At 41.3% G+C, this 60,948-nt stretch overlaps 1 protein-coding gene across 1 annotated transcript; it reads right to left on the bottom strand.

The window, feature by feature from the left end:
• Positions 1 to 529: 529 nt before the first annotated feature.
• KL (klotho) lies at positions 530 to 45,686 on the bottom strand. Its single transcript, XM_058547680.1, has 5 exons — positions 44,868 to 45,686; positions 8,587 to 9,097; positions 7,574 to 7,842; positions 1,368 to 2,469; positions 530 to 901 (listed from the first exon to the last, which is right to left on the bottom strand). Exons 1-5 carry the CDS (start codon positions 45,684 to 45,686, stop codon positions 564 to 566), a joined length of 3,039 nt encoding a protein of 1,012 aa, XP_058403663.1. The 3' UTR covers positions 530 to 563.
• Positions 45,687 to 60,948: the final 15,262 nt, after the last annotated feature.

The following is a 60,948-nucleotide window of genomic DNA, read 5'->3' as shown; positions in this document are numbered from 1 at the left end:
CTTAGCGGTTACGTGCACGTGCTCTGCTGCTGGCGGCCCGGGTTCGGATCCCGGGCAAGCACCGATGCACTGCTTGTCCGGCCATGCTGAGGCCGCGTCCCACATACAGCAACTAGAAGGCTGTGCAACTATGACATACAACTATCTACTGGGGCTTTGGGGGAAAAATAAATAAATAAAATTAAAAAAAAAAAAAGATAAATGTTACATTTAGGAATGGGCACAGATAAAAATATTCCTAATCTCGTCATTCAGTTTCTGTGAAAATGTTACAGAATGGTTCCCATTTCTCATGCTTTTGTTACAGACTGTGTTGGAGAAATGCTGGCCCCTGTCAGTTTTTTGATCACTCCCCAAAAAAGAACAAATCCAGGCACTATTCACATTATTCAGTATTCTGCAATCACCTATGCACATTTCAAAACCTCTGTCATGTGCCACGAAAAGGTTTTCTAGAAGTCAGATATATGAAATCTACAATTTCACAACACTGAGAAGTGCAAATGGTTAACAGCTAATGTGTGTGCATAATTATTTCAAAATGAAGAGGAAAATGTTCAGGACTATTTGTAACTTCTTCTGCCTTTCTTAGAGTAGTAAAAAATAAGAGAAAGAGAAATAATAAAAACAAACAATAGAAAAGCTATGAAAGCCAATAAAGACTTTCGCTTATGAAAAAAGCTGCACTCGGTGCACAGGGTGAATTCTTCTGGACAAAATCTTCCCAGAGTTTTGGGACCCGGGAAGCCATTGTTGTCAATAATTTTCCTGTAATGTTTCACGGAAGGTTTGGGCTCAAACTGATCTGCAGCATAACGATAGAGGCCAAACTTCGGAGCTGTGCGATCGTTAAATGAATAAGCAAAGTATCCACAAAGATTGACACCATCCAATATGTAGGCTAGAAAAACAGAAGGACAAAAAAATAGTTATTACAATATTTTGCACACAACACTTTACTTTTACAAAGCCTTGGTGCATCTGGGAAAATTTCAATACCATTTAATAAAACTTCAGACTTAATCAGAAAAGGCTTCTTTTACACGAAAACGAATAATGTACTTGGGTTAAATCTTTATGTACATGGAGCAGATAAGACTGCTGTGAAGCCGTCTGAGATGGAAGACAAGATGGTCCACGCTTTTATAGGCCCAGAGAAGGTGCTAGGGATTTTCCAGCTCCCACTTTTAGCTAAACTCTTTTATCCCCATGGAAAATACTAGCTCTCTTGGACTTTCTCGGTGGGGCAAGGAATGGATAGCACTTCGCTCTGAGGGTGACAGTGGGTGTATCTGTTTGAGAGTTTCTCTCAGGTATCAGGCCCTCAGGTGACATAACCTTCAAGAGTGCTTTTTAGGGCTCCTTACCTTTCAGAGCTTCATTTACATAATTCTGCATGTAATACATCCTCAGCTGGTCTTGGGCCTCACTCGGATCATCATCGATGCCGTTGGATATGATGTACATGGGGAGGTCTCCATACTTTAACTTTAGCCAGTTCAGCACTCTGCGTAACCCCCAGGGCACCACTGCCACCTGGCTGGGAGAGTTGAGCCAGGTGATGTCCGTCATTTCCTGCACTTCCAGGTAATCATTATATTTCATTGGATCTTCTTTCTCCCAGTCCACAAGGATGGTGGTGTAATGGCTTAAAGCCAAAAAGTCAAAGGAACCCCGGATTAGCTTTTTTTCATCTTCAGTGAAATAAGGTAGAAGGAAATTGTTTCTTTGGTTCAGCCAGTCCCTCATCACAGGCGGATAATCTCCAGAGCCGAAAATGGGCTCGGCCAGCCAGCCAATGTCAAATTCCAAAACTCTCTCTGCCGCCTCTTTGTCCTCTTGGGAGAAAGGGCAGGCCGGTTCTATCCAATCAGCCTGCAAGGCTATAGATATTTTGCCTTTCTGAGAGCGCCTAAACTTTTCATCATACACGCGCCAAGCTAAGGCGTGGGCCTTCAGAAGATTGTGCCCCGCACTGTACGTCATGTTCCGTGTGTACGGCTCGCTCATCGTGATCCAGAAGTTGACGTGGTGGCCGAGATCGCTGAAGCACAGTGTGGCATACTCTGCAAAAGCCAGGGCGGTGTGGGGGTTCTCCCAGGCGCCGTGCTTGGCCAGGGCGCGCGGCAGCCCTTGGTGCGGGGCGGAAGGTCGCCACAGGGCCACCACGGGGGTGACTTTGGCGCGCACGAGTTCGCTGACCAGGCAGCGGTAGTAGTGCAGGGCGGTGCGGTTGACCTGGGACTGGTTCCCCAGCGGGAGGATCAGCGCCCAGTCCAGCGCGAAGTGAAAATGCGAAACGTGCATCTCCCGCAGCAGGGAGATTTGGGGCCGGATGGCAGCAAAGTCAACACAATAGGATTTCCTCTTCTTGGTCACAAGCCCGTCCACCTTAATGAGCCTCTTGCTGTGGTGGACATCCCAGAGGTAAACGTTCGGGTCGGTAAACTGAGACAGAGTGGTGTCGACCTACAGGAGGAGGGTAAGCGTTACCCTATTACGCATTTCTTTCTTTCTTTCTTTCGTGAGGAAGATTAGCCCTGAGCTAACATCTGTTGCCAATCCTCCCCTTTTTGCTGAGGAAGATTGGCCCTGGGCTAAGATTCAGGCCCATCTTCCTCTACTCTATATGGGGAGGCCGCCACAGCATGGCTTGGTGCGTTGGTCTGGGCCTGGGATCTGAACGGGCGAAGCCTGGGCGGCCAGAGCACAGTGCGCCAACTTAACCACTATGCCACCACCAGCCAGCCCGCATCAATGCATTTCTTTCAACAAAACTACCAAGCAAAATGAGCAAAAATAGAAAGCTTTCTAGATGAAAAGTTAAACTGTTTTTCATAAATACTAAGTTCCTGAGGGGAAAAATACTCCACTTTGTTTTATGCACATTTGTTTTAACCACAGTACTCTCTAACTCTTGAACTGTTACTTTAATATTAAAAAAAATCTGAATTTTTTTGGTCACTTAGGTTGACAAACAATGAGTCTCACACACCTCTGGTCTGTGTTAAGCAAGCAGAGTACCTTTGGATGTTTTTCTTTTGATATAAGAAATCACTAATGATCTAAGACTTTCAAATTAAAAAAAAAACTAGACAAAAAAAGATAAAGCTTAAAACCTGAGTGAGTTAGAGTCAGAAAATGAAATATTTAAAATTAAATTGTGCTTCTTAAAATCACATTCTAAATTGAAGTCTGCTCTAGCTAGAGGACATGTTAAATAAGCGTAATGTCACCTTTCATTGGCTTTAGTGTCAATGACAGAATTTAACAAATTCAACCTGACCGATGGTAGAAAGTGAAAGAGAAAGAACGATATTGTCATTCATTCATAAAGGGATATTTTAACATAGTTTTTAAAATTTTTCTGTTATTTTTTCTGTGACAATCATGACAATAATGGTTCTCAATCATCTGATATACAAGCCTCCAAAATGAAAATAGGTATTTAGGAAAAATAGACAAATTGTAAAATCAAAATCACAAAATCCTCCACGGAGGGAATGCAAACAGAGAGTCCAGCCCAAAGACCTGCTTGCCTAAGCCAGTTTTCTCCTCAGAAATAATCCTGTTAGAACAGGCTCCTTGGTTTGACCCTCTGTATAAAAGCAGGGGTCAGATAAACTCCAGTTTTGAATCTCTAGCAGAGGTTTTGTTGCATTTCACAGGCCTTTTGCAAATGAACTGGTGTTTCTCTGGAGGGGTCAGTGCTGTGTTTATAAAGGAAAGTAATAAAAAACAGCGTGGCGGGGGAATTGTCCCTTGTAGATCACCCACGCATGCATTTCCCCTAATACTGTGGGAATGCTGGCAGAAGTATTTTTCCACTGTGATGCACCCACAAATCATGTTTCCTCAGCTTTGCAAGAGAAAATATTTGCATGCTCTTTTGAAGTGAAAGTGTTCATAGCTCGAAGGACTTTTTTGGATTATTTTTATAGAGCCCTCAGGTGACTAAATTCATAACTTTTCTACCATAATTGTTCCAGAACAACAGCTTTTATTAAACAAATTTGAAAGACTAAGGTATAATTTCTGGGAAAAAAATCTTTTTTAAAAATACAGGACATTGAGGAATGAGTATTTAGGCAAAATTCTATCTAATTTTCATTAATTTGTTGCCATTTCTTAATAAAAAATGAAAGGGGCCAGCCCAGTGGCATAGTGGTTAAGTTCATGCTCCGCTTCACCAGTGCAGGGTTTGCGGGTTTGGGTCCTGGCATGGACATACACACCGCTCATCAAGCCATGCTGTGGCAGAGTCCCACATACAAAATAGAGGAAGATGGGCACAGAGTAAGCTCAGCAACAATCTTCCTCAAGCAAAAAGAGGAAGATTGGTAACAGATGTTAGCTCAGGGCCAATCTTCCTCATCGAAAAAAAAAAAAGAAATAATAAAGTTGAACTTTTCAGGAGGAATGGGTATAAAGTATGTATTTAGTATGTAATAGAAGAAACTTCTCTTAACAGTGACCAATGTTAAAGAAGCTCTCTGTCCTCAGTATGTAGCAGCTTCTGAACCTATCTTTACTATGGGCATTAGTGGTCATGGGAAAACAAACCTGTCAGCTGGGAAATTAGGTCCAAGCACAGTGACAATCCATGTGAATAAGCGTGAGATCAGTCTTCAGGCAGGTGGTGTGCTTAATGGAATATTATTTTTAAAGTTTTCCAGGCAAAATGCATGCCTCATTAATATTAAGAGTTTGAAATACTAGCCAGGAGGGAAAAGATAAATTTCAATGGTTTAAAAATCACTTCTTGGGACTTTAATATAATATATTAAAAGTATAGAGTACTACTTATAAACTAAAACACACACACACACACTCTTCAGAACTGACCTAGCAAAAAACTAGCTTTTACTGTGTCAGTAGGAAGTTAGCTTGGGAAGGGCAGTGCCAAAATAATATAAAGCTCAAGGCGAAAAGCAGAAAGAAGAAAACAGCAATTGCAGCCTTTTTCCACTAGAGAGCTTCTAGAGAAGTTCAGGTCCACCGTGAGTTTGAGAGTGACTGAATTTTGTGTTTGGCTGGTTCTGCCTAGGAGAGGACTGGGGGGCTCTGCTGGTGGAGAAGTAGGGACCCTGAGCTGAAGAGCTAAAAGGGCAGTGCAACCTGAGAGAAAAGGTCCAGTGGCTGACAGATCAAAGTCTAAAACAACTGCTTCTGAGGAGCAGAGAAAGGAATTCTCTCCCCAGCTTCCTTCCTCTTCACTGCCATGCTCGCTGCATCAGACCTGAGTTTCTCTTTTCTCTCAAGGAAATAGGATGTACTCTTAAAACCTTCTCACTACTCACCAGTTCCCAAGGCAAACATGGTCCTTGGATGGGAACAGAGCAGGAGGGAAAGGGCTCCCTCCAACATCCCCATGCTTCCCTGAGTTCACACCTCTGCACAGAAGGGCTGGCAGAGACCTCTTCACAAGGGACTGAAGTGGGAATTACCTGCCCAGGCTCTGGCTGCTATCAGAGATCAGCGCGGAGCATGAGCCCTCAATGATGAGGGGCACAGGGCCCAGCAGGGAGCTGGGCACGGCAGAAGGGCAAGAGAAGAACAAGGACCAGGGACCATCCGCCCCAACCCCACTAAAGGGGAGGAAGAGGGAGGGACTCTGGAGGCCGTCTTGTCCCTTCATCCCTCTCTCCCTCACTCCTTCTCCCTCACCAGCACCACTTCTGCCCCTTCAGATCCTTCTTGAACCGCACTGTGGATCCCACTTACAGGAGAGAAATTAGGATAGGGAGGTTCCAAATAGCAGTGGGCTGAGGAGAAGGAGAGATGGAGGAGGGAGGAAAACCCCAAACTGGGCAGGGTGGAGCCGAGACTTGCTGCACTCAGATAATCCTTGCAAACACGATGTTCCTCAGTCACCTTTGAAATGTAAGGATGGGATTTAAGTTCAAGACTCCTCCTAAAACTAACTAGATGGTCTGAAAAAGACATAAGCGTAATACAAACCAGCAAAAAATGTATTAAGGATAGTGTCAATTTATTTCCTTGTAAATAAAAGATTTCAATTTGATATTTACAAGAAAACAGCAACTCATTTCAACTAGAAGGTCTTTCCTCAGATCCAAGCATTCTTCCAAATACTTCTTTTGAACTGAACGGTAACAGAAAACGCCACCACCAAATATGACTGTAGGAGTTCAGGGCATGCCACCCAAAACATGCTCCTTGGGTATATTGATTATTTTGAGCTGCAGGCACTTGAAAAATAGCAAATGCAGAGAAAGGCTTTCTCTGAACTCCCCTTATCTGCCTAAAAGACAGGTCCTCCAAGAGGAACTCAGTTGTCATAAATCCCCTCCCTGGAGTTTCAAGGAGTTTCGTCAACCAGGGAAGACTGACTCTTGCCACAGGAGAGGAGACTAGAAGTCAACTTTGTCACAGACTATCCACCTCCCATCTGTCCTTCCAAGAGTCCATTCATCTTTCCTAAAAATCATTTACTTTCCCTTAAGAGGCCTATATCTTCCCCTCCCCTTTCCCTATTAAGACGGCAATCAGGCCCGGATTCTAAGCCACCTTGGGGAGTTACTCATTTTTTTCTGAGTATCTCCCATGTATACATGAGGTATACATGTTACTAAATTTCTGTTTGTTTTTCTCTTCTTAATCTTTTATTACAGGGGTCTCAGCTAAGAACTCAGAATGGTCTACTATGATACTGAACTCTGACTCGGTCTTGATCTCTATTTTCACACTCAGACCCTGTTCAGCAACACCCACCACCACTCTGCTCACTTACCACCACGCTCTGTTCACTCTCATATTATCTGTGTCCACCATTTTCCCTCAGTAGACTCCTTTGACAGCAGGGGTCGTATCTTACTCATCTCAGTGTGCACTCCCCTCGACCGAGCACCCCCAGCAACTAACACAGGGCTTTGGACACACTAAGCATCTAATAAGTGCTTACTAAAGTATTCGGTCAAACTCTAGAAAACAAATTCCTTTACAATTGGGGAAATTAAAAATGATATTGAGGATTAACTACATAGTGAGTGCTCAGTAAATTTTGGTTGATCATCTTGAAGACCTTTTTTACCATGTCAATGACTGTTGCTAGAAATGACATTCTGATCAGTGAACAATTGGAGCAAAGGCTTTTATTCTCGAGGTATTTCCGCAGCTTGGGAGGAGGAGTCCACGGTTATGCATCAGGAGGGCTCTTCCTGATGTTCCTGCCTCAATCTCAGCAGCTCCACTGAGATCTCAGATAATTTGGGGTTCTGTGTTACTTCTTGTCTATGGAAGAACTCAATTGCTTTAAAAAGGATTAAAAACCACCGTATTAAAAGCACTTTATCTTTTTACTATCTTATCTTAAATATTCATATATTTTTAATTCGTCCCCCTTTAGGGCTGATTTAAAGTGCAAGGTGAAAGTAGGAAGATTTTTGGAGAGAATGGTGAAGGATTCCAAACTGTGCCCTGGATGTGCTCATTAAGGAACCGTATTTGGCGTGAAGAACGGACAATGTGCCATGATAACCTAATAAGGAAGCACTACTTACTAGTGACAGGGCTTGGTGAGACTGCTGATTGGTTTTGTCAGCTGACTTACTTGAATGTAGTTGTCAACAACTCCCCAAGCAAAGTCACAGGGAAATGTCCCTTCTAGGGGCTGATTTTCAGGTAAAGGAGGGAAGCCATTTTGCTCTATCAGCTTTTGGTAGAACAAGGCTGAAGACTTCGGCAACAACTTTTTATCCTGGCTTAGAAAGTCGACATAGAAGAGTCCACGTCTGATGCTGTAGCCTCTGTGCCACTCGAAGCCGTCCATGAGGGACCACGCCGTGTACCCGATGACGTCTACCCCATCCAGCCTGATGGCTGCAGAGGGAAGAGAGGACATGAGCAACGTGAGCCTTCACTGGGCACTTGCTTCATGATTCAAGAGCATTTGAGGGTTTTACTACTCAAGGAAATAAATCACATATAAGGCTTATTATTTGGTAAACCAATGACTTTTCTTACTGATAAAAGGCTCTAATCAAACCTAGATAACCCTACAAATAAATGTCTTCATGACTGGCTTATCTCCAATATGTTTTTATTCAGATTTCCCTCATTTCTAGTGGGTGCTCTTTGGGCCTGGGAAGATGTCTTGTTCCACTTTCTATCCTAAGCACTAGCATTGTGCCTGATGCAATAAGTGAGTAGTCTTTAAAAGCATGAACTGCTTACTATTTTCTCCAGAAAAGGTGGATATTCCTTTTTCTTTGAAAAGTGTTTTATTCAGTACAAGCAATAAGAACTCCAAGACACATACAGAGATCGAGATATCTAGGGATTTACTTAATTCTTAATATAATCTAAAAATCTAGAGTAGTAACTCTGAAAGTCAAGTAATTTCACACATTATAACCCAGTTTACAAAATGAGTTGAAAAAATTAATTTAAGTTCCTCAAGGCCCCAAATGAGAAAGGTGTTACATAAATGCATTCCTGCTATTGCCAGAATGAATTTCTACGTTATGATTAAAAACTATAAATTCACATAGTTTATTGCAGATCTCAAAGATTGTTTTTCCAGTGGATTTTGGCAGGAAATTAGAATTTTATCCCCAATCCTACCTTTTAAAGTTTCCATTATGAATTTTTTGAGGTAATACATATATTTGGCATCATCTCTCTTGGTGGTCCCTGAGACAAACCAGCCATTTTCCACAATAAATATTTGAGGATGGTTATATTCAAGGTCAATCCAGGAAAGGAGTTGCCTCAGACTGGGAGATTCTAATTGGCGGAACTTCATGTGAGGGTCCAAGAGTTGAAAACTCAAGGTTGGCCCAAAGGAAAGAGCAAAAAAGTCAGCTGTTCCCTTGATGAACTTTTTCTCAGATTCAGTAAAACCAGGGAGAAGAGATGAAAGATTACTCTTCATGCTCTCAGGATAGTCACCATCAATAAATATGGGTTTGGCAAACCAGCCTAGTACAAAGTCAAGAGATTTTTGACATTCTTTGATGCTATGGTTGGTCATTCTTCGAGGATTGATCCAGTGGGAGCTTAGGGCGATGGACACCCGGCCTCCCTGAGTCGGACGGAAAGAAGTATTGTAGAGGTGCCAGATTTTGGCATGAGCCTATAAAGAGAAAAACCATGGTGAATTTATCTCTGATTGTCAGGAGAAATATAATACATATTTGAATTCCCAACCCTAATTGTATCTGTTTCTCATCAGGCCTAACCTAGTGACTAACACCACAATGTAAAAATCACCTGTAACCAATAAATTATTTCTGAGGTAGATCAGCCCACAGTGAGCTGCTACCAGGACTAAAATTATTTCCATTGTTTTTCAGCAGCCAGTGGAAAAATGTGAATTTCTTGTGTTGAATGTGTAGTTATTATTCATACTTTGAAAAGTTAATAAGAATTCGTTATAATATCTTACTACTTAATTGACTTTGGATTACGTACTTTTTAATTAATAGGCTTCATGAAAAGAAAGAATCTCACATCTGTGATCACACCAGGAATTTCTAAATAGGATTATATTTCTTTTATCCTAAGAGACTGGAAGTTTTCAAATTGACTCAAGTGTTGGAGTCAATTTAACATTTTGTATTCATCTCTCATAGCTAAAATTCTACCACATGTCCTCACAATCTTTGTCCTTCCCCAAGAAGAATCAGTGCAATAAATTAAAGGACCAACTCCAATATCTAACCTTGGTCCACCCTCTAGCACTCTGGGACAGTGCTGGCTTCCCGCAGGATCCAGGGTGCAAGGCACAAGTCAAGAGCCAAGAACAGCTAAATACAGCTTGGAGGAGATGAGCTCGCCATAGGTAGTCAGCACTCAGCTGGGGGTTTCCTACAGCAATGAAATGGGCTTTGCTTCCACAAAACCAACTTTATACTCCCATAAAATCTTACAGACTTCTAATAGCTTATTTTCATTTGTTTCCTCTTTATTTACAAAGAATAGTAAGAATTATAGGCTTTTTCCTCCCTTACTTGAATTGTTTCTCTTTACTTTTGATTACCTTGATTTACTCTCCTTATTTTTCTACAAATGCAAGTGCTATTTATCAGCCTTTTACTCCCCTAATATATCCCCTTTGAAAACTGCATTCTAATTCTCTGTTTGACTCATGTTCTCCAAAATGATCAAGCCAATTTTCATTCCACTCCCTGGGCCTGAAGAAGCTCTGTCACTCGGTATGCCAAATGTCCTCTTCATTTTTCCTAAATATTCTTCTTGTGGTTCATTTCAGTGCAGGCATCCCAGAACGGCCTCATCCCCATTCTTATGAGTTCGGCCAAACATTTCAATGGAATAAAATAATTTATATCTAACTTTCAGTTTTAGTTTCTTAGTAAATATCTATTGTTTCATTTCAGTGAATGCATTTTTTTCATGACCTGAAGCAGCTATCTACATGCTAAGAAGGAAATGGAGAATAAAACATTGATCAGAAGAACAGTGGCATTTGCCCATGTGATTCAAGAAACTTGGGCTTAATCATGCTGCTGGCTTTGTGATGTCACCCACCCTTTTCTGTCTTCCTCGCTTCCACCCCTCCCTCTCTCCCATCCCCATTGACAAGAAATCTCATCACGTCCTATAACAGTCAAACAAAAAAGAAAGGGAGCAGTCCAGGCTAGTACTCAGGACATTGGACAAGAGGACTCTCCTAATTTGGTCCAATTGCATCCTACAGATAGTCATGTCCTCAACCTAAAAGACATACCTCTACAGAACACGTGCTGTGATGGGGAGAGTGGGGGGTCATCAAGTAGGAGTGAGAGCAACCCAAGAACTTCCTGATCTGGGTCAGTTTTGCAGGTAGCTGAAGTAAGAGTCATAGAATAGAATTGTCTACAATCATGGACCATTCTTCTAACCTTGAGTACCTCAACATGGCTCAGAGGGGATCTGGTGAGGAAACAAATGACTTAGACCATACGGAAGTACACACGTGGTCTTTGATATCAGATAAAATTCCTACTCTATCGCTTTTAGTTATGTCCTACTCTATCACTTTTAGACCACATTACTTAACCTGGGAAGGTAAGACTAACTTTCCTGTGTCTCTCACAGGGCTGTTATGAGGATTAAATGAGATAATTTATGTAAAACATCTAACACAGAGTTTGCATACAGTAGGGTCTCCATGAATGCTTATTCCTTCTCTCCCTATAGGATGAGCAGAACGAAAAAGAAGAGCATTGAAGATAAGGGAAACACCACCTGCTGAGGAATTCAGCCCATAACCAAGATGTGATGTGGTGACAAAAGCTGGGGTTTGGATTAGAAGAGTCTTAGGTTTGGATCCCAAGTCCTCTATCTATTACCAGTGAGCCTCAGTTACTTCTCTGCACAAATGTGAATAGCATCTATTCTCCTGTAGGGACATTGTAAGGATTAAATGATATGATGCAAGTGAAAGTGTCTATTAAGTAGTTGATTATTTTAGAGAATATAAATTTGCAGCATTGGCAAGTATGAAGGTTAATTTTACGTGTCAACTTGACTGAGCTAAGGGACCCCCAGATAGCTGGTAAAACAGTTGTCAAGAGTTTAGCTAAGATACCCCATGGTATTGCTGCCTCAGCATCCATTTTATTTGGCAAAACAGCCAGCAGGGACCTTAAACTGACACTAGCCCCTCATGCAAGCACATGCTCTGGACAGCAGCCAGCAGAGCCACAAGTAAAGGTCAGTTCCTGACATGACTTCCCCAACAGCCTGTGATCAACAGTCTCCCTGCCTCCTAGGGCCCTTTACATGAGACCCCCATGAGGCTTACCAAAACCCCTCTTTTGGTTTGAATTGGCCAATCTGGCCTTAGCCTGGGAACCTCAAAGCACTGCACCCACAGACCCTAAAAAGGCATGTGTCCCAGGCCCTGTCTTTCTCTCTGTCTGCACTCTGCCTTAACCTCCCCATGTGGCCGCTCAAGGCACGCCATTTATGTACTTCCTCCAGGACCTATAGAGCAACAAACTTCTCTTTCTCAATTTCTCTTGTGGTCTGTTGTTGAACCAAGGATCACCATGTGGCATCCTGTGCTCCACTTAACAAATGTTAATTTAACAAAATCATAACAACATCATTTCTGGGTGTATCTGTGAGGGTGTTTCTGGAAGAGATCAGCATTTGAATTGGTAGACTGAGTAAAGATCACCCTCACCAATGTAGGTGGGCATCATCCAATCCATTGAGGGCCCGGATAGAACAAAAAGAGGAAGGAAAGGTGAATTTGCTCTTTGATTGAGCTGGGACATCCATCTTCTCCTGCCTTTGGACAGTGGCACTCTGGTTCTCAGGCCTTTGGACTCAGACTCGGACTTACACCTTTGGCTCCTCTGGTCCTCAGGCCCTCAGGTTTGTACTGGAAATACATCACTGGCTTTCCTTGACCTCCAGTTTGCAGACAGCAGACCGTGGGACTTCTCAGTCTCCATAACCACATGAGCCAATCCCTCATAATAAATCCCTTTCTATATATCTATATATATCCCATGGTTCTGTTTCTCTGGAGAACTCTGACTAATACAGAAAGCATCTTAGATGTCACTTGGCTTAACCACTCACCTCACTCCAAAACTCCCACTTGATCTGTTATTTGACTGCTCTCCACAGCAGCCCAATTTGGTGGTCATCCCATGCATGGCATCTTCTCTAGGAAGGCGCCCCACCCCACCACCCACCTGCCACACTGAGCTGCACGTCCCTCCTCTGGGCACCCTCCAAGTCTTAGGCACACTTCTCTTACATCACTTACTGCAGGTAATGATGTCCTTCCCCAGACTGAGCTCCCTAAGGAGTTCCCTCATCCCCTCCCTGGCACATGGAGGCCCAATTGTCTGTTAAACTGAACTCAACTCTGCTTCATCACCTCCTCACGAGGCAGTTCACTCCATTTTCAGATGGTACATTTGAGTAATCAACTACTATGAGGCAAGGTGTAGGAAGGTCACCATCTAGGATGTTACAACAACTGAGGATGATTAATAAGGAGATGGTTATGTATGATTTTGCACTGCTTTCTAATTATTCCAGGTATGTTAATCTTATAAGCTTGTTATCTTAAGATTGAGATTTAATAAAGCTATTGACAAGGACTCAGGGAAACAATTAAGAGTATGAGCAAGAATGTTCATCTAAATACTATTTCTAAAAGCAAAATATTGAAAATAATTGAAATGTTCAATATTCAAATAAATTTACACCCATAAATGCATGTTTTAATACATTATGGTATGACTAAAAATATTCTACTATTCAGACATTATAAATAATACAGAAGAATGTCTATTAATGTGTAAAAAATGTTTCTAAAATACTAACTGAACAGAAAAGGTTACAAATCAGTAAGTAGAGTTTAATAACAATATGTACATAAAGATCTGGAGGGATTTATAACTTGTTAAAAGAGGTTTTGCAGCAGCAGTGTGGGTGGTATAATTCTCTTCGTTCTGCTTTTCTATATTTTTTTCATTTCCTACCATACATACATCTTGCTTTAGAGGTAAGAAAAAAACTTAAATTCAAAAAAGGAAAATAACTCATAGGAGCTGGATGGTAGGTCCTGCTTGAACTGTCCTTGAAAGCAATGATCTAATTAACCCCTGCCTAATGGTTCTCTAAACTACCCTACTGTCTCTGCCTCAAATTCCAAGTCCCAGGCACATTGAACCCTACGTGAAGTTCTGAAATCCCCTAGGCTTCCATGCTTTACTAGGTGCAGCTCTCTCATGTTACTCCCAGTCCTTCCAGCCTCACCCTCCTTCAAACCTCTGCACAGACATCACCACCCCCAGGAAGTCTTCCCTGACATCTTCCCTCTCCCCACCCTTAAATGTCCATTCCATACGTCTCCACAGTTGGCCTCTACCAAAGACCTTAACCATATTATGTTACATTATTTAAGTGCCTAGATTGTGTTTCAAAGGAATTGACTAGGTCTTTTATCTCTCTATTCTCAGATTCTAGCAAAGTGTTGGGTCAGAGTAAATATTCAATAAACAAATATGGAGGAATGAAGGCTGGCAGTAAGAACCAAATCAAAGAGTCTGGGACAGAAGCAAACATTTTTCTGAGCCAGAGCAGGAAAATTCTCTCATAAGATACCTGGTTGTATTTTATTTCTAAGACCTTGAAAGACAGAGAACTTTCCGGCACATACCATTAAAAAAATAAATTAGAAGGAATTTGGCTTGGTAGCCCTCTGAGAATAATACCATGTTGTGTCAAAATGTACTAATGATTCAATTTGGGGAATAAGACACTATGATATGTGACATCCTCCTAACTTCTTTCCCAGCCTTGATGTAGATTTTGAACATTCATGACTCAATTTATGAGGTTAGTATAACCTTGATACAAAAATCTCCCAAAACATATTACAAGAAAAGAAAATTAGAGACCAAATATCCCTGAAATATATAAGCAAAAATCCTTAAAATAATTAGAAATCCAACATGATAATATTAAAAAAATGCACCGAAAGAGAGATGGGATGGCTATACTAATATCAGATAAAATGTACTTTAAGCCAAAAATCGTTAAAAAAAGACAAAGAAGGACATTGCAAATTGATAAAAGGGTCAATCCTTCAAGAATATATAATAATTATAAACATATCTGCACTCAACAAGAGAATCCCAAAAGTAATGAAGCAAAAATTGATAAAATTGAGGAGAGAAATACATAACTCAATAATTATTGTTAGACACTTCAGTACTCCACTTTCAATAATTGATAGAAAATCTAGGCAGAAGATCAACAATGAAACAGAGGCCTTGAACATCACTATAAAGCAATTAGAGCTAACAGACTTAGAACATTGCATCCAATAAGAGCAGAATACACATTTTACTCAAGTGTACATGAGACATTCCTCAGGATTGACCACATGATAGGACACAAAACAAGTCTTAATAAATTTTAAAAGATTGACATCATACAAAGTATTTTCTCTGACCACAGTGAAGGGGAAACTAGAAATCAATATATTCAAATATGTGGAAATTAAACAACACATTCTTAAACAACCAGTGGGTCAAAGAAGAAATAACAAGGAATATTAGAAAATACTTAGAGATGAATAAAAACAAAAACACAACATACCAAAACTTATGGGATGCAGCAAAAGCAATACTCAGAGAAAATTTTATAGCTCTAAATGACTATGTTAAAAAAAGAAAGATTCAAATCAATAACCTAACCTTCCACCTTAAGGAAATAGAAAAAGAAGAGCAACTAAACACACAGCCAGCAGAATAAAGGAAATAATAAAGATTAGAGTAGATATAAACAAAATAGAGAATAGAAAAATAATAGAATCAACAAAATATAAAGTTGGTTCTTTGAAAAGATCAACAAAATTGACAAACCTAGACTGTCTGAGGAAAAAAAGAGAAGATTCAAATTACTAAAATCAGAAATGAAAGTGGGGAATTACTACTGATCTTTTCTGTATATCTATTTCTATGATAAAAGGATTTTAAGCCAACACTATGAACAATTGTATGCCAAAAAATTAGATAAACCTAGATGAAATGGACAAATTCCTAGAAATACACAAATTACCAAAAGTGGTTCAAAAAGAAATAGAAAGTCTGACCAGATGTATAAACAAGTAAAGAGACTGAATCAGTAATCAAAAACCTCTCAACTAAGAAAAGCCCAAGCCCAGTGGCATTAATGGTAAATTGTACCAAACATTTAAAGAAGAATTAACACAACTCCTTCTCACATTCTTCAAAAAATAGAAGAGGAAGGAATACTTCCTAACTCACTCTATGAGGTCAGCATTGAATTACCCTGATACCAAAGCCAGATAAGAACATTAAAAGAAAAAAAAAAGCTACAGACCAATATTCCTTATGAATATAGATACAAAAAACCACAACAAAATACTAACAAAACAAATCCAGCTGCTTATTAAAAGGATTATATCTCATGATTAAGCAGGATGTATCCCAGGTATGCAAGGATGGTTCAACATGTGAAAATCAATCAATGTAATACATCACATTAATGGAATGAAGGGAAGGAAATCCCACACGATCATCTCAATTAATGCAGAAAAAGCATTTGACAAAATCCAAACATCTTTCAGACAAAAACACTAAAATCTAGGAATAGAAGAAAACTTTCTTAATGTGTTAAAGCGCATTTTTTGAAAAACCCACAGTTAGCATCCTACTCAATGAAAGCTGAAAGCTTTCCCCTTAAGATCAGGATCAAGACAGGGACATTTCACTGTTGCTCTTAAACAATGTATTGCAAGTTCTAACCAGAACAGTTAGGCAAGGAAAAAAAAAAGGACATCCAAGTTGGAAAACAAACAAAACTATCATGCAAGTTGGAAAACAAACAAAACTATCTCTATTCACAGATGACATGATTCTACATAAGGAAAATGGTAAAGAATCCACACATGCAAAAATATTAGAGCTAATAAATGAATTCAGCAAAATTTCAGGGTACAATATAAACACTCAAAAATCAGTTGTATTTGTCTACATTAGCAATAAATAATCCAAAAAGGAAATTAAGAAAACAATTCCATTTATAATAGACTCAAAAAGAATAAAATACTTAGGAATAAATTTAACCACTCTCACAACTTTTATTTACATTGTACTGGAGGTTCTAGCCAGTGTAGTAAGGCAAATCAAAGAAATGAAAGGCATGTTGATTGGAAAGAAAAATAAATAACTCTATTATTCACAGAAAACATGATTGTCTATACAGAAATCCTAAGGGATCTTAAAAGAAAAAGAAACACACAAACTATTAGAACTAATATGTGAATTTAGCAAGTTAACAGGATACATTGTCAGTAGACAAAAATCAATTTTATTTTTATATATGAGCAACAAACATTTGGAAAATAAATTTTAAATATAATACCACTTACAATAGCATCCAAACCATAAAATACTTAGGAATAATTTAACAAAAGATGTGCACAACTGCTAAAATGATATCTAAAAAACATTACTAAGAGAAATTAAAGAAATAAATGGAAAGAGATGCCATTTTTATGGATTGGAAGACTCAATACTGTTATGTTATTCATTCTCCCCAAATTGAGCTCTAGATTCAAGACCATCTCATCCAAAATTCCAACATGTTTTTTGTAGAAATTGACAAGTTGATTCTAAAATGCATATGATAATTCAAAGGACATAGAACAGTTAAAATAACTCGCAAAAGGAAGAACAAAGTTGTTCTTTGTTCAACAAAGTTGAAACATTCACGCTACCTGACTTAAGACTTACCATAAAGCCATAACAATCAATATAGTATGATATTGGCAAAAGGATAGACAAATAGAGCAAAGGAAAAGAATAGAGAATTCAAAATTAAACCCATGGCCAACTGATTACCAACTGTCAACCTACAAAAACAGAAACCACTTTAAGAGGCAAGGCCTTTATTTGAGATCAAAGAATTGCAACTCAGGGAGTACAGATTCAGGTAGAAATCCAAATAATGTCCCAATTACAAGCTGAAAGAGGAGGGTTTTATGGGGAAAGGAAATGGGTAATTAGATGAAAAGAAGAGGAAAAGAAAAAAATCTTCTATAGGTGTTAATAAGCTAGATTATTCTTTAGCTATACATGGCTGGTTACGATTATATCTTCAGAAAGAGAGTCCATAATCATCAGTCTCTGTGCTCAGGGTGTCTGCTTTCCTGCTAGCTTTACAAACAGTTGTCTGGAAGACAATGTTGGTTTGGTCCAGTCCAAAAGTCTGGCCCAGTTCAAACAGTCCAAAGGTTCAAGGAGTAAGCCATGGAGGCAGTTCCTCTGAAATGGCTGCTCCAGCTCTATTTTAAAATGGCTGCACTTATGTCCACTTTTCACACAACAAATGCACCAAGGCACTTATATGGCAAAAGGAAAGCCTTTTCAACAAATTCTCCTGCAAAGTTGAGAAACTATATGGAAAAAAATGAACCCAACCTTACACTTTGCATAAAAATTCATTTGAGACAGACTGTAGACCCAAATGGAAAAGCTAGAACTATAAAGCTTGTAGAACAAAACATAGTCTCTTGATCTTGGGGTAGGAAGAGATTTCTCAGAACACAGAAAGCACTAATCATTAAAAAAAAATGATAAATTGGACTTCATCAAAACTAAAATCTGCTCATCAAAAGTTTACAGAACGGAAAGACAAAACACTGAAAGGAAATACAGTCATGTCCTGCATAATGACGTTTCGGTCAATAACGGACCGCATATATGATGGTGGTCCCATAAGATTAGTACCATATAGCCTAGGTGTGTAGTAGGCTGTACCATCTAGGTCTCTGTAAGCACACTCTATGATGTTCACATAACAACGAAATCACTAATGATGCATTTCTCAGAACATTGTTGTTCTCGTTGTTAAGTCATTCATGACTGTATTAAAAATACGTATATCTGACAAAAGAATATCTAAAAATAAATACAATAACCCTACTACTAATAATAATAATAAAAAAGAAACAATCCCCCTCCCCACCATGAACAAAAGATCTGAACAGACATTTCCCAAGAGCATCTACACCAATGCTCAATAAGCACATGGAGAGGTACTCAATATCAATGTTACCAGAGAAATGCAAATTAAAACCACGATGAGCAATCACACCCACTGGAATGTCTACAATTAAAAAGACTGACAGCGGGGCGGGCCCGGTGGTGTAGCAGCAGTTAACTTCGTGTGCTCTGCTTCGGCGGCCCGGGGTTCGCAGGTTCCGATCCTGGCTGTGGACTGACACACCAGTTGTCAAGCCATGCTGTGACAGCGTCCCATATAAAGTAGAGGAAGATGGGCACAGATGTTAGCCCAGGGCCAATCTTCCTCAGCAAAAAGAGGAGGATTGGCAATGGACGTTAGCTCAGGGCTAATCTTCCTCAGCAAAATAGGAGGATTGGCAATGGATGTCAGCTCAGGGCTAATCTTCCTCACAAAAAAAAAAAAAAAGACTGACAGCAAATTCTAACAAGGATGAAAAGCAACTAGAACTTTCATACGTTGCTGTTGGGAGTGCAAAGAGCACCAGCACTTTGGAAAACTATTTGGCAGTTTCCTATGAAGTTAAACATAGGCCTTCTCTATAACCCAGAAATTCCACACCTAGGTATTTACCCAAGAGAAATGACAAAATAAGTCCACAAAAAGACTTGTACAATAAGATAAAAATTTACAAAAACGATTTGCTCAAGGATGCTTACAGTAGCTTTATTCACAATAGCAAAAAACTGAAAATAACACAAATGTCCGTCAACAGGAGTATGTATAAACACTGTGGTCTGTCTACACAATGCAATACTAGTGAGCAATAAAAAGAATGAACTACTGTTGCACAAACAATATGGATTAACCTCAAAAATATATGTAGAGAAAAAGAACCAAGACACAAAGAGTTAATGCATATGGTTGCATGATTCCATTTACATAAAGTTCAAAAATTAATCTATGGTGATAGAAATCAGAACAGCAGTTGCCTATGGTGGGGGAGAATTGATTGGAAGCAGTCACAAGGAAACTCTGGGGTGATAGGAATGTTCTATACCTTCATTGGAATTGGTTACACAGGTGTATGCTGTTGTCAAAACTGGTCAAATTGCAAATTAAAATATGTGCATGAACCTTAAAGATCTATACATAAAAACACAAACAAATAAACAAATAAATAGTAGGTGAATACCTTAGTCACAGGCAAAGCTCTTTCAAGGACAGAAATATAATTACCTAGCATTTATATGGCAAGAGAAAACTGATATTCTCTGAAACACAAATTCATTTCTGAAACTACAGTAGTGATTTGTTACTTTAAAAAAATTCAGTTATTTAGCTTTTAACTAAAGGGATCAATACTCATTTATTCATTCAACAAATATTGTCCTAAGTTCCTAGAAATCAATGGGATTCAAAATAAGATTCTGATCTCACGGAGCTTCCATTCTAGGGAGGAAGAGAGATAACAAATGAAACAACACCGAGTAAGAGGGTCAAAGGCGACAGGGATTGGGATGGGGGAGTACAGTTTAGATAGGAAAGGCTTCTTTGAGGAGGCATGTTTGAGGAAAGATCTAGCAATAAGAGGATAAACGAAGGATGCTAAATAAGACCTGGAGGGGGAAAAGCATTCAGGGCAGAGGATTGAGCAAATGTAAAGAAAGCTCTGTGGGCCAGGAAGGAATGCGGCAGGTTGGATGAAAAGCTATATAGAAAGCAAAGGAGGCACCTCCTTCAAGAGAAGATCAGACACAGGTACTTAGCCCCCATCCCCACCTCCACAGCAAGCCGGTAGTTGCCAATGACTGACAGGTGTGGGAGTTAAAACGTCCAACTGTGAGGCAGAAAACTGTGGGATGTAATTTACAAGCCAGAGCTCCCTGGAGGATCAGGCGGCCTCCTTTCCATGGCAGCCTCCCTTGCCTTGTCCCCTTCTTTGGTTCTGCTCTCATGCCTTTACTGATTGCTCCTGCCAGCACTTCTTGGCTCAGACCAGGGAGCCAGACCTATGACAGGCTGGGACTAGATTGGCCCAGCCTTGTAGAGCCCAGTGAAGAGTTTGGATTTAATTCTAAATGAGATAAAAGCCACTAATGGTTAAGTATAGTGGTTAAGAGCATGGACTCAGTCAGACTGTTCCAATTCTGTGCCCTTATTAGCTGTGTGACCTCTCTATGCCTAACTCTCTATGCCTCTGTTTCCTCAACTGTAGAACAGGGACAACAACAGCTCCTTATGTTCACATCCTTATCAGGATTAAATGTCAATATATGGAAAGCATTTAGAATTGTGACTGACCAGGTAAGTTTATTATTCAAGTGTGGCAGTCTGTAATTTGATTTGTGATTTTTATAGATCACTGGCTACTATGTGGCAAATAGACCCTAGGAGGGCAAGATGGGAGCAAGGAGACCAGTTAGGCAGCTACTGCAATGGTCCAGGCAAAAGACGATGTTGGTTTGGACCAAAGAAGATAATGAGAAGTGGCCAGATTTAGGCTATCATGAAGGTGGAATCAATAGAACTTGATGATGAATTGGAGGTTACATATGACTTGTGAGGGGGGATAAAAGAATCAAGGACAACAGAGGAAGCAAAATGTAAGGGATTGGGGAAATGAAGTGATCAAGTTCTGTTTAGGTCATGGGTTTGATATCTCAGTGAAGATGGCTAGTTGGCAGCTGGGTATATGAGCCCAGAGTTGGAGAAGATATGCTTCCCAAGTACATTTAGTCATTCTTTTCCCACCACACCCTGAATTGGAGTAGATATCATGCTTCTTCACAGTTCTTCATAAATTGGTGACTCTTCACCAAGACTGTACACTCTTCATCAACAAGAGTTGAATTGAAACAACCTGAACATCTAACAACATGAGATTATTCATTTATTTATTCTTTTAATCAAATATTTATTGAGAAGCTACTATGTGCCAATCATAGTTCTTAGATTAGTTCAAACAATCTAAAGGGGCAACAATAAGGATTAGTTGAAATAACCCAGGAATAAGGGATTAGATGGAACAAATTATTTTTTAGCTACAAATGATCATCAGTCACCTTAATAAATTATAATTAGCTACAGATAAAGCATGTGTGGTATTACCTAATTTATGGACTCATATGTACATATATAAAATAAATATATATAGGACAGGATTCCGTTTCAAACTTCAAGTTGAATGATCCAAGCCAGGCCAATGAGATATCTTACCTGCGATTTTTCTACTGTAGTAGAGGAAGGGTCTCTCCCACATTTGGAGTGGAAGGAAGTTAATCTGGAATTGCTGACCCAAGCACAAGTGTGTGTGTGTGTGTGTGTCTGTGTGTGTCTGTGTGCGTGTGCGTGTCTCTGTGGGAAAGAAAGATTGCCCTCCTTGATGGTAATGGTCACTTGCAAGTCCAATTCCTAAAGTCCCTGGAGCTCTTCCCCAATTCTGTGAATTATCCCCATTTCCTTCTAATAAAGTCCCTTTTCTTCCTTAACCCAGTTTTAGTTGGGGTTAGTCATTGCAAATATAGAATTCCTTAATACACATATAATGAAATTTAAGATTATGTAAGAACTCACTCAGTTAAAGACATGCTTTTACAACTAGGCAAGACAAAGGCCAACATAAATTTTTAAAATCATGATGTAATCTTGGAGTTTTGTTACTTAGGATCATTTTGTCTGGATTTTTCCAAAGCAACCTACTTAAAAGGTCTTATTCATTTGTTTTAAATTAAAAAATTCCTTCGAATGAAGTGAAAATGATTTTATAACGCACATTGGATAAATACGTCAATAAATCAGAGATTAAGTTTCTTGCCTCGTTAATTTACCTGTACAGAACTAATCAACATCAATTAAATCATTCTATCTAATACTATATCACACTGCTATGAAAATCCTTCCAAATCATTGATGCTAGGTTGTTAACAAAATATCCAGCTTATGACCAGAATCCATCTAGCCTATTAATCACAACGTTATCAGAGACACAGAGGAGTTCTAATTCTTGGTTTTTATATCTGTTTTTCTAATAGCAACAAAATGAGAACCGTGAAGGAACACGTAGGGAGACAGCAGGCAAGATGAGAAAAAGACACAAGAAGCTAAAGGACTCAGATAAGGGATGTATTCACAGGTCAGCAGAGCATCCCACGGTCCATCAGTCAACTAGGAGCTTTCCAGTAAACATCTATTACTACAATCGCCAAAGTAATTCTGTCATACCCTCATGAAGCAGCTCCTCTCCAATTTCAACAAAATGGAGCAAAGTGTTTTCCTTCCATAATAGTCACCTCTACTTTCTAAATGTTTTATTTTACCTCTGCCTCCTCACCTAATTCTCCTGCTTTGAATTATCAACAGCAGATATCAACTGACCGACTCTCTCTGAGACTTGAAGACCATTTGTCAGTTCACAGGCTCAGGTATAGCTCTTTGCTTTCGAAATAACTCAATTCTCCTTGCAGTAGACAACACTTTTCACCTAAAGAAAAAAGTGACATGTGAGTGTGTGAGAGTTTCCACCTTGTCAGACAGGAAAGATTACAGGAATATGAAATATGTTTTATGGAGGAGCGGATAGTAGAAAGTAATCGGCCTGCCCTTTTTTCCCTCTTTACCAACATTTGCCTTCTTGTGGTGGCAAGTTTCTACATGGTCTTAAGTCAAAGCTTTTCATACTACAGATTCCAGTCATGAAATCAAGTTGTGAGTAGCCACAGCAATTCTGAACATTCAAATAGAATAGAACTAATCAGAAAATAGAGTGAACTACACATAATAAGGGGTAAGTGAGTATTGCTTCATGAAACTTCTGTTTCAGTTGTGTATGTGTCAACATGTAAAATACCTTTCTTACTGAGGGTCAAGGTCAAAAAGTTTGAATGTCACTGATATAAGTTAAGGGATATTTTCATCCTGCAAGTATTTATTGAGCACCTACTGCATGCCTGGCACAATTCTAGCGCATTGGGATATAACCACGAACAAATCAGACAAAACCCTCTACCCTCATGGAGCTTCCATTTTAGCAGGGGGAGAGACAATAAACAGCAAACACAATAAATGTTAACTATAAAGAATGTTAGAAGGTGATGAGTGGTATGGAAAATATAGAACCAAATAAGGGAGGGAAGCCTGGGTGCCAAGGAGAGGAGATGCCATTTCTCTTTGGTGGCATTCACAAGAATCTTTATTTTCCCTTCATTAAATATGTTGTGGTTTTAGTCTTTTCATTTTACATCTCTATAGGACAAAATCCATATGTGTTCCTATTAGGCAGAAATCATTTCCATTAACTTCTGCCCTTAGAGAACTTTTAAAACTCTCATCTATAGGAAACAGCCAATCAAGCAAAGGCACAACTCCTTCTGCACCTCCTGAAAATCAGAACCAGAGAATGGGATTAACCCAAGCAGGCCAGCTCCAGGCCTCAGCTCAGGTCACCAGTAATCCTTCTGCCTCATTTCCAAGTCTAGGAAAATTTTTCCTTACAGTCTCCCTTTGTGATCATAAATAATCCCCAAAGATTATTCTTTATCACACACAAAAAAGCTGGTCTCCTTGGGCTTTGGTCAGATTCATTTACAAATGGTCATCAGGAGTTGTTAATTAACACATATAAACCTCTAGGCCTTACAATGTTGAGCAATTACTAAATCCAAAGAATGAGTTTCTGTCCGGGGATTGCGTAAAGAATCTCAGATTGCATTTTCAATAGCCACTATTATGCCAGAGGGTTTCTGTTTGTTTATTTTGGTTTTGTTTTTTAAGTGCTCTTATTGGTTCTTCTATTCTAAAGTTAAAAACCAAACCCTAGAAATTCATCTTTGCATATTTCATCTGCAGTGTCTATAAATTTGGTGAACGCCTCTCTCCTTGAGTCCCCCAGGAACTACTTCTTGCCCCAGGAAGTAGTCCTCGCTACTCCCTCTAAGGCTGGGCACTGGGAGAAGCAGTTTTAAATGGAGTGGTCAAGGTATGGCTCATTTGAGAAAGTGGTTTCGAGCATAGACTTAAAGGAGGTGAGAGAGCTGGTTCTGTGGATATTGGGGTAAGGTGGGGTGGAGTGGAGAGAACATTCCAGGCAGAGAGAAGAGTCAGGAAAAGAGGCCCCAAGGCAAAAGAGCAAGGCCCTCAGTGTGGCTGGAAAGCAGTTAGTGAGGGGGCAGGAGTCAGATTTGAGGCCAAATGTGTTAAACACCTGTGAGGGTGTTTCCAGAACAGGGAGCTGCAGTAATCATAGCTGCTTGATCTGTCTTCCTCTATGACGGACGGAAAAATTTAAAACTACAGGGCTTAAACATGAAAGGAAAAGAAAAAATCTTTTTAATCAAACTGAAAATGACATGGTTTTCAGTCTCCCACCTCCCTTATTTCTCAGAGTAGCAATAAACACAAGAAAAAAAGCCACACAGTTTCTACTGTAACTCCTCATAAGAGATTGTTTGGTTTCTTTCATTTTTCAGAAATGAGAATTGCAAAGAAAAAAAAAATAAGAGCTCTGAATTGCAACGCACTTTCTCTTAACTATTATTTGAGTTATCATGTAATCCTTATTTCACCAAGCAAATATTTACTCAATGGGCAAGTTATTCTGCAGGGCATAGGGAGAGATCAAAGCACAGATACAAAGATGATTATAACACAAGATTGAAAGTGAAAGTACCATAAGAAGGATTTTTGTAAAACTACAATGAGGATTCAGAGAAAAGAAAGATTCCTTCTTGCTGAGGGATATCTTCACGTAGGAGGCAGTTTCTAAACCGTGTATTGAGAGGTGTGTAGGTCCTGGGGAGATGGAAAAAGGTATTTCAGGCAGGTCACTATGAGTTGGAAAGCCTAAGATACTGTGGCAAAATGTATTTTCCAAAGATAGCACAGCCTCCACGGTCCTCTACAAGGTGGCTTTGCCACTTCTCCCATTGAGGGGTCTGTGTCCCCTCAGCCATGAGTCTGCGGATTGTGACTGCTCTGGCAGAAGTGAAGCTACATGACATGGAGACTAAGTCAAAAGCCTGCACCACTTCCTCCAAGTTCTCTTGGGATGCTTGCTGGGGAGAAGCTTCCAGGTAAGAAGTCTGACTAACTTGAGACCACCGTGTTGATGAGGCTCATTGACAGTCTGGTCAACAGCCAGCACCGACTGCCAATCATACATAAGCCATCTTGGACGCCCAGTCCACCCAAAGCTTAAATGACTGCAGCCCACGGGTAGACGGCCCCGGTGAGCCCTTCCCTCATCTCCACCCACAATGTGTAAGCAAAATAAAATGGTTATTTAAAGCCACTAAGTTTGGGGATATTACATAGCAATAGTAAGTGGAACAGATGTGTATGGGTTAGCGTTTTTTTTTAAATTAGTAATGGTGAGTCTCCAGATGTTAATGAAGGTTAAAGATGTTGGTGACAAGTTAGGACTCACATTCTCCTCCATTTCAGAGCACTAATATGTGGCCAAGGAGGGAACTGACTCTTGGTCTAGACATTCACTAGCATCCCCCCGAAGTGAAACCCGTGCTGTGTTGGAGGCAGCACGGAGTTGTGGAATGAGCTCTGGGAACAGGGACTCAGAAAACCTGGGTTCTGACCCCAGTTCTACTCTTTGGCAGCCAGAGGAAAAGTCAGCCAAATTCTCTGAACCTCTCAACTAATTTACCTGCCCCCACCACACCCCAAATACACAAAAGCACTTCAGAAACTATAAAGCATTATTCAGTGGTATGGGATTTCTAAAATTATTATTAATTAAATAAATTCATTCACGTAGTTTAAAATAAAATAGCACCAAAAGCTTATCCTGAAAAACAGTAAGCATCTTTCCCACTCCCTCTCAAACCCCACTTCTGCTCCCTACGGACAACCACATTTAACTTTTAGCTGTTTCTTCTAATAATTACCATCATATTCCTAAATAATATGCTTATTCTAAAATTTAATAATTCATCCTGATAATGAAGAGTTAGCTCTTTTACATCCCCCAATTTTCTCCTTTCTTCTCCCAAATGCCTGTTCTTATTGAAACCATTACTCAGTATTTACATCAAGGTTCTTGTGTAAATATTGTTCATTGCAAAGCCAAATAAGGCACTATAACATTTCCCTTTTTTTTGAACAGCTTTTTATTTTCCCTTGAATAAATAATCATCTCATTATTAAACTTGCATAATAGTCCATATGTTTTTTTTAATGCTTTCGTGATTCTCCATAATATCTACTACCATACCATCTATTCAACTGAGTCTACTTCTTCACTTAGAGCTCTCCCTTCTCTGCCAGAACCTTCCATCCTCCTGGTCCCATCTGGACTAGATGCTGTCTAGAGCTGCTCTCATCCTGGGATTTTTCTTTATTTCTTATGAATTGGAATCATACTTTTCCAGATCTCATTTCTTCCTATTTATTTACTCTGTAATTTTGCTGGTGCATACCTTCCATTAGCTTCTTAGGAAAGATCACATTGAAGGCAAGCTTTCTAAATCCCTATATAACTGTGTATTCATTATGCTAGGAAAATGAAAACTGAAGGCCTATGTCTTCAGTTCTGGGGCATTTTATTATATTACTTATATATATATACATATTATAATATATTTTAATATATTATTATATTATTTCTTTAATAACTATAATAATAATTCTACTCTCCATTTCCTATTCTCTTTATGAAACTCCTGTTAGTCTAATGTTGGACCTTTGTACTTGATCCTTTAAGTCTTTTCCCCCTTTCTTTAATATTTTCCACATCTTTGTCATTTTGTACAACTTTCAGCGCATTGCTTTTACTTTCCTTTTCAACCTTTTTACTAAACATTTTATTTCAACAATCATATTATTGATGTTCAAGAATTTTTTAATATTCTCTGACTGTTCCTTTTTCAGTTTGTGGGTGTGCATTTAATCTCCTGTATAATCTGTTTCTCCTGTGTAATCTGCTTTTCTGTTTATTTATTTTATTCTCTCTGTTTTATATTGAGTGCTTTCCTCAAGTATCTTTTGATGCTTGGCTGTCCAGTCATACTTAAGAGAAAAGTACCTAAAATCTGGTCAAAAATCATAGGCATGAGAAAACCTTATAGAGAGCAAGCTATACCCTATGTTGAGTTGCCAGGAAGCCAGTCATTTCATTGGGGACCCATCCCCAAATGTCAGTGGGTGAGATCCTTACTTTGGGGCCATTCAGGGTCTTCAGAGAGGAAAAAAAAAATCTTCCCCTTTCCTGTCAAGGAACAGACGCTATCTGCTTACAGAGTAATGAGGCTGCGAGGAGGGAACAGGAAGTCTGTAGGTACAATTCCAGTTGGGCCCCTGTGCTCATCCCTGTGCCTCACACCCTGCCCTTTGCTCTGCCCAGCACCCCAAAGTTCCACTTGCTTCTCTCCTCCTGAGAAGTTTACTGAGTAAACCTCCAGTCTCAGGCCTGGGAGTGGAGGCAGGGCGTGAGCATTCTCTGTGATTAAGTAGATTGCCCAATGATTTGACAAAGACCTATTTATCTCACCAAATAAAGTAAATTCAAATGAATATTCATTATGTATTTAATACTGCAGGATCTAGACCTACCCAATCCATACGTGAAGGAGCTATATGCCCCAAAATCCACATTCTCTGACATATGTAACTATTCAATTTAGGGAAATTCTGTCATCTGTGAGCAGCACTCCAGTGGGAGGTGAAACCTGGAGAAGGCCACAGCCCTGGTCTAGAACCTCCGGCACATAACGATGGGCGAGGCACACTGGAGTCGTGCCTTGTCAGCACTTTCAGATGTGCCAAATGCTGTAGGAGGGGTTATAAACTCAAAATCCATAAGGATTTGTTTGGCCTTTGTCACGCTTAAAATTTTTTTGAGATAACCTTTAAAACTCAGGAAATGCCACACAAAATTCTGAATTCCTAGCTTCTTTTGAAATCACAGAGAATCTGGTAGGACCACATCACATCCCTCCTGACAGGGATTTAGTTGGGGCAAATGCTCACCAAAGGCCACAACTTTTATTACCCCTGGCCCACTTCACTCAATTAAACAACCTGTCTGCCCCTGTTAGGTGTTATGCTTTGCAGCTGGTCACCCAGCAGATCATGAATTTATCAAGATAGCAATCCACGAGTTACTCTGAGCTTCCTCAGCAGAACTGTATCTATACGAAATAAAATCCCAGATAACAAACTATATACTATTGTTAATGGTATGAAAGGTACAGGCACTCAATAATATTTGATTATTGAACTTATACAGTTTGTAATCAGTTCAATCAGTGTAATCAGTTTATTACCCCAACATAATAAAGTTGATTTGAAAGTCAACATTGCATTCCGAGGTCATAGCCTCTGATCGTTTCAATTCTCTGACTTCCTTAATCCACTACATGTGTTGCGTCTCCTGAAGGACATCAGTCCCGCTCATTTCTTCCTGGTCTTTCTTAGATTGTCTTTATCTATCTTGAGGACTCATTTTAACTACTGGCACCAGCATTTTTGATTCTGTTACCTCCTGCCCTTTGTATCTATCTTCAGACTACCTTGAACTTGGATTGCTAATTATTGCAGGAGACAGCACATCAGGAGTCTGCATGCCATTCAAATTCATCATTTCCAAGAGGGGCCTAGCAAAAGAATTTGCAGTTATGATCATGGAACAGCCATCGGTTACTTTGAGGGATCATGGAAAATAATGTGCTTGAAGAATGAAAATTTTCTTAATTTTAAAAGGGAAGAAAATGTGGATTTCAGAAATGATAGACCTATGAGCAAAATTACGTAACAGCTTCATAAAGTACTAAGTACTTTATGTACAGTACTAAGGAAGAGAAAATAACTAGGAGGCAACATGGATTCACAAAATAAGTCTGCCAAACTAGCCTCAAATAATTTTTTATAGTATTGTATAGTTTATCTGGGAACACACTAAATATATCTCTGTATGAAATAATTTTGACAATCACCAAACCTTCTGGTGACATACTTGGGGTCAAGAAGAAGAAAAGTAGGGTACATATAAGATAGTACTGTTGCTGCTTGATTTGATTTGATTGATGGTTGAAGGAATATGTTAAGAGTATTCATTGATTAAACAAAAATTTACTGGTTGGTTACATGTCAAACACTGATAGATGTTTGAAACATGGATTAATGGAAGACGTCCACCTTAGAGAAGGTGACTAACAATATCCCACAGGGTTTACTTGTAGCCCTATTTCTTTGTTAACATTTTCATCATCAAAAGGATAAAAACTCACAAGACGTTCATCTGAAAATTTGGAAATGCTCCAAAGTTTGATTCAAAAAGAGCTCTACAGGCTGAAATGCTACAAATAGGTACTATAACTAGCAAAATTAATTTTTAAAGTGATGGTGAAATATTTTTATTTTTATGCAACTTATAACAAAAATCACAGTTCCCTGCCCTACCTCCCCCAGTTCCGCTCCCCAGAGGTAACCATCTTTGACCCTTATGACTTTTTCTTTTACACATTTTCACACTTCCATTCTTTAGACAGTATCCATTGACTTCCCGTTACAGTAGAGGAGGATTTAGCTCTCTTAAACAGCCAATTTAGTTATACAGCAGGTTTTGGTTTAACTAATATTCAGTACTGACATTATTCTGCCAACATGACTGTTACTCACAGATGGGCATTATAGTGTAATAATTAAGACTATGTTTTCTTATTTTTGTTTTCCTTGAAGTTAATAATTGCACTGCTTTTTCATTTCCTCTATTTTCTTTGTGCCTGTGACTAATTCTTCCCACATTTTCCAATAGCCTCTCAGCACAAACTTCTACAAGGTCACATCAGCCTCCAATATTTTTCTTGGAGACACACTTCTGGAATCTTCCCTCCTTCTGAACTGCTTGCTCTTAGGTCTGAGGCACAGCTGACTTCCTGGATCTACACTTCATCATCACATTCCTGGGTTAGACCTACTGTTTTGTATATCCTGTGTCATCTTCCTTCTCGTCTCCATCATGTTAAGTGGAGTTTATCCTCCAATAACTTCCTGAGAAAGAGTTTATGGAAGATTTATTTTTTGAGACTTTGAATGTCTTAAAATCTCATTATTCTACCCTCATGAATGATTGATAGCTTAGATAAATATCAAATTCTGGTTGGAAATAATGTTCATTCCCTTCTTCTGAATGGCATTCCTCACCAGTCTTTGTGGTGGCCATGAAAATGCACTGCTCGGTTCTCCTGCTGTGAGGGGTGGAATTCAGGAATGGCACCAGTTGCTATGCCTCTGGACCCTCCACTGCATTGGCCCTGATGCCATGCTTCTCATAGGCTGCTCCCTTATGACTGAACATGGCTGGGCACTAATGCAGACCCATTTCTGCAAGCCGTGGACCCCTCCAACGGGCAATGCTGGCTCAAGGACTCCTCATTGCCATGGCTGGACATTTCTTAGACCTGCACTGCCATCTGAGATTCTTCCCACCCAATCCTCCTTCTTGCCCAACCTCTTTCCCAGGTGTCAGACATGCATCATGGTCTAAAGGCTCACCTGCCTTCTCTGGCTCCTTCCCCTTTATCCTTCACAGTTGTTTCCCTCAATAAATGTCTTGCACATCTAATCTTGTCTTGATATTTGTCTCTCAGAAGACCAAATAAACACAAGTAAGGTTTCACTTCCTGGAAGGCAAAGATAATGCCATTCTGAGTGATATTTAAGGGAGAGATGGTCCCCTGGCACAAGACGGTGCCCTGATTGCTAAATAGTCCAGCAGTGGTAACCTGGGGAAATGTGCTGGTGGAGGGGCGTGCTTTTGCAGGGACAATGATTCAGGCATCCCAAGGCCTACAAGGAGAAGGGAATTGCCTGGTTCCCGCTGTACTGTATCAAAACCCTACAGAGAGATAATGAGAAACCGAGGGCCTTTAACAAGCAGTTGAAGACTCAATATGAGATCCAGAGAGTCTCATTTGTAGCTTACAGAGCAGCCCTTATCTCCTGCAGTGGAAGCACAGGCATAACTTCGCATCGGACCTAGGACCTGATAGAGCTGCAGAGCTCCAGGGATGTGTGAACGCTCAGCCAAGGGAGGTCTGTTATGCCAAGGTTAGAGCCCTGGTTGGGAAAACCTGGGACTCTGAAACATGGGAAGTAGTTGCCCCTGAGGATCTGGGCTCTTCAGACCCTGCAGAACTCTGGGAGCTTACAGAGGTGGCCCACCCTTCCCTAGTATGAGATAGCACTTTTCCATGCTGAAGAGGCCTTGCCCCTAAAAGATAACAGTTGCCCCTCTTAGGAGCTGACAGCCACTAACTAGACTTAAATCCCAGCATAACCCACCTGGAGACAGCTGGGCCTGATAGTGGAGGAAAGATATTATACACCAAAGATTTAGCATGTATTGGCAAGAACACAAGGAGTACCACTGGGACTGAATTTTGAGGGTCCTTGACCAACGGACTAGAATATAAAACAAGACAAGACAGAATTCATTGACCAGGGGGCACTTTCTCCAGAAATGTGTTTTAATGCTCTGGCAAGGACCCCAGGGGATGAAGCAAACTTGCTGCTAGGATAGCTCTGAGAAGCCCAGAAAAAGTGATGGCAAACGTTGAGTGGGCAGAAATGCTTGAGTTGCCCTGACAGCTGATAGAGGAAGGAATAAAAGAAGCTGAGAGAAGTAGGCATGCTGGAATGAATATACTATGTGAGGCCAAACAACCCCCCAGAGGTTGATGTTTCACAGGAGTGCCAGGTAAGGAGACATACCATTCACCAAGGCCATCGAGAACATGCTAGTAAGGCACCAGAAATTCAGTGGTGGCGCTGCTCTGCAGGCCAGGGCTGATGGTAGGAGAGGTGGTGACAGAGCCAGGCCTATTACTATCCATGGAGATGATGAGACCCTGAAGTAAGAGACCAGGTAGGGGGTGACGCTTAAAGCCAGAAGCCAGGAGGCCACAAATACCATTAACGATGGCGTGGTTGGAGGGGCTGCCACATTCCAGGGAGTTGTGAAGATGGCTAATAGAGCATAGCAAAATAAAAGGTCATGATCCCTTGCTCAGTTCCCAGACAGACAGTTTTCACATCTGTAACCCACTAAAGAGGTGGTTGAGTCCCTAGCAGAAAGGACCCTAAACACCACAGCAGGCATGTTCTGTAATGATTCCTCCAGTACTTCATGTTCAATGTGCAAATTCACGCCTTCCAGGTCTAGGAAAATTTTTTTAATTACTTTATTATTTCCTTTCTCCTTATTTCAGTTAATCTATTGCTATGAAACAAACCACCCTGATTAGGGGATTAAAATAACAAGGATTTATTATTTCTCTTGACTCTGTGGGTTAACTGGGCTTAACTGGGCAGTTCTTCTGCTCCATGTAATGTAGCAGAGGTCACTAAAATAGCTGCATTCAGCTGAGATCTCAGTTGGGGTGAGAATGTCCAAGATGGTCTTTGATCTCCCAAAGTCTCTCTCCACATGGCCTCTCATCTTTCAGTAACCTAGTCCAAGTACTGAAGTTGGCTTTTATTTTATTTTATTTTATTTTTTCCCCCAAAGCCCCAGTAGATAGTTGTATGTCATAGCTGCACATCCTTCTAGTTGCTGTATGTGGGACGTGGCCTCAGCATGGCCGGAGAAGCGGTGCGTCGGTACGCGCACGGGATCCGAACCCGGGCCGCCAGCAGCGGAGCGCGCGCACTTAACCGCTAAGCCACGGGGCCGGGCCTGAGCTGCCTTTTAAAAGCGAGTAATCCAGGAAGAAAAGTTCCAGTGTGAACATACTTGCCAAGCCTTGGCTTGCATCACACTTGCTACTGTCCCATTGAACAAGTCGCATGGTGAAGCCCACGGCTTGTGTGGGAGGCAAGTGCACAGGGCATGAATACTGAGAAGCATGGTTCAGGGGTGCCACTGGCATAACAGTCTACTGAACCCCCCATTTCTCTCTTTCTGGAACTCCTATTATTTGAATGTTGGACCTCTGGCTGGTCCACTAATTTTCTTACTTTTTTCCTACTGTTTTCCATCTCTTTGCTTTCTTGCTCTGCTCTTAGATTTCATCACCTTTACTTTTCAACCCTTCTACTAAATTTTTCATTTCTGCTGTATTTAATTTCTAAGTGTTCTTTTTTCCCTATTTTGTTATATTATCTCATTCTTATTTTCTAGATGCAATATCTTCTCTTATTTCTTTAAGAATTTACTGGGGTTTTTAAAATTTATTTTTCTTTATTGAGATACAATTGACATATAACATTATATTATTTCAGGTGTACAACATGATTTAATATTTGTATATACTCTGAAATGATCATCCACAACAAGTCAACATCCATCACCACACAGTTATAATTTTTTTTCTTCTAATGAAAACTTTTAAGATCTACTCTCTTAGCAATTTTCAAATATACAATAAAGTATTATTACTTTTAGTCAGCATGCTTATTAAGTCAGAACCCATGACTTATTTATTTTATAATTGAAAGTTTGTACCTTTTGACTGATTTTTTTTAAAGCTTTTTTTCTTCCTGCATAATCTCGGTTTCCTCCAAAAAAAGTTGCCTTTTTTTTCTGTTTATTTGTGTGAGTCTCAATCTTTCATGTTAGAGAATTTCCTCAGATGTCTGTTGATCTTGATTGTCTACTCACATTTAAAAATGAAAAACAAGAAACCTGATGGGAAAGTCTGAGCATGTGGGTGGGGTTTGTTGACCTCGAGCTTCACTAGAGTGATCTGTCTTAGCCATCTGTTGCAAAACCTCTAGGATCAGCATCTTCCATCTTTCCGCCTGAGCTCATCAGATTCCCTGGAGAAGACTCTTCCAACCCTTACCTAGAGAGTAAAAGTCACACTGCCAACATTCTGAGGGCCTGGGGGGAGAAGAGGGCTGGGGAAGGGGTGTGGGGTGGTTCTCAGCTTCCAGTGGCATATGTTTCCTTAATCCTTATTTTCAGTATGTTGCTCATGCCCTCAAATGTGCCCGATGTCCTCAGTCCAGACACCTTCCATTTTATACTCTCCAAAAAGTTAATTTCCAGTTTTCCCCCTGAGTGGAGAAGGGGCACATGCCCAGCAGCAAGGATTAGGGGAAGGTATCTAGAAATCTAGTTGTTTCTTAAACAGCTTTCAACCAATTCTCCTCATTTTAGCACTCACTCCCTTCACTCCAGTTCCAGAGTATCTGTTCTTGCTACTCTCTGAGCCTTTCGAAGATTCGGCAATCATAGGGTTGGTTCTTCGCTTTTCCCACTGCCAACTTAGCAGTCAGCTTTCTCAGGTCTGCTAAGTCAATAACACTTGTCCATCTACTTTTCAGCTTCCAAAATTTTGCTGCTACTCTGCTCTCTCCATCGCTGTGGGTCTGTCTCTCTCCTCCTTCCCTCCTCATCTCTTTTTCTCCCTTCCTCCCCCTCCCTCTTTCTTTCTTTGTTTTAAGTTTCTTTACTAAAATTTAATGGGGTTTCAAGAGAGAAAAAATTAGATGGATAAATTCAACCTGCCATCTTTTCCCAAAAAATTCCCTATTTCTCCATCACAAAAATAATACCTTTTGCTTATAGAAAAATTAGAAAATCCAGATAACCAGAAAGAAAAAAAAAATCACCTTTAATCCCACCATCCAGAAATAACCTGCTGTTAACATTCTCCTTTTTTCCTTTCATATTTGTGAGTGTGTGTGTTGGGGGGATGGTACATTCTTTCATTCATGCAACAAACACCTGCATGCTCCTTCTCCAGGCCCTGTAAGGCTCTGGATATAAAATGGAAAGCAAAATAAACATGGCTCCTGGCATCTCATAGCTTCAGTCTGTTTGGGGGAAGACAAACAAATCATTTTAATAAAATGTGTTAAGTATTATTAGAGGTGTAATATAGGATTTTATGGGAGCAGAAAGCAGGAATATCAAAGCTAGGCTTGGGTATGTCAGGGAATAGGCCCTTGGGGAACGGACGGCAGCTAGAGAGAACCCAGCACAGCCAAAGAACTGTCAAGTGCTCACTACTTATTTACACTTATTTACACAGCAGAGATATGTAAGGAGCATAATATAACTGGCATTTTTCTCTTAACATACCATGTGCAACTTTGTGTATGTATGTGTAAGGAAGATCAGCCCTGAGCTAACATCTGTTGCCAATCCTCCTCTTTTTGCTGAGGAAGATTGGCCCTGGGCTAACATCCATGCCCATCTTCCTCTACTTTTATATGGGACGCGGCCACAGCATGGCTTGATAAGCAGTGCATAGGTGCGCACCCGGGATCCAAACCTGCAAACCCCAGGCCACCAAAGCAGAGCACGTGCACTTAACCACTGCACCACTGGGCCAGCCCCCTATGTGCAACTTTTTAATCACCATACATCAACTTTTCAATAGCCAAACTCTATTCCACTGAACGAGTATACCCATTTTCCTTTATTGATCATCCAATATATTTAGGTTATTTCCAATTTTTAAGAATTACCCACCATCTGTGGTAACCTTCCTCTTATCTTTGCACATTGAAGATAAAATTTAATAAGATTAAAAGTTCAAAAATAAACGACAAAAGGAGATGACAGCTGTTCACATGGGGAAAATTAAAAAGCCTGAGAGGTTTTAGCTGACTACAAACTAACTCGGGTCTGCAGGGAGGTGACAGCCAAAACTGTTCATGCACTCGTCGGCGGCATTAACATAACTAGGTGTCCAGAGCAAGAAATGTGCTCTGAACATCTGGGGCAGCTAAAATTTGTTCTGCACGTCAAATTTTAAGAGAGGCCTTGGAAAATGTCCAGGCTCACTTCTGCAGCTTCTTGTCCTCTCCCACCTGAGGCTCCAGCCCCCCAAGGACTGCACCTGTGCTGTGAGCTGCCGCCTTGTTTCACCTGCCCGGACTCTGCACGGGCTGTGTCCTAAAACGCGATAACGCCCCTCTTGCCTCGGCTGCCTGCACACCAGCCTGAGCAGAATGGCCACCACCTATTTTTGTAAATGAAGTTTTACTGGAACACAGCCACGCCCATTCATTTATGTGTTGCCTACACTGCTTTCTCGCTGCACAGACTGAACTGAGTAGTTGCAACAGACACTGTATGACCTGCTAATCCTAAAACCCAGCTTTCTGGAGACAAAGTTTGCCAGCCTTGATCTAATCAGTATGGTTTGTCTTGACTGCTCCCTCACCCCTACTACCCCAAAATTCTAACCCATCCCTCCTTTCCTGGTGCCTCCACTGTACCTGGTACTTATTTCTATTAAGGCACTTATACATTTTAACGTTATTAATGATTATCTCACCTCTACTAATCTGTAAGTGACATGAGTGCAGGGGTCTTACCTTATCCCTCTTTCTGTGGCAGCGTGAGATCCACCCCCCTAAACCCCTAGACACCCGGCACCCCTCCCACCCCCAACCCCTCTATAGCTGGGGCAAACCTGCAGAGGCAGAAAGAAGTCTTTTGTCTTCTTTTGGGGAAGGCAGGCTTTGAAACGTCACCTGGCCATGAAGAGGTAAAAAGAACTAGGCGATGGGTTCACAATAAACACAGCTGCCTTGGGTAAACAGGAAGCTGGATCTCTCATGCAGCCCAAACAGTGTGCTTTGGTAGTAAAATATTCATGCCACGAGTTGTGTTTGACATCAGGTAATTTTAGGGAGAACGTGCCTGAGCCCAGAGTGAAAGCCCCCTATCATTGTCCCACCTCTGTAGAGCCGGCAGAAAGGCCTGACGTTGAGTAAAGGGACGTGGGACACTGTGGAAGAACTCTGTCACTGATGGGGGAAGAGGGTTGGAGGGAGAGGACCATGTGATGAGGAATCCCAAGAGACAGGGGAGTCATGGAGAAAGGTGGAGGAGCATCCCCAAAAGGCCTATGCAGGGGCCTGGAGGCCTACGCAGGGATGCCCCCCTCCCCCCAACCTTCTCTGTGGCTTTGGAGCCATCCCCTGGACCCTTACCAAAAGAACCTGTAAACACACCTTGGGAGCCAGGGGTCCCTATTCTCCTCAATTGTCCAGAGCCCAGAGACCGCGGGCCCCTTGTCGTCAATCATCTGCACCCATCCACAGCCCCTTGTAAGGACGACGGGACAGAGGCAGGTCCCACAGACAAGCCTAAACTGCTCTGTTCCTCAAAGACCATGACTCACTGGGGAGATAGAAAGGTCAACTTTTTCATCTCCCTCCCCACCTTCTCCTCAAGTGTCAGAAGATAAAGAGGCCTCTCAAGGGTCACATTTGCATTCCCAGAATTCAGCAAGGTACCTGCCTGCCACACAGCAGGCTCCCAAGAAATGTGCCTTGACTAAATGTCCAGCTCCCTCTAATTCTTAGAGCTGACTTTAGCATGAAGGAGAAAATACTTAGGAAGAACATAGTGGCCTTTACAGATACTTGAAAAGCCGTCTCTTCCGAAAGCAATTCATTTTATTCTTTGGGATTCAGGAAGGCACAGAGACAACCAGAGTGAGTCCTGAACAGAAGCAGGTTTCCGTTCAATATGAAAGATAAATCGAGTGGGCAGCGTGAGAGTGACTGAGATCCTCTTGCTGCAAACAGTTGAGCAGAGCCTGGAGGCCCCCAGGAGGGCCACTGCAAGGAGTTTGTCCTGAGAAGAAATCTGACCTGGGATTTCCCCGGTCCCTTCTAATTCTAACATTCTAATTATCAAAGAAAAGTGCACTTATAGACATGGAAATAATATTTGCTTAACCATTATATTTAATCTTAATGTATATCACTGCTTTCAGTGATTTTATCAAACTATAATGATACTGGTTCATGGATGATGTTCTGACATCCATACTTCAAACAACAATGTTATCAATAAAAAAATCTATTCAGACCAGGGCCACGAAAGGCCACTAAATATTTATCTTCTGGGCCGGCCCCGTGGCTTAGCGGTTAAGTGCACGCGCCCCTCTATTGGTGGCCCAGGTTCAGATGCCGGGTGCGCACCAATGCACTGCTTCTCGGGCCATGCTGAGGCGGCGTCCCACATACAGCAACTAGAAGGATGTGCAACTATGACATACAACTATCTACTGAGACTATGGGGAAAAAAAAGGAGGAGGATTGGCAATAGATGTTACCTCAGAGCCGGTCTTCCTCAGCAAAAAGAGGAGGATTAGCATGGATGTTAGCTCAGGGCTGATCTTACTCACAAAAAAAAAAAAAAATATATATATATATATATATATATATATATATATATATATATATAAAAATATATATATATATATTTATCTTCTGTTTAGTCAATATGTCAAATTATCTGAGTCATAAACTTTAGCATATTTCTTTTAAACCTCAAGCTCGGTCCATAAAAGGTAGTTAGTAATATGTTTTACATAAAATAGGTTATTTCAAAAATGACTTGAAAATCTTTGGTCAAATGCTATGGAAATCATTGCAAAGACTTCATCCCATTGAACGCTACAGGCTGCAAATGAAGACGTTAAGTGTGGCAACATCTTCTAAAGCATTTGCCTAATTTCTTTCTTCTAAACAGCTCAGGAGGACCATTTCTCAAGTAGTTTTGCTTTTATTATTATTATTATTGACAATAAATTCATACCTCACCTTTGTAGAGCTCTTTATATTTTTCAAAACGTCTTGACATATACGATTTTGTTTTAATGCTCACAATATATCTGGGAGGTGTGTGGCAGAGATCGCTGGTTGTCCTGAATGACCTGTTCTCGCCTGATTTCAACATAATAGAATGATTTGCTGAGCACACAGCTCCACAGCGGATAATAATTCCCAGACTCCTCACACCACATGCCTGAGTTCTGCCAATGGGATGCGAGCAGGAGGGATGGGTGCTACCTCCAGGTCAGGCACTTAGGAGACCATGTTCTCCCTCTTCCCCTCATTGCCTGTTCACTGGATGAGATGGGGATATTATTTGCTCTGAAAATCTGCAAAGGTCATGTGCCTATCTGGGCAGGAATTTTTTCTCTGTTCTTCCTCACTCTTTAAAACTCCTTCCTGGACACTGTGTGAGAAACCACTGTAAGTATTCCATTTACAAGAAAGGAAAAAGGACATACTGAAATAAGTAGAGATTATTTTACATCTACATTTATTCATTCATTAAAAATTGTATCAAATATTTCTTCTGTGCCAAGGACTAAGATAAGCACTAAAAATTTAGAAATAAATATGATATATATTCTGTGACCTCGAGGAGTCACAAATGAGTAAATGATCCACTCTGCCTGTTATCACAAAATGGGAGTATTTGAGTCAAGTCCTTGAGGGATAAATAAGAGTTTATCCCAAAATAAAAGGGAGAAGAGGCATAGCCATCCTTCAGATTAAGTTTGTACCCAGAATACATCAAGATAGAGTACACAAAAGGTAGACTGTGTTTATCTGTTTAAGCGTAGAGTACAAGTATAACTTTGTAGTTTCCTAAGAAGATGTGGATCTTGGAGGACTCAGTAACAGCACGTATTTTTACTCACCCACTCCTGATTTCTTGTCCTCCCAATAGGCATGTATTCTATTCTCCTCCTACACCTAAAATTTCCTTTATGCCTTAAACAGATAACATTCATTGAAAGAAAGATACCTTTTGTACAAATTAATTATAACAGTTCTGGCTTAGAGCAATCATATTGTTTGAAAAATTAAGATATCTTAGAAGACTTCTATGTGCAAACGCCGCAACTAACTACATATTCAGGTGCCACAGTTGTGCATTCATTCATTTTGCACTCAAGAAATGCACACTGACATTATTTGAATGCTTAGTAGTCTGTATTTTCTCCAATTCAAAATAACTGGCATCATTAAACAGTGCTATAATTTTAAAATTATTTTATTACTTCTTTTCCTATTCTTAAATTTTTTTCATGGACTTGACTGTAATCTTCAAAAAACACTGTGTTCAATCAGATATTCAAAGAAGAGTGAGTTAAGCTCTTTGGGAGATATTTTAACTATTTCTGATGAAACACACTACTGAATTCAGTAGGATTCTACAAAATACATTAAATTTCAACCCAGTTGATTATTCCATTCATGTACCAAATACATTTTAATGAGAGGAAAATTGGTAAAGAGCTTCCCAAAAGTATATAGCATCTATAATTTGAGCATGTATCTAGTAGACAAATTGCCTCCACTATTACTTGGGAAATCAAAATTCAGATAACAAAGCCACTTCTAATACATGCTCCTAAAGCCAGCCAGGAGACTTCCCCATCTCCCATTCTGAACACTTCTTCATAATGTTGCACACTGACTGTAGATAGTTTTTAATTGTTGGGAAATTTTTACAATGGAGTCATAAATTTGATGATGAACCTTAAATTTTTACTGAAAATGTCAGATTTTGCCCCATTATGTTTACCAATCTTCCTATTTGGTTAGGATTTGATACTTCTTGTCCCACTGGAAAGTGGCTGGAAAGATGGACAAAGAGAGGAAATCCTAGGAGCATCATTTTACAACGGCAAAGTCAGGCTATTAAATAGCCAGACGGCCCTTACTAAGCACCTACCAAGGGCAAGCTGGTATTTTAGGACAGATGAAGCGAACATGGTTTCCTCACTTAAGGAATTGCCCGACTAGTGGAGCGGTAAAAGGAGGCAAATGGTTAAATAAAAGGAAGAGTGCAGTAGGAGGCATCAGAGTGATGCACTGTGTGAGTGCACGGAAGGAAGAGATGGCATTCAGGTGTGAGGCCAAAGGGAGTATGTGAGCTGGTTCTTGAAGAAAAGGTGGGCTTTTAATACACAGGGACTTTGTCTTGTTCACACATAATGACATCCTTCAGAATATCCATCATGGCACACTGCAGGGGGCAAGGGCAGAAGAAAGGACATCAGCTAGGAAGCTATTCCCATTGTCCAGGCAGAAGCCAATGGATGCTACAGGCTGGACCTGTAGCTGTAGATAAAGGGAGAAGTAGTTGGATTATGGATACATTTTGAAGGAAGGTAGAGCTGTAGGATTTGTTAATGGATGGAGAATATGATGTGAGAGAAAGAGAGGAGCTAAAGTTTGGGGCCCAACCTCTGACAGAGCAAAGTTGCCACGACAGAGATGGGAAAAACAGGTGATTGCTTTTGGATGTGTTAAATGTGACAGGCCCATCGGACATTTAAGTGGAGAAGGCAGCTGTCTATCCAAGTCTGGAGCTCAGGGCAGAATTTCTGGCTAAAGACTCAAAATTCGGAGTCATTAGGATATAGAGAGTATTCAAAGAGATCACTTGGAGTGAATCTAGAGAAGAGGCCCCAGGACAGAGCCCTGGGCACTGCAACATTTAGAGCTACAGTGAGGAGGAATAAGCAGGGGACTGAGAAGGAATTGCTAGTGAGCTGAGGGGAGAAGCAAGAGATATTCGGGTTCTCGAAGCCAAGCTGAGGAAACGGGTCAAGAAAGAGAGAGTAGTGGCTAGACAATGCTGCAGACAGATCAGCTAAGACGTGAGCATTGATGCTAATGCGTAGCCAGACACCAGTCATGCCTGTACTATACATTAATGCCCATGGTAATATCTCCTAGCTCTATCTCTTTAGGCGAGAGAAGCTGTCTTTTCCCACAGGTTCCCTGTACAAACATTTGCAAGACCCTTTGCGAGGCCCACGTATGTCTTCAACTTGGTCCTGGTACTCTCAGAAACCCATGGGCAGAACAAAAACTCAGAGACACCACTGGGCTGAACTCCCCACTACAGGCCTCAATGCTAGTTTGTCAGGGGACATCAAGAACTATCTTTCAAGAGCTGTGAAGGCACAGCAGCCAGTCCCTCTTCAAGTTAGAGAGAGACGGTGTGTCCTCTTTCTGGGTTATACTCACATGATCCAAGCAGCATGGGCTCCTAGAGCTCTGCAGGGAAATCCTTCTTCCAGTTCTGCCTCTGTCTCTGTGTCTCTGTGTCTCTGTCTCTCTCTCTCACATATACACATACATGCTATGTTTGTCAAGGTTTACCCCAGTACGAAGAACCCACAAAAGAACATGGAGACCTCCATTCTGAGCAGAGACTCCATTATTCATCCTGCAGTTTGTTTGGCCTGCCTCCCATCCTCCAGGCCATCAGACACAACTCCTGACTCTCTTGGGAGGTCAAATGTCCAGTCTCCCCAGGGGCTCTCCTTAGCCCACTTGTAAATTAGTGGAAGCACAGAATAGGGCAGGGAAGGGTTGCTGGCCAGCTTTCTCTTTCCCCAGCATCAGATCCCCAAAGGCAAATGAATATGCTAGGAGCTCAGTGGCCCCAAACAGCAATATCTAAGCCCCCGCTAAAATGCTCTATTACCAAAATCTGCAGATCATGTTTTATCTTTTCAAATAAGGTCAAAACTTCCCTATCTCCCTCCCCCCAACACATATACCAAGAAAGAACACTGAAAACAGGATGAAAATATCTCATACGAAAAAACTAAGATACCTTCTTTGATAATGAGAACTTACTTCTTCCTAAGATACAGGAATGACTAAATTCCAAACCAAAGAAATTCGAAAGCAAAATTAATATTTTACAGCAACTAGCATTTTGTTTGCAGCATCAGCAAAACCAAGGATCCACTTGTTACTAATTTCTTATGAATACAAAGTCCACTGCATTTCTGGGAAAGATGGTTAGTGTTTGGCAAGTTTTTTCTGTAAGGATACAGAAATATAACTGAAAAGTTAATCAAAGGGCCGAGAGTGGGCACACGAATAAAAAGCATGTTGGCTATTTAAAATAGCAGAGTACCAGAAAGCTCCTCAGTCCCAACTCCTTATCGTATAAATGAAATGATCACATAAGTCACTATAATAACAACTGACGACTTCCGTATACATACAGAGTTTATTACATGCACTCTAAAAAGAGAATTTGCATGACTTAAATCTAAAGTAGTGATTTTGCAGAAATGGTCTCTTAGGTCCTCCAGCTGGTCCACAAATCTCTTATTTGTTTCTGGTATGAACTGAAATTTGCTTATGTTTTCTTCAAAAGAGGAGCCAATTCTTCCCATAGTTTTTCTATCATCAACGATAAACAGGTGGTGTTTGGAGTCTTGATTCTTTAAAAGGACTGACAGACTGAAAAAGTTTATTACCATTGCTCTAAAGTATCTTAATGAAAAGATACATATCAAAAGGAAATCACTAAAATCACATTTATTTTTTCATCAAAGTCCAACATTCTTTTATGATCTGTAGCAAACAGTTTTTGTGGAGCTAACATACAATCTAATTTAGCCATTATTACAACATTACCGGCAGCTCAGAGCACTAAGTCAGCTCAACAGCCCAGCACTGTTCTGCCTCAGTTACCTATGGCTTCAATTATAAGTGTGCAGAAGTGGTCTTTGTCTTGAATTTGTTCAAAATATGTAATTTAATTCTAAATTTAAAAATAGGTCTTCCAGTAGGCCCACAAATCACCAAAATACAGTACCAGAAGTTACCCATTTAAAGTTTCATGCAAATGTCTGCACATACACATAAAATATTCTCTCATGATACAAAACTCTATGAAGTGTACCAACACTGACATTATTATAAATGATCCCCCAAATCAATGGGACCTAATCTTGAACACTAAGTAAAGGAGAAAAAGGAGGAAGAATTATTTGAGAGACAACTTTATCATGGCATGTCAGTACTTCCTGCTGTCAAAATGTATTAAGCCTTTTACACAAGGGTGTTAAAATCAATTTTGTCAGCTAATAATCTCATCCCCGAGGAATCCTTTCAATTGGAGAGAGCATCCTGGAAATACAGTTGTTGTAAGACACAATCTACATTACCCTGTAGCTGTTTCTGTATTTTTATGGCTAGCTTTGCTTAAGAATGTGTAAGGAGTCTTCAGACTCCTGATGATTCAGTCAAGTTGGTGGATGCAGCAGTCCCCTGCCACAGAAGGAACTCCCAAAGACAGTTTAAACTCTCCCAGAAGATGGGATTTTGACACCTTCGCATTTGCTGCAGTGTGAACTTGTGCCACAAGCAACACAGATCTTACAGGATTTACATTGAACTCATGACATCACCACAAACTCTAGCAGAGTAATGCTATTTGTGCGGCTTCCGAACAAACTCGTGTCTTTCATCCCTCCTCATCTCCCTGTAGCTACTACTCGTAAATTCTCCCCGCCTCACCTCTAGGAATTCCCCTAGACCCAGAGAAAGGAGCTCCCTCCTCTCACTGAAGAAACTGATTCTAATTTCTTTTTGACGAATGTGCGCCAAAGGGCACTCACTCGCGCGCCCAACGCGGGATCTCCCTCCCATTCCCAACTCCACGCCTTCCAAGGGAAGCCCAAGCTGTTCATTTCCCCTCGGGGGGCAATTCTAGGTGACCTCACAAACTTGGTCAAATGGAGCCTTGTCTGAGCTGGAGGCTCAGGCACCCCTCTTGCCCCTGGCGTCTCCAGGGGCCCTCTCCCCGCGTGACCCTCCGCCTGGCCCCTCGAACTCACCAGGAGGAGGTTGTGCGCCACCAGGTACCCGAGCTGCGGGCTGCCCCGGACGCCAGGGGCCAGGCGCCCTGTGGCATAGCCGTGCCAGGCCACCACGTAGGGGTTGTCGATGGTGATCCAATACTTGACCTGGCCGCCGAAGTGGCGGAAACAGAGCTCGGCGTAATCTCTGAAGTGGTCGGCCAGGGCGCGGTTGGCCCAGCCGCCGTAGGCGTCCTGCAGGCGCTGGGGCAGGTCCCAGTGGTACAGGGTGACCACGGGCTGCACGCCCAGCTCCCGCAGCCGCTCCAGCAAGCGCCGGTAGTAGCGCAGCCCCTCGCGGTTTGGGGCGCCCGCGCTGCCATTGGGGAGCACTCGCGCCCACGAGATGGAGAAGCGGTAGTGAGTGACCCCGAGTTCACGCAACCCCTCCGTGTCTCGGAAGACGTTGTTGTAGCCGTCGCTGGCCACGTCCCCGGTGGCAGGTGGGGACGGCGAGGGGGCGCCCGTCGGTAGGCCGGCTACCAGGGGACCGCCTAAGGGCGCCGGGGGTTGGTGGGTGAACGTGTCCCAGATGGACGCGCCCTTGCCGTGCTGCTGCCAGCCGCCCTCCGTCTGGTAGGCGGCGCTGCCCACGGCCCAGAGGAAGCCGTCGGGGAAGGTGTCGTGGATGAGGCCCGCGGCCTCGGGGGCCGGAGGGCGCGCGAAGCGGGCCCAGGTCTGCTCCCCGTCGCCGGGCTCGGCGCGCAGGCGGCGGCCGCCCAGGGCCAGCAGCAGGAGCAGCGGCAGCGGCAGGGGCGGCGGCGGCCGCGGGCGGCGCGGCGGGGCGCGGGCGGGCATGCTGCGCGGGAGCCGGGCGCTGGGGCGCCGCGCTGCGCCCCTTTATGCCCGCGCCCCGCCGCGCCGCCCGCCCCCCGCCGGCGCGCCCACCCCCGCTTCCCCGGCGGGCCCTGCTGACAATAATTACCTGCGAGCCGGCGCCTCCCCTACCCTGGAATCGGGGGGGACGGGCTGGGGGAGGGCGGGGGCGCAAAGGGCGATGGGGTGTCCCGGGAGGGGGCGCGACAGCGGGCAAGGTGCAGCAGGCGCCACTCCCGGACGTCGGAGAAAAGGCACCTGTTCCTCGCTGCGCCCGGGAGCCGCTGAGGATGGCTCGGCGACGCAAGTTCTCTCCGCGCCGCCTTCTCTCTCCCATCCGCGCTCCTTCCTGGAAGAAGCCGCGGAGCCGGTGCGCGTCGAGGAGGGAAGGCGGCCAACCAACTTGCCCCGAGTTGGGCGCATCTTTGCCTGCCCTCGCGGAGTCCGCCGGCCGGGAAGCACCTGCTTCCTCTTTTCTCCCACTCGGAGGCCGAGAAAAGCTTTAGATCGACATTGCTAGAGCCGATTAGGAGTTGGCTGAAAGCGTATTGGGAGGGCACGATGAGGAGAGCTAGGTCGGAACTTGGAATGTTGTGAGAGGACTCGTGGCGGACTTTCCCTTAAGGTCTTTGGGTCAGATGCTCGCGTGGGGAGCCACCCCCCTCGCGCAGGGCTGGATGGCCCGTCCTCCAGGCTCCAATCTAGGAAGCCTTGGAGTAAGACAGAGGAGATGTATGGGTTGTGTTGAAACTTTGCTGTACTGTCCTTCTTACTCTTATCTTTTAACCATTTCAAACCAGTACTTGTTCTTGAATTAGATCTTGCAGAATTACTTGGTGAACTTCAAATGACAGTTGTTGATTGTTCTTCTAAAAACAAACAAAAAACAAAACACCAAGGTTTCGACTTTGAGTGACTGTCATTCACATTTATTATCCTTTTGCATCTGTTTTATGAATAATCACGTTTTAGCTTTCAGCAAGTAACTTATCTGGGCAAAGTTGTGCACGCTGCTGTGCTGGAGCTGGAGGACCCTGGATCCCACGTATGCCACCGGAACTGTGAAGGGAAAGGGGCGGAGGGATTTAGCCCAAGCAACCACGCCCACCCTTTACGACAAAACAGAGTCGTGACGTTTTTCCAGTCGCCAAAGAGCGCTTTTGACAGAAGTTACGGAGGCACAGCGTCCATTTGAATGTGTGTATATAAGATTGGTGAATAACTGATGTACATTTGATGAGGAGAGGAAGGCCTGGACTTCGCCTTTGTGGATACAGTCTCTCCTAGCCTTAGGATCCTCATCTATACTGTGTCTGCTCTGCCACCTTAGAGGCTTGTGAAGCTCAAACGAAAAAAAAAAAAGTGCGCAAAGATGCCCCAAAATGGAAAGCGCAGATAAATGTGAGATCTTGCTACTATCTTTGCTTCTCTTTCCAGAACGGTGTGCCTCAGTCCGGCACACGTGCTCATGTGTTGAATGACTAAGATCCTCACAGAGGTACACCCATTTTCCTCCAGTGATCATCTCTGCGCTGTTTCATACATATTTAAAATCAATAAAGTTTTAAATGTTGCAGATGAAGGTACTTTTTAATTTCCTTAAAATGTAAGCACAACAAATGTGTTCCAATATTTTATTAAATATTGCCATCTCCAGCTAGCATATATTAGCATGATTAGTAAGATTAAGCCATCAGGCTGGAACAAGACTTATTGCTATTCTGTTACATGTGACATTTACATTTTTCAATAAATATGAAATAACAAACAATGACACTTCAGCAATTAAAAAAAATTACACCACACAACTGCACAGTCACAAACACTCTCTTCCAGCTAAATTAAAAAGCTTCTATGTCTGCATGCAGAATCATATTTCCCTTCTAGAGCTGAAGATGAGAATGTTTGCTGCATAGTAGCTTGTTAAGTTTCAATTAGAAATGCTTCATGGGTCTCATGGAAAATACCTTCGGCTAAGTATTCATGAATTGATGTATGGTCTGTTGGCTCAGGGCAGATTATATCTACGGCTACTTTTATTTAGCATATAAAATATAATAAAATAAATATTTTACAAGAATAAAAAAAGAGGATTTTTTTTTAGAGCAGTGATTAAAAAGAAGGACCAAGTTGACTAAACGCTTCACACTTGAAGTTCATCTCTCTGAGGGGGATATAAAGTACATGTATCTCCTAAGTTGGACATCAAAGCTTTCAACATTTGCAGAGATGTTGCCAGGTGATAGTTAATTTAACCCAATAATAAAGATTACATGATAATTAAACTTTATTTCCAGAACTTGCCATTTTTCAAGGTTCAGTTCATGGTTATTAAGTCCTGGATTCCTGAAGTGTGAATAACTGCCACTACTGCTTCTCATTTATTCGGTTTACTTTGGTTCTTATCTCTCACAGCCACCTCAAACATCTAAAATGTGGGTTTCATTCAAAGCTTTGTTCTCCCACAAATAAGAGATTATTACTTGCTGTACTTTGAATATGAAGATGAGATTATTGATGCATCAAAAGGAAGGAAATTTTTTAAATTAATTTTCTTAATTGAAGTAACATTGGTTTATAACATTATATAAATTTCATGTGTACATCATTATATTTCGATTTCTGTGAAGACTACATCATATTCACCACCCAAAGTCTAATTGCCATCCATCACTGTATGCGTGTGCCCTTTTACTCCTTTCACCCGCCCCCTTCCCCCCTTCCCGTCTGGTAACCACCAAGCTAATCTCTATATCTATGTGTTTGCTTCTTGTTGTTTTTAGCTTCCACATATGAGTGAAATCATACAGTATTTGGCTAGGAAAGGAATTTTTAAATTTACTTACTGCCTTTTGTGGTGTGATGATGTTCAACAACCTAAAGGTGGTCATCAGGCTGACCATCATCCACATTCCTTCCTCTAGGCCCTTTTCACCCGTTCTTCTCCTTGTGCACCTGGGACCACCAGACCCCGCCCCTGCAGAGGGAGCAGAAGGAGGTTCGCTGACTCACATGGGCCCAAACACAACACCAACCACACGAGCTCTCAGCTCACCAGTCACAGACATTCAGCATCTATGGGGAGGTACTGAGATCGTCAACAGCAGTCTCTCTGAGCAACAACCATGCGCAAGGCAACTGGGAGGTGCTTAAGATGTCAAGACATAGACAACAACCCCTGCCCTCAAGACAGTCCTGGATTGGAGACACAGGACAAAGAAAGTTGTTAACAAATTAATTGTTTAGTTTTTTATGTTGAGTGTTAACAAAAGACACACATGCTAGCTATTAAAGAAATTCAGAGGAAGGAGAAATTACCCTATTTTGAATTGCTTGGAAAAGTTTCACAGAGAAGATGCGACAATATCTGGGTTTTAAAGAGTAAAACTTGCGTGGAGACCTGGAGGCAAGGATAATAGGGAAGCAAAACATGGCAGAAAAAAGTTTTCACAGTGTATTTGTGGTAAAAAAGAAAAATAATGTCTATTTGACTGTGCGAGGAAATAGTGGACTGAAAAGGTAGGTAGGGTCAAACCAGAAAGAATCTTCAGTAGTTTTATCATTATATCACATCAGAGCCTCTACCTTCATTTACTCATTAAACAAATATTGGCTTTGTGCCAAGCCCTATTCTAGGCACTGGGAATGGAACAATTAACAAGAGACCAACAACCTCTGCCCTCCTCTTACAGCACACTCCCCACTGTCTACTCTGATCCAGATACACTCGCCTCCTGGTTGTCTTTGGAACAAGCTAAAGTGGCTCCCAACCTCAGGGGCTGTGACTGGCTGTTCACTGTCTCCAAGGTGCTGTTCACTGGACCACCTGCTTTTCCTTGGTCAGGTGTCAGAGCAAAAGCCACATCCTGAGAGCAGCCTTCTTTGACCTCTCCTTCCAAATTAGTTACCCCCAGTCTCTCTCAATGACAATGTCCTGTCTCATTTTCCTCACAGAGCTTATGACTATCTCAAATTGTTTGTCTACTTGTTTATTTCCTTTATCCCCAACTAGAATGTAAGCTCCATGAGAATAGGCATCTGGCTTTTTCTTTGCAGTATCTACAGCATCTAGAATAATGCCTGCACATTGTAGGTGCTACACACATATTTGTGGAATTAATGAATGAATCCACTGGTAAGAGATGGCTGAAGAACATTGTCAAGAATTGTGAAGTCACATCCTGGCTTACAAAAAGAGGCTGTGATTGGGGCTGGCCCGGTGGCTCAAGCGGTTAAGTGCGTGCGCTCCGCTGCGGCGGCCCGGGGTTCGCTGGTTCGGATCCCCGGCGCGCACCGACGCACTGCTTGGTAAGCCATGCTGTGGCGGCGTCCCATATAAAGTGGAGGAAGATAGGCACCGATGTTAGCCCAGGGCCGTCTTCCTCAGCAAAAAAAAAAAAAGAGGAGGATTGGCGGATGTTAGCTCAGGGCTGATCTCCTCACAAAAAAAAAAAAAAAAAAAAAAAGAGGCTGTGATTGATTAGGAATGTCTGCCCTGAACACAGGAAGGAGAAGTGGTCACAATAGTACCATATTTGACATCCTGCATTTGTACTATGGTGGGCCACAGCCCAAGCCTCTTCTACTAAAACCTCAGGTAGGTCTGATGATACAACAAGAAATAGAACACAAAACTATGTCACTGTGGTAGTTTAAGAGCCAATATACCCCACCTCCCCTGGTACACCTCTGCCAAGCCCAAAAAGATAGAAAAGGCAGTGAAACTAGAGGTCTGAGTTTCTCTGACCTAGCAAATTCCTCATTCCACAGAGGTTTTCAGAGCCACTACATACGAGGTGCACCTTCCTGAAGAACTAAGAAGTCAACAAGGAGCCAGTGCCACCCACCAGTACCCTTGTTCTGCTCATTTGCCAGCAAAACAAAAGTGAATCTGATTTACAATCCAAGAGCTGAACTTCAAACCTGTAAGGGCCTCTGTGGTCCAGCCCAATTCAGGAGCCACTGAAAGTTTTTGAGTAGTAGAGTTACAAGGGAAAACAGCAAGATGACTCAACTTGTTTTAAGAAAGGGGCAATCTTAATCAACCAACCAATTGATCCAGCAGTAACACAAATTGAGGAGAAGATACTGGAACCTGGAATATCACTTTGAAAGCAACTACAGTATAGATAATGAGTTAAGGAAGGCTTATGCCTAGCGTGGTGAAAAATGCAAAGAAAAAATGGAGCCAGCCCCAAGGCCTAGTGGTTAGGTTTGGCACATTCCATGTCAGTGGCCTGAGTTTGGTCCCCGGGTGCAGACCTACACCACTCATCAGCAGCCATACTTGAGTGGCAACCCACATACAAAATAGAGGAAGATTGGCACAGATGTTAGCTCAGGGCAAATCTTCCTCAGCAAAAAAATAAAAGGAAAGGTGAAGCAATATGAAAGAAGACTGATGCAATATGGGAGGTAAATGAGAGGGAAAACTGATGATTTAAATGTTTTGAGCTTAGTTTAAAGTAAAAATGATACCACTATGGATATTCCTAAGGACATCAGGAGGTATAATTAATTTTTGAAGAAAGATGAATTCAGTGCTAAATGTGTTCAATTTGAAGTATCAGAGATGTAAGTGAGGATTTTAAGCAAATAATTGGAGCTATAGTTTGGAAGCTGAGAAAGCAGTTACAGACTGGAGATTTCCAGAAATTTTGATGCCAAGATAGTGGAAAATATGAGAGTATTCAAAAAGAAACAACTAAAAGCCAAGGACGGAGCCTTATCTCCATCTATGGGGGAGGGGAGGGTGAAGTAAAGAGGGAGGCAAAAAAAAAAAAGGAAAGAAAGAACCCACCGGAGTGCCAGAAGTCCCAGGATAATGTGTTTTTCAAGCCAAGGAGATGAGCATTTCAAAAGGGGGAGATGATCTTGTCAAGAAAAGACAACTGATCTAGAAATTAGATCATTTGGTGACTTTGGAAACAGATTGTAACGTGTAATGGGGGCTTAAGCCAGATTACAGTGCAAGGCATGAATGAGAGTCTGTGGGAGGTGAGAAAATGAAGACCATAAGTAGATACTCTTCTGAGAAGTTGACCAGTGGAAAGAAGATAAAGGATGGTTAACTGAGGGGTTAACACAGTTGAGAGAAAATTTTCCAAGATGAGGAATGCTGCACATATTTGTGCAGAGAGGAGGAAGGGTTAAAGAGAAGAGGAATTGGGAGTTTGGGAGAAAAGATGAAGCAAGCATCAGCACCAGCTGTGATCTAAAGTAGCTGATTGTCGTCTTTAAGGTCCCAACATATTAAACATGGAGACAGTAAGAAGACCAGAAAAACAAGAGCATGCAGCTGGAATGCTATAATGATGGAGAAGGGAGCATAAGCAAGTGCATCAGGAAGATGGACAAAAAGCTACTAAAAAAGTGACAAAAGAGAGCTCCATAAAGGCTTCAAGACAACAGCAAATGGGTTCCCGGGGAGCTACAGCTCTGCTGAGCTCTCTGGAGCTAACGTAGACCATCAAGACATTAGATTGGGCTCTGGGTGCTTCTGCAGCCTGTGAAACCTGACGGGTCTTGGACGGCTTCACCCCTTCTGAGTGGAGCAGGGGCCCCAAGGGCTTGGATCCTGCACCTCCTCCTCCTCCCTCTCCATGTCCTCCTAAGTAACACTGCTGCCTCCATAGCCTGGAACTGATTTGCACACCAATTAAACATGCCCTGACACAAGGCTCTTGTCTAGAAGCAGGGAGCATGATATCACGGGCTTAGGGCACTGAGTTACTAGAGTCAAGATGCCTCTATTCTCTTTTTCTCTCAAAACTACCCCCAATACAACAAGGAGAATAAGAGACATATCTATTTTCAATGAAATTGAGAGAGATTAGTATATGGAAAGGAAATGAAGATGAACGACTGGTGAGTTAGCTGAGAGAGAAATGCGTGAGAAGCAAGATGACTTACCTGGCATCACTCCCGAAAAGCTCAAGATCTGTGATACTGTGAAAGGAGAGAGGCAGCCGGCGGCCTCAAAACAGGAGCAGTTAGATCCCAATTTTCCACCCTAAGTGCAGTCTGGCACTACCAATCCCCTAGCTCCACAGGGAACTTATTCTCCCTGGAGAAATGGATTCAAAGAGGCTATAGCCGTGGGGACAGCATAAATGGAAAAGAGCATGGGACTAAAAATTAGGACAGTAAATCAAATTCTGCATAGCAAGCAGTGGGTCCCCAACTCTCTTCCCCAGGCTAGCTCCAGGATTCCATCGGAGCACCTGGCAGTAAATCTCCATCTGTCACAAGCCCTGCCCATGCACACAAAGCTTCCAGACAGCTTTTTAGTGACTCCTTCTTAAATATAAAGGAGCAGCCAAGAAGCACCAGATGTATGAAGAAAACCTCCTCATGAAAGAGTACAAAAACTGTCATTAATATTTTTAAGTAAGAGAAGATATTGCATCTATGATGCAAGAACAGGATAAGAATAAAGATAGGAACAATAGAGAACCAAAAAAGAAATTAAGAATATGATAACAAATAAAATTTCAAAATTGGAAAATAAGAAAATCACTCAGAAACTAGTACAAAAAATAAAGCATTACAAAATAGGAGAGAAAAGTTAAGGAAAATTCAGGAGATCAAACATCTGACTTATAGAAGTTCAAGAGAGAGAACAAAGAAAACAGAAAATGTCTCAAATTGAAGGACAAGAGTTTTCAGTTAAATGGGTCCAAGTAGCACAAGCATGAAACAAGACCCAAAGTAAGGCATGTTATTGTGGAATTTCTGAATCCCGAAGAAAAAGATAAGATCCTAAAGCTTCCAGAAGGAAAAAAATCAAGAATGAAAGTTGCATTGGGCTTCTCAAAAGTAACATTGAAAATTAGAGAACAATGGAGCCATGCCTTCAATATTCTGAGGGGAAATTATTTTGAACCTAGAATTCTGTATCCCACCAAACTAATCAAGTGTGATAGTAAAATAGACATTTTCAGACATTAAAGACTTTTAAAAAGTTGCTTTCCATGCACTTTTTTCCTGAAGCTATAAAAATATGTGCTCCACTAAAACGAGGAAGTAAACCAAAAAAAGAGAGACATGGGTTGCATGACAGAGACGGAAGAGGCAGAATAAATACGAAGGGAATTCATAAGATTGTAGCAAAAAGAAGCCTCAGGATGCAGCCAATTTAGAGCATAAGCATTCCAGATGGGAGCAGAAGAATAGAGGGCTTCAAGAGGGATTACTCCAGGAAACAAACAAACAAACACAGCAGGTATATATCTGATAAACTTTGCTGAGAGAGATTTACAGGGTTTTAGGAGTGAATAAGAAAACTTAGCCAGAGATTCGAAGCAAAGGATTTCAAGTTTCTGGTCTGAGATGTAAAGAGCTTGGAAGTCATCACTTCCCTCCTCACAACAAGAAAAATACTGACCAAACTAAAAATCAACAACTCTTCTTAGATACATCAGAGAAGTGAGGTCACAGGGCAAACTGCTGCCTCCAAAACCGGCAAGACAGACAGGGCAATACAGAGAATCACAGCCTACCAGGAGCAGAAGCCCACAGCTGGAGCCAATACCAGTAGGAAAACTTTAAACTGTAATTGACAGACTGCTGGAGATTCAGTGTGGACAAGCTTGAGAGTTGAAAAATCTGAGGGGTCTCGCCTTAGGGGGGCCCTACACGTTTATGAATTTTACCTCCATGAGCCCTACCACACTCTTACTGTGAAGATGGGAGAAAAATTCTCTCATGCTCCTGGCAGGAGAAGGCAAAAAGTAACAATTCTGAAATACACTCATAGCTCTCTGTTCTCCTTAACAAAGCCTGCCCTCAAGGGAAACTGTTTTATCAGAGCCTAAGCAACCGGGGTTTTACCAAAGCCTACTCAACCAGGGGGACAGGAAATACCCAACTCCAGCTCCCTCTAGACTTTGACGTGGAGGAAGAGAAATACCTAACTCAGGTTCACTGGTAGACTGAGACCCAGTCGCAGGACTACAGAATAATTCCCCTTAGGCCACGCCCTACCACTACATCAACAGGGCTCCTGTATAAAAACAGGGAGTTACAGCTAAAAGAACTGCAAGCCTCAGACGCCATTTAAGAAGATGTCTCCAGGACAGAGGGAGACAATAGGAGAGACAAAAAACAAGGACATTAGTGGAAATTTTAGCGTCTGAGACCAGAACTACAAAAAACGGTAAACACAACCTAACTCCTAGCCAGATAAACATAAAACTTCACAATAAAGGCCTATTTACCTCAGTTTTACCCAATACATCATGTCCAGCTTTCAACAATAAATTACAAGGCATGCTAAAAGGAAAAACACCGCAGTCTAAAGAGACAAAGCAAGCATCAGAACCAGCCTCAAAGAAAGATAAACATGAGGAAATTGTTTCTCCAGGAAAAAAAACTTGTATGAAAAGAAATGTTATCATAGTACACTACTTGGCTCGGCTGTGAATGGACTTTACATATTTACACTTAATATGAATGTAATAGAGAATTGTGATTATAACTATATTGGGCAATTATATGAAGGATGCAAGAGAAAGTGATACACGCATATTATTTTAAAACACGGAGGTGAAATACCAAGAAGAAACAGCTAAAAAAGTTGAAAGGGGCAAAACCAGGGGATTGATGATATTTGAAGACGACCTCTCAACATTATTTGACTTTTTAACTTGTGTGCAAATTAACGTCAATAAATTTTAGTCCAAAGTGAAGAAGGATTGTATCTTCTTGAGAAGAGAAAGAAGAGAGGTAGGTAGAGCTACAGAGAGATTCTGAGGCAAAGATGAAGGTGTAGACAAATATATTGTTAGGTGAGAGGCTGATGGGGGGCAGGGTCAGGGGAATGACAGGAAACTTAAAACTAATGGTTTATATCTTCTAGTAGAATAGAAGGTTAAGTCAACTGCTGGGAGTGAGCAAGCTGGATGAGTATGAAAAAAAGTAGAAGAGCCACTATCATGAATTTCCTGAATAGTCAACAAGAGATGATTGAAACATCATGAACAGCAGGATTGAAGCTACACAGCATGCATTTTAAAAGAGACTCTCTATATAAACCACATTTATCTCAAATACTTGATGCAGTATTTTAGATTGTCTATATGCCTGTGTTTAAAATACACAATTTTGTGACCTCTTTCTCACTGAGATAACAAAAGGGCTATGCTTTTCATGTAATACAAAACCAAGCATGCTGTTTCTTTGAATACGACCAGTCTCTTTTGTTGATTAGGGCCAAGGTCAACAGTTCAGAGTTTGGATGGCCCAGTTAGCATCCGTCCAGCTCACTCTCACAGATTGCCGCCCTGCTTCTGGCGACAGGTTTGAAAACGGCATCTTGAGTCATCAGGGGCATTGGTTGAAGCAGAAAGTGAATTAATTAGTTGGAATGTTTCACCAGCATAGGAAAATGACACAAAATGCATCCCTTCCCGAGTGTTACTTATAAAACTTGGATATAGGGGCTAAGCCCTCAACCAAGTGACAGCAGGTTGCCTACAAATCCTCATCCCAAGGGTATTGATGCTCTGCCCACACTATTTTGGCCATCTCTTTCTAAACAGAAAGGCTGAAGGTCTTATTTTTCAGCAAAAGCCTCCTATTGGCCATGGCATTTTGATCTTTATAGCTTGCTTTCTACAGTGTGAATACCGTAATTCTAGCTTGCCTCTTCTTCCTCTTGATTACTATCCTCTTCTCCTAGTCCTTGTCTATTCGTCTTTCTCCTGACACCCTTCTTCTGAGACCTCAACTACTCCCTGGCTTTAATTGTGAGAGTGATTCACAAATTTAAATCTCTCTGCCTGTCCTCGTCCTTGCCCTTCTGCTTCACACCTTCCATGCCTGCCCGGCATGTCAACCGGGAAATTTCAAGCCTCCGTCTCAAAGTCAACGTGCTTAAATTGGCAAAGTACACAAAGAATTAACGTGAGGACAAATCAGATACAATACAAGTGTGAAAAATATTCAACACCATTTGTGATAAAAGAAATGTAAATTGTGCAAAAGTAGTCAAGTGAAAAAGCAGCAAAACATACTAGAATGTACAAAACAGCTCCAGCAAGAGAGAGAGAGGTGATGATAGATAGATAGATAGATAGATAGATAGATAGATAGATAGATAGATAGAAATAAACATAAGCTAAAATGTGAGGAAAAAATGATTTCTTTTTAAGACTGGGGCAAATGGCCATTCATTTGGGGAGAAAAAAAATTAGATTCCAAAATCACACCATACTAACAAAATAGTGCTGAAGGACTAAATAGCAAAGTAAAAAAATTTATTGGAAATACTAGAAAAATATAGAATATTTTTGCAATCTTGTGGTGAGAAAGACTTTCCCAGCAGGAAGCAAAACACAGATACCAAAGGAAAAGACTGACAAAGTTAACTGTATGATTAAAGATACTATTAATAGAGACAAGTGACAGATCTAGAAGAAAATATTTGCAGAGTTAATAGCTATAATCTATAAAGAGTTCCTGTAAATAAATAAATAAGGACAATCCACTCAGTGTGAAAAATCATCAAAGGATATGAACAAGCAAGTCACAACAGAAAAAAATTAAAGTGTCCAATAAATATAAGCAAACAATAACTGCCAAACTAACAGAGAGAAAAAGAAAATTTTTAAAAGAGGCACTGTTTTTCATTTACAAATGGGAAAAAATTAACTTTGAGTGTTAGAGTACAGGAAAATATGCATTTATATTCTACTCATGAAAATGTAAATCTTACAGCTTTGGAGAAAGAAAATTGGTCATTATCTATAAAAAATACACATGTTCCAGAAATTCCACTTCAAGGACTCTGTCCCACAGCAATTGTAGCAACAAATGCATAAAGATACATGTGCACAAACGCCCATTGTGGCGCTGTTCGTAACAGCAGACAACAGAGAAATCCCCAATGCCCATCAATAGGGGAAATTACATACATTATGTTACAAGTTTAGATTTTTTAAAAACATCTCCTATTTGAAGATATGTCAAATGCTTACCTCTGAGGCATGGAATTGGAAGACAAAATTTTTTCCTTTTATTTTTACTTTACAAATACTTTCTTCCCATCCTTTACCTCTGAGGAGAAAAAAAAGAAAACGAAGAGATAAAAAAATGAAAAACGGGGGCTAAATAATCACATTAGGATTAACTCAGTTTTGCAGTGCCGGTGGGTGCTGTGGTCAGCAAAGACTGATGCTATATGAGTGGAAACAATCACTGATCTCCCTCATTCTTCCTCCTCTCTTCTTCCAGTTCCAATTATCTCACAAAGAAAAGATACAGGATAATATGAGAACCAGTATTCTTATGGGGACAGCATCAAAAAACAAAGAACAGAGGATTGAGAAGTGGATGCAAATCACAGAGAAGGAGCAGCCAAGAAAGGAAGGAAGGAAGGGAGAGAGAAGCCACTTCTCAGTGATCATTTCCAGTGGGTGTCTGGTCCCTCTTGGTGAGGCCAACACCCAGCACTTGGCGGCCACAGGAGTGGGAGTGGTTTCCTGTTCCTGGATGCTCAGCCTCCACTGTGTTTTGAAAAGCACCCCAACCATTGTATGAGTGACTTAATATCCTTTAACAGACTAATCCTTTTCGGCTTAAACCAGCCAGAAGGGGTTCTGTCGTTTGCCACTGACAGTGACCAATATACTAATCATGGCTTCATGCAGCCTGGGGCTCCAACCAAATAAAAAGCAAAATCTTAGACTTAGAAGGAAGCTTAGGGGTCATATGATCTAAACTCTCACCCATGTAGGAGTCTTCTCTAACCCTCTCAGTCCTCTGCCTAAACATCTCCTGTGATAAGGAAATCCCTACCTGGTAAAGACACTTAGAACAAGTCAAGCATTATTCCTTCCATAGGATCTGCCTTGTTGTACTTTCTGCGAAAGGATCTTAGTTCTGTTCCCAGGAGCCATACAAAGCCTCTAGCTCAGAGTAGCATTCCTTGTGATTTGGAGGAAGCACATGTCATTCTCTCACTCTGATCTGTGCTCCTGTGACATTGTATCCACGGTAAACTTCTCAAGGGCAGATGTGGTGCCCTCATGCCTTGCAAAGCGCTCAGTAAACACTGGTAGAATGAATGAACAAATGAATGGCAGTTTATATCTCCACTTAGGTGCTGTAGCAACTACAATATGAGTGAGCTTGTGATCAATCGTTCTTATAAAATCCATTCCTCCAATTCCCTGACTCCAACTTATGGTCACTGAAGTACCAACACCCAGCCCTACTCCCCATGGCAGGAAGAAGAGAGAGGCCTTCCCAGAACCCTTTCCATAAGCATGACCTGGGCATGGTGTTAGAGGAGATTAATGATAAGTGCTGACAGGGCAATACTGTGGCACAGACTAGAAGATATTTTGAGAACTGAAAGGCCTGAAAAGCAGAAATAAGAATGAAGTGGTAGCTGTTATCACCTCATACAATACAATGAGCTGACTGAAGCTCCATGGAGGGATAGCTGATAAGGAGCAGTTCAGGGCAGGGGACCTGGGGCTGTGTCTTCAGTTGGTGGGTAGGAAGGGGGGTGGGACACAACTTCCACAATCAAGATCCTCTGGGAACAATTAACCACTAGAATGCCAGATGTGAAGACAGTCTGGCCTGAACTAGAATTAAATGTACAGTAACCAGACCAAAATCTGAAATTTATTTAGTATTTTGAAGGCTTTATTACTCATGTTACAAATATTTACTGATCACCTACTGTGATAGGCAGTTATGTGGCCCCTACAAAGATGTCCACATTCTAGTCCCTGAAACCTATGACTGTGGCAAAGGGATTTACACAGCAAAAGGGATTTTGCAGATATGATTAAGGATCTTGAGAGATTATTTTGAATTATCCGGTGCTATAAACTGAAAGTGTCCCTTCAAAATTTATACATTAAAGCCCTAACCCCTAATGTGACAGTATTTGGAGATGAGGCCTTTGGGAGATATTAGGTTAAGATGAAGTCATGAGGGTGGGACTCTTGTAATGGGATTAGTACCTTTATAACAAACACCAAAGAGCTTTCCTTTTCTCTCTCTCTCCCCCTCCCCGCCCCCGCCCCTCAATCTCTCTCTCTCTCTCTGCCATTGAGGACACAGCAAGCAGTCAACTGAACCCAACCATGCTGGCACCCTAATCTCAGACTTTCAGCCTCCAGAACTGTGAGAAAATTCATTTCTGTTGTTTAAGTCACCCAGTCTGTGGTGTTTGGTTATGGCAGCACAAGCAGACTAATACACTGGGTGGGCCCAATGTAATCACAAGGGTCCTCATAAGGGAAATAGGTAGGCAAGAGAGTCAGAGTCAGAGAAAGAGATGTGATGAGGGAAGCAGAGCTCGTGGTGATGCGGGACCGTGAGCCAAGGAATGTGAGCAGCCTTTAGAAGTGGAAAAAGCAAGGAAAAAGATTTTTCCCTGGAACCTCCAGAGGGAACACAACCCTGCCAACACTTTGATTTTAGAACTATAAGATAATAATTTTGTGTTAAGCCACTAAGTTGGGGTAATTTGTTACAATAGCGATAGGAAACAACTACACCTACCAAGTACTATTACCCTGAGAAAAAGGGAAGAATGCGTATCAGGGGAGAGTCAGCAGCCTCTGCTGCACCATTACTGGGAATACAACTGGCGTAGTCTTTCTCAAGAGTAACTGGGCAGTATGGATTGAAAATCATAAAATGTTGAAAAATTAACCTAAAAATGAATGAAAGAAATCATTAAAGAAATCATCTAAGAAAGATATCATCATGACATTTTACAAAGTGTTGGAGATATGAATTTTAAATTAAATTCTAAATAATATAATATTCTAGCAAATCAGAGAATTAGATTCTAACACTCACTTTGTAAGTTTAGGCTCATTTACTGATCTGTTTCCCTGTCCTAAACTGCCTTGAACCTTGAGGATCAGTACTGTATCTTATTCACTTGTGATCCCGTGGGCTCAGCATTCGGTATGTACTTGGAGAATAAATGAATGAAAGAAAAAAATAAAGACTCATGAACGTTAGCAAATATTTAGCTACAAGAATAACTACTGCAAAAGAACTGAATGTAGAAAAAGAACTGAAACAATCTAAAAATGCAAAAAGAGAGTTGGTATAATAAATTATACATACAATTGACTACTGTGTGGTTATTCAAAATGACATTAAAGTAGACTACGTAACGACGTAGAAGAAGGTTTACAACATATTGCTAAGTGTTAAGAAAGCAGGTTATGCAATTTTAGGTAAAATACAATCCAATTTTTGCTTTAAA

Source organism: Diceros bicornis, chromosome 9 (genome assembly GCF_020826845.1).
Source record: "Diceros bicornis minor isolate mBicDic1 chromosome 9, mDicBic1.mat.cur, whole genome shotgun sequence".
Taxonomy (NCBI): Eukaryota; Metazoa; Chordata; class Mammalia; order Perissodactyla; family Rhinocerotidae; genus Diceros; species Diceros bicornis.
The sequence above is the reverse complement of the archived record's forward strand: the minus strand, read 5'-3'. Positions and strand labels throughout refer to the sequence as shown.

What these genes read in the sequence shown, in the direction of transcription:
- KL (XM_058547680.1), bottom strand. Translation starts at nt 45,686, where the DNA reads ATGCCCGCCCGCGCCCCGCCGCGCCGCCCGCGGCCGCCGCCGCCCCTG. An exon ending in TGGCGCACAACCTCCTCCTG is followed by an intron (nt 9,098 to 44,867) that starts GTGAGTTCGAGG and finishes TTCTCTTTATAG; the next exon opens with GCTCATGCCAAAATCTGGCA. An exon ending in TTGTTGACAACTACATTCAA is followed by an intron (nt 2,470 to 7,573) that starts GTAAGTCAGCTG and finishes CTCCTCCTGTAG; the next exon opens with GTCGACACCACTCTGTCTCA.